Below are 62,732 nucleotides of genomic sequence, written 5' to 3'. Positions count from 1 at the left end.
CTTTGTAATGAAGTTGTTCCTGTATTTGTCTCCATCTACAAATGTCTGTCCATGCGGTGTTAATTCAGTTCTCAATCCTGGTCGTGGTTGTATCTGTCACTTCCGAATATAAGTCAGTCATTGTTTAAACCTTCTGTCGCTAGTCTATCATATATTTCACGAGAAATTACGCAGAGTTCTTTCCCTTTATCTCATGGCAAGTAAACAAGATATTTATTTTAAAATTTTATCAATGTTTTATGCACCGCTTTGGTTAAGTTTGGTATTATTTTCGATTCCTTCCTTAAGGTGTTGAAGATAGACTGTTTCAGCCTGGATAGTTTGTGGTTGAGTTCTCGGTTAGTAAGGGGGAGGAGAGTGGGTGGTCGAGTTGGTATGTGGGAAATTTGCCGAGTCTTGTTGTGTATGTATGTATGTATATATATATATATATATATATATAAGAATTTAAGGATTGGAGAAAACGCATGTTATAATTGCATACTTTATTCCTACATATGTTTTAAAGGATTACAACCTGTGTGATCCATAGGGATCTTTGATATTAAAATTGTAACCTTCTCATCAGGGAAAGCATGGGAATCATCTTAAACGTAAGACATTATGACCGATTATGAAAACAATAGATGGATAAGGTTATGACTTGATTCATTTGAAAAAAAAAACCGTTAGAGAATTGGACGCTGCCGGATAGTGGGTTGGACAACACATACCAATCAATGTGTGAGAGCGTACATGCATACATAAATACACATACACAAACACACACATATACATGCATACTGATACACACACACACACATATACATACATATATGCGCATATACACATACATACACATGTGCACCCGTATATATATATGTATACATATATATATACACATATATACACACACACACACATATATACATATACACTACACACTCATACGTCCACATTTATACATATGCACATACGTACCTACGCATATACAAATATACACATGTGTGCGTGTCCCCATATACACACATGTATCCATCTACATATATACACATGTATAAATAGAAATATATTCATGCACATACACATAGCTATACATCTACGCCTATTACCTAACCAAATAAACAGATTCGTATATACATATACATATATGAATACATACGCAAACACACGTATGCACATACATACAAATACATACACATATACATATATACATATATATATATATATACATATATATGTGTGTACATATAAAAGAAAAATAACTCAAGTGTTTTATATATACATACATACACACACCCACATACATACATCCACATATCCATATATGTGTGTGTGCATGCATACATATACATATACACACACATACATATATATTTTAATCCTTAAATTCTTAAATATACTCAAATACCCAAAATTTCAAGGAGTTCCTGCCTTAAAAACAGGAGCTAACCACTGTTATTTTGTGTTCTTTGCTACATTGGTTTCTATTAACTCATTTATTCTATCAGAAGAATTTTTATTCATTAAGATAGAAGAAATACACATAATTATATATATATATATATATATATATATATATATACATACATATATATATATATATAATATATATACATACATATATATACATATACATACATATATACTTACATATATATATACTCATATATATATACACATATATATACATATATATATCATCATCATCATCATCGTTTAACGTCCGCTTTCCATGCTAGCATGGGTTGGACGATTTGACTGAGGACTGGTGAAACCGGATGGCAACACCAGGCTCCAGTCTGATTTAGCAGAGTTTCTACAGCTGGATGCCCTTCCTAACGCCAACCACTCAGAGAGTGTATATACATATATATATATACACACATATATATATATATACACATACATATGTATGTGTATATATATATATATATATATATATGCATATATATATATATATACATACATATACATACGTATACATACACATATATACATAAATACATATACATAGACACATATATATATACATACATATACCTACACATATACATACATACATACATACATTCATACATATTGTTGGCACTCTGTCGGTTAAGACAACAAGTGTTCCAGTTGATCTGATCAACGGAACAGCCTGCTCGTGAAATTAACGTGCAAGTGGCTGAGCACTCCACAGACACGTGTACCCTTAACGTAGTTCTCAGGGAGATTCAGCGTGACACAGAGTGTGACAAGGCTGACCCTTTGAAATACAGGTACAACAGAAACAGGAAGAAAGAGTGAGAGAAAGTTGTGGTGAAAGAGTACAGCAGGGTTCACTACCACCCACTGCTGGAGCCTCGTGGAGCTTTAGGTGTTTTCGCTCAATAAACACTCACAACGCCCGGTCTGGGAATCGAAACCGCGATCCTAAGACCGCGAGTTCGCTGCCCTAACCACTGGGCCATTGCGCCTCCACACATACATATATATACATACCTATATATAGGTACATATATATAAATGTAGTTTGTCCGTCGATGTGACAAAGACCATCTAGTCATCCTGGGGTGGGGGTGGGCTTGTTTTGTGAGTCCGCAGATGGGTAGTGAGGCCAATCTGCGCCCGAAAGAGTCTTTGACTGTGGACAAGGAACGGTAGCGCCTGCTACAGGGTTGTTAGCTCTGTTCTTCCTGGCTTGTCTGCGGTCTTCTGCAGTAGCGATCCTATTGGTCTCGCATGTGTTGGCAGCTGATCGCCACCTTTCTCTGTCTAGAGTAGACTGCTCCCAAGTTTCATGGTCAATGTTGAAGGCTTTCAGTGAGGCATTCAGTGTGTCCTTAAAGCGCTTCTTCTGGCCGCCTTGTGAGCACTTTCCCTTTTGCAGCTCGCCAAAGAGCAATCTTTTTGGTAATCGATCGTCTGACATGCGAGCTACATGCCCTGCCCTGCCCAGCGAATCTGTGACTGCATCAAGATGGCATGGATGCTGGGCAGGTTAGCACATATTAGTACTTTGGTGTCCGGGATTCTGTCCTGCAACTTAATGCCGAGAAGTTTTCAGAGCGTATTGTATGAAAGTGGTTCAGCTTCCTGGCATGACGCTGGTGGATCGCCCAGGACTCGCAGCCGTAAAGCAGTGTTGTGAGAACGACAGCCCGGTACACCTTGATCTTTGTCATGATGGCGATCCCCCTCCTGTTCCAGACAGTCTTGCGTAGCCTGCCGAAAGCAGCGCTTGCCTTGGCGAGTCTGGCGTTGATTTCGTCATCGACGACAACATTTCTAGAGTGTGCTGCCAAGGTAGGTGAACTTGTCCACTGCGTTCAGCCGCTGCCCATTGATGGTGATGTTGGGTTCAACGTAGGGCTTGGTTGGAGCTGGCTGATACATTACCTCAGTCTTTTTTGTATTGATAGTAAGGCAAAAATTGTTGCAGGTGCCAGAGAACAAGTCAACGCTGTGCTGCATGTTGGACTTTGGCAGCATTTAGAGCGCAGTCATCGGCGAACAGGAGGTCGTTGACAGTGTCTACCGAAACCTTGGTTTTCGCTTTGAGCCTCCCGAGGTTGAAGACTAAACCATCGGACCGGTACTTGATGCCGATGCCTACGTCTGTGTCCCTGAAAGCATCTGTATATATAAATACATACATGTATATAGTGGTTGTCTACTTATGCAGAGTTTGACCACCTCCTGTACCTACACCTTAGCACCATGGTGGCATCTGATGTGGCTTCTTAAACCAGACAATGTTCTGAAAATACACCTACATAGATTGCACCTCCGATTTGGATCACCAAGAGCTGCAGATAAGTTCTGATCATTGTGGATCTTAAAATGTCTTTTGAGGCGTCCGTTGGATTTGCAAACCTTTTGGCATACACTGCATTCAAAGGTGTGCACAGACATATAGGCAGAATAGTTGGTGGAGGTTCCTTTTCCATGAGTTCGCAGATGGGATTTGAGACCAGCAAAAGACAGTCATAGTCTGTCACAGACTGTGCACACAAAAAAGTCATTGTCATTCACCTTCTTGATCATTACATATTGGGTGTTTTACTCGTGGCACCATCACCAATGAGGCAATCGTGCAGCATACAAGAGTAAGATCCTCTAAGTTTTGCAAGATGCATGGTGACCACACTAGTGCTGGAACCATGAAAAAAGCAGCCAATACACATACATACATATACACACACACACACACATCACATATATATATATACATACATACACATATACACACATATATATATACATATATTTTGGAGTGAAGGTGCATGGCCTAGTGGTTAGGCTGTTGGACTCAATTGCTAGACCATGATTATTGATTCAAAGATTGGGTGGCACATTGTATTCTTGAGCAAAACACTTCATTTCACATTGCTCCTGTACTCATGCCAAAATTTGAAACTGTCATTATTAGGGTAAATGTTGGCCTGCATGCCTAGCAAAGTGCATTTTGACCAGCAACGTGCAATATATGATAGTCTAATCGGTCATGTGGTCAAGTGATATATATATATATAATTTTTCAAAGTAAACTATGTAATCGTTACCAATATAGCAGGAGATTTCACCGCAAGAAAAATCTAAATTAGACTCCTTAGGGATCGTTCTCCTTGTTTATATATCCAAAGTTTTAAATATTTACATTTAAGAAAGAGACTTGACGCCAATATCCATATCAATGTTATTTAATCCGATGTTAACATTTCTGTACAAAGCTATATTTGACCATCAAGTATAAGTCAAATATATCAGTTGCCATATACTTCATCAGGAATAACTTTTTAGAACAATGTTTTAGAACAAAAAAAACAAATAATGAATACATCAAACAAAAAATCAAAAAATCAAAATTTGAAAATCCATACCGTATTTCTAGCGTTAAACGGCCTAAAAGTATTTTTCTTCTTAAAACTAATTGGATTAAGGTGAGGTAACCCCTTGCCATATTATATGAATCTGTTACAATTATTACTCAAATTTCTATTCCAATAGTAATTAAATTATTCTAGGTACATAAATTATATTATCCTAGGAGCTATTGTAAAGCCTACAATTACTATTGGTAAATTGTGCATTGATATGCCTACCTTAAAATCTAATATTATACTACATAGTACTATAAAATATGAATTATAAATAAATTATAAATAACCTTCAATTACAATAGGAATTATTATCTCTAGGAGTTTTTCCCAAAACCCACAGGTGTTATATTTAAGTTACATATTAATATATTAATATGGCCTGCTTTAGGACCTAATATTATATTCTATGCACTCTAAGTTATAAATAATAAACAATTTTCATTAGAATGGAGATCTATAGTGTGTTATCCTACCTCTAAGATTTTATTCAAAACCTACAATTGCTATTGTCAAGTTATACATTTATATAGCCTGCTTTAAGATCTAATAACACACTATATTGTACTATAAGTTATAAATAACTCTCCATTATAATGGAATCCATACTAAATTGTGCCTAGAAGTTAATGGCAAAACCACAGCCGCTACTTGTAACTTTAATATTTTAATATGTCCTGCCTTAATATCCAATATTATATATCATTATTATTATTATTATTATTATACTACAACCAGTTTCAATATAGTAAACCTTCTCTTTATAAACTGCCCAATTTTATGCCAAAATATAGAATTGAGCTCTATTATTAGCAGATAATCTGGAGAGTCTTAATGAAATAATTTTAACTAAATTATCAATAATACCCCTAAATTGGTTACTACAATGTACTATAGATTATAGTCAATTCTCTATTATAATTGAACTCAATTCTCAATTGTCACTAAAAGTTATAGTAAAGACCACAACTGCTATTGGTACATTATATACTAATGTGACCTACTTAGAGACCTAAACTTATATTGTAATTTGCTATAAATTATATCTAATCTTCAACTACCATGGGAATTTATACTATATTATCTTTAAAGGATTTTACAAAATCCCTGCTGCTATTGGTTAATTATATTAGTATGACCTGTCTATGGACTAACTACTATGATATAATGCATTATAATACCCTGTCATATTTCAATTTCATTTAAACCAACGAAAAGTATGTCTTAAAATATGTGTACATTTCAGAGCATTATTTGTTAGTTTATTTATCAACTTACCCTTAGAGAATAATATGTAATAAAGTTCTAAGGTATATAGCGAACAGTATTTCTTACCCCTCTCATATGGAAAAGATCTTGCGATAATCGACCATTCTAACCAATATGGCTTCTTTTGTTCTTTGAGTTCCCAGATGAATTTACTAAGGCTAGTGCTTGCTATTTTCCTTCTATCTCTAAAGGTACTATAATGATTAGATATTCTTTTACAGATTTTCAAATTTTGATTTTTTTGATTTTTTGTTTGGTGTATTCATTACTTGTTTTTTTTTGTTCTAAAAAGTTATTCCTGATGAAGTGTATGGCAACTGATATATTTGTCTTAAATGTAAAAATTTTAAACTTTGGAGATATATATATATATATATATTGCATATTGGGTATTTTATTGATGGCACCAGCATGAATGAGGTCATCATACAGCATACAAGAGTAAGATCCTCTAAGTTTTGCAAGCTGCATGGTGACTGCACTAGTGCTGGAGCCATGAAATAAGCAGCCAATACACATTGTAAATTGTTGGTGTCCAGTCATGCTCAAGTAAACACTGGAGTACAATGCAGTTTTCTGACCCACTGGTTTCTGTCAAAATGTTCAACCTATGCTAGTATGGAACATTCACATAAAATGATGTGTGTGTGTATACAGGGCATTAGAAATTGTTTATAGAATTTTTAGTATCACTGACGTCATGACGAAAACATTTTTTAAACAGACAAAACTAATGGGGATGTCATATTTTCTTATTTCTTATTTTCCAGATGACCGGTCGCCGGTCAGTTCAGGATTAAGCTAAGGTAGCAGCATGCTATGAAATGTGGAATTCCATTGTTTTGGTTCAGAGATGGCGTACATGGAAAGGTAAGCATGCAACACTATGTCTGGAGACAATACAAAGTTGTCATGCAAAACTGATGACCATGGGGTCTGTGAATGATGCAAGAAGTGACTATCCAACAACATCCCAATCAGTGGAGAAAGTGGCAACAGTGCAGGAAATGTTTAATTGCAGCCTGCAAGAAACATGTCAAGCAGCTTGTGAAAGTGGACTAACAAGGCGCAATATGTACAGTGTTGCACAAAGAATCAAATTTTTGTCCATGGAAACCCCATTATGTGCAGGAGCTAAAACCCAAAGACTGTAACTTCAGAATGGAATATGGAGAGTTAATGCTAGGTTGGCCTGAAATGTTTGAAAACATCTTCCGGAGTGACGTAGCTGTATTCCGTTGTGGTGGTCTCATCAATTGTCACAACAGCCATTATTGGGTATTGTGCGATAAGAATCCAAACATGATGGTTGAGAAGATGCAAGCTCAACCAAAAGTGACCGTGTGGTGCAGAATGACAGCAACAAGAGTTTCCGGCCCAAATCTCCAACATGACACCATGAATATGGACCACTACCTTCAGATGTTTGGAAATTACATGTGGCCCACAGTGTCTGGCTGGGATAACATTGGTGACCCGATATTCATGCAGAATGGTGCACCACCTTATTTTGCTCTTACTGTGCATGCATGGTTAGACCAACATTTTCTAGGACTTTGGATGGGACGAAACTCACCTCATGAATGGCCTCCAAGAAGTCCAGATCTCACTCCATGTGATTTTTACCTGTGGGGTTACACAAAAGAGATGTACAAGACAAAACCTGGCACACTGGAGGGCTTGGAGACATGGATGCAGGAGGTTCTCAATGATATCCCAGATGACACACTTCAGAAGGTTGTTCATTCCATTCCTGACCATTTCAGGAAACTGGTTGACGCCACCATAAATAACTATATATAATTCTGAAGATGTTAAAAAACAAATATTTTCTTCTAAACTCAGTGAAAAACAGACATCAAAACACTGCTGGTCTCAAATGGATCTTTACATCATCAAATATCATCTTTGATACTTGTACTACTTAGACTATAAGTAATACAGTTTTCTGAAAAGTAAAATGGAGAGAAAACCACAAAACAGATAACTGAATTTTTGTTCAAGTGGTTCATCCCTACAGGAAGGGACTGTGTCCAGGTTTTCTGTGACTGGTGCAGTAATATATTTTTTCTGTTATGGTGACAGTTTGAGTAAGATGCTGGTAAGCAGAGAATCTGGAAAGTTATGTCACAATTTTTTTTATCTACTTTCCAGTAACAAACATTTTTATATTGCCTTTAAATTGATAAGAAAAAAAAAATGAAAAAAAATATAATTTTACCAACTTGTGTTTTTTAGTGAACTTTCAAATCTTATTTAACTTCACTTTAGTGAACTTTCAAATGCTATTTAAACTTAACTTGAGAAGTAACTGATCTTTAAAAATTATAATATGGAATTAAACATACTTTAGAAATTATTATAAAAAAAGATGAATATATTACATACATATAAGAGGGATGACCACTAAGTGAACATCACTTTTGCTAGAAGACCACTTACGGTCTGACCACTAAGAAAAGACTGTTCTCAAGAAAAATTCAGCAGAACGTAAGCGAGCAAGACAAAATAAATAAAATAAGTAAATAGTACTTTTTACTTCTAGTGGTAAACTGAAACAAATTTATAGTGAAAATATATTAACAGATGTATCTTATTTATCAATTACAAAAGTTCATTTTCTGCCAAGCTTTAAGAAGTTTATGACTTAAGAATTTCAGAGTTTTTACTAATAGCTGAGAACAGTATTGAGTGAACTGAATTCAATTTTATAGGGTGGAAACTAAGAAATCACCCTAACCCTCATATCTTAGCACAAATTCTAACTTTAAACTGGTAAAATTAAGAGTATTTTATAATGTATATTATGATGACTTTCTATACATGAGAAATTACGAGCCACATGGTTCCAGGTTCTGTCTCGCTGCGTGGTGCCTTGGGCAGGTGTCTTCTACTGTAGCCTCGGACTGATCAGGGCCTTGTGGGTGAATGGAGGCTGAAGGGGGCCCGTCGTATATATGTGTATATATATATATATATATATATATATGTAAATATATAAAAGGATAAAGAGAGCAATGGTAAGGTTGGAAATAGTTCCAACCTTACCATTGCTCTCTTTATCCTTTTATATATTTATGCATGCACACGGTAATACAAGACTTATAATCCCCAATCCTGTTCATACGACTGGGGCAAAACTAGTCGGTATACAGCACTTACTCGGTATTACCTGTATCCTCTTGGGTGCGTGTCTGTGCTTGTCCCCCAACATTGCTTGACAACCAATGCTGGTGTGTTTACGTCCCCGTAACTTAGTGGTTCGGCAAAAGAGACCGATAGAATAAGTACTAGGCTTACAAAGAATAAGTCCTGGGGTTGATTTTCTCGACTAAAGGCAGTGCTCCAGCATGGCCACAGTCAAATGACTGAAACAAGTAAAAGAGTAAGAGTAATCAAGCAGTTTAAATTTGTCGACTGGCTCCAACTCAAAGTTTTAAATTATTTCCATTATGAGAAGTGATAAATACCCTAACTACTACTACTACTCCTTCCAAACAAAGCAAGCTAATAGCACCTTGGGGACGAATTTCTTTGACACTCTCTGCATGCACAAATCCTGTGTTAAAATGGAATGCACTGATCTTGTGCTCATTCCCTCCCTGTGGATAGTTAAGGCCATTGAGCATTTCTAATACATTTCATTTCACGTTTCTAAGGCAAAAAAAAAATGTTAATAATGTTATTCACAGGCTTTATCACTAAATGTTTCATAAGAAATAGCCTGAAACATGAAGGATTTCATTTAAGATATTTTAAAATTTTGATATCACAAGTTAACTGAAAGTATCAATCAAAGAGAAGTAGAAAGGTTAACAATCCTAATAAGATTTAAATGCAGAACAAAGAGACACCCAACAAAATAGTTAATTAAATGAGTGTATTTACACAGGTGACTTGACCATCTCAACTTCCCTTAGTTATTTTAAAATCATTGCAATAAAAAATGTGTTCATTTATATTTCGAGAACATTTGGCGATATTAATTTTTTATTTCTTGATTTCTGGTAATTAATAAAACCAACAATTTCTACAAAAGAAATAGCAACATTTTAAAGAGTTCCAGGTGGGAATTAAAGCCCAAATTAATGAACAGGTTTCCAACCAAAAGTAGAAGAAAACTTAGAGAATTCTGGTACTTTGGGTTTTGTATATATGGATATTTTGTATGACAACATCAATAAAGGTTTCTTTTATGTAAAGGATTTCCCATCATTTTTAATCATATTTTTCTTTCTTCAAGTATTTAAATAGTCATTTTGAGAATTCATTTAAAAAAGAAAATGGTAACATTGTAAAGCAGTAGCTGTTAAAAGTCCAGATAGATTTTTTTTTAACATGCTCAATTTACACCAATCACCTACATTAAATACAATGAAAATTCTCTCGCACTTCAGTTGAAAGGATGGAATCTAATCAGTAACTGCACTGATGACATTCCTTATTGTGAAAACAAAGTATAAGAAAAATCCTGGAGCACCATGTGAAGACTGCTTCGTTATCAATACTGGGTTGGTCTGAGCAATTTTCCCAATGCCTCTTCTTCAGGCCCATGAGAGGATCTGAGCTCAGTATTCCAACATTCCTCAATTACAGTGATCTTGCTAATTCTAGCAATGAACTGGATGATATAGAATTATTAGAAAAATTCATCAGTACTAATGTTGGATATGAACCATGAATCCTAAAGCTAAATAAATCAGCACCGTATTCATTCAGTCAGCTACAATGTACACTAATGAATGTGCAATTAAATGTCATTTACAATACATTCAGAAAATAAGATAATTTAAAATATTCTACATTCTCCTACAGAGTTGAAGACCATGTGTGTGTGTGTGTGTGTGTGTGTGTGTGCTCTCAACTGCAGATATTGCTGAATAATGGTGCAAAAAATGTGTCCAAAGTACACCTATCAAACCTTCTCATAAAATAACATATATGCTTCAGAGTTCAATACTTGAGACAGACTGACTTTCTTCACAACTGTGTCAGAGGTGAAAAGCCATTTATCACTGTGCTTCTCGCCTGACTTAGATGTGGGACAACGTCTGTATGAAACAAAATGACCGCTCACTACGTCTCCAATATGTTCAATCACTGCAATAAGTCTGTAAGTGTGTGCACTCAGGTCATATTTGGGTGGATTAGGGCCATTTTGGTTGACATCTGTTTGCACATTGGAATACATGGCACTTTGCAATGCAGGCGTTGCCAGAAATTCATTCATAGTGGTCTGTGAATGGTGATTTAAGGCTCGTAGCAAGTTTACAGCTGCTGATGATGATGTTAGTCTGGTTAGTGATCTGGGAAAGAAACAGAAAAAAACATATTTAGCAAGAGAATAGCGATAAGAAGCTTGCTTCTAAACCACATGGTCTTGGGTCCAGTTCCATTGTGTGGCACTTTGGGCAAGTGTCTTCTACTATAGGCTCAGGCTTAAAGTGGATTTGGTAGGTAGAAACTGACAGAAGCTCATTGTACACGTGTGTGTCCCACCACCACTTGACAACCAGTATTGGTGTGTTTACATCCTTGTAACTTAGCGATTCAGCAAAAGAGACTGATAGGACACCTCTCTTGAACCTGATTGATTAAAAATAACATGAACAAAGGTGGTGAGCTGGCAGAAACGTTAGCGCACCGGACGGAATGCTTAGGGATATTAAGTTTTATAGGTGTAGGAGTGGCTGTGTGGTAAGTAGCTTGCTTACCAACCACATGGTTCCGGGTTCAGTCCCACTGCGTAGCACCTTGGGCAAGTGCCTTCTACTATAGCCTTGGGCCGACCAAAGCCTTGTGAATGGATTTGCTAGACGGAAACTGAAAGAAGCCCGTCATATATATATATATATATATGTATATATATATATATATATATATATATATATATATATATATATATATATATATATATATAATTTTTCATAGAAAACCATGTAATCGTTACCAATATAGCAAGAGATTTCACCGCAAAAAGTCTAAATGTGTGCATATATGTTTGTGTCTGTGTTTGTCCCCTCCCCAACATCGCTTGACGACCGATGCTGGTGTGTTTACATCCGCGTAACTTAGCTGTTCAGCAAAAGAGACTGATAGAATAAGTACTAGGCTTCCAAATCCTGGGGTCGATTTGCTCGACTAAAAGCGGTGCTCCAGTATGGCCACAGTCAAATGACTGAAACAAGTAAAAGAGTAAATAAGCATTACATTGGACAGATTAATCTGAATGGGTTCAATTTATCCTTAATCCTTTAACAATTGAAAACACCAATTAAAGAGTTGTCCAACAACTTTAATTTCATGCATAGATTTTGAAGAAAATGAAATAAGATTAGATGACAAGCTTTACTTATGAGTATTCAAAGGTGGTTGCCTGAGTTGTCTACTGACAAAAGGATGGGTAATATATCACAGTTACAGTACTGAATTTATAACCTACACACTCAGAAAATCTCAGTCTATCTAGCTATAAGTCCTACTGCAGAACTGTAACATCACAGCAGGTGTTTCATAAGTTTGTGGTATGGAGTTCATTGTATTCTTCTAATAGGAGAATACAACTTTCTGAAATGGGATGAATCAAACAATTTCCACACCTTGTAAAACATAATTCTAAGTTAGGAACCAATAAAAAATATGCTGGAAGATAAAATTCAAGGATATTACTAACATGAATGACAATGATAATCCATCCATCTTCTCCACATATCATTCCTGGGAGGATTGTGGGAGTAGAGTCCTCAGGTACCTCCACCTTAGGGTCCTATCAGAAGAAACCACCATTAGATTTTCTAGCTGGATTCCTAAGCATGACCAACAGAGACTATGGATATTATCCAACCATCTTGTTCTTGGTCTACCCCTAAGTCTCTTGCTGGTTGGCTTGGTTTGGTTTGTATAATCCATCTTGTGATTCTTTCCTATGACAGTCTAATCACATACTGTGACCCCTCAATGCAGAGAAGTAGCAACTTGACCTGGAGAGATTCCCTGATCTCCAAGCTATGCACTCTGATGAGTAATATTACTTGAGAGACTCTTCAAAGGAATCTCATTTTTGTCACTTGTATTTGCTACCATACACTGTTGGTCATTACCCAATATTCACAACCGACAGTGAGGACAGAATAATGATAATGTGATAAATTATTTAAAATACTGAAGCATCCATACTATAAAATGACCTACCGATTGACATTAGAAGCTCTGCCTCCAAATAACCAATTCTTGCGATCCTTCTCACCAGCAGAACCAACACCCATGTAAATAAATTCGTCCATTTGAAGAGTTTCAGGAAAGGATATTCGTTCAAATCGTTTGACTGGAACATTGTTGTTTAACCAATGTGTTCTGGGAATATGGAGGCATAAACACTGTGGCAACTGCAACAGAAAACAATTTGTAGAGGTTACATCTAAATACTATATATATATAGTGAGAATTTACAAAATACAAAAGACGATGATGGGTATGTAAACAACAAACAGATGTATTAGTTTAATGCTCGGGAAGTGAGAAAGTCTTTTACGTTTCGAGCCTACGCTCTTCAACAGAAAGGAACACAGAAATAAACAAGGAGAGAAAATAGAAAAAGGTATAGTGGCTAGCGATCTATCATGACAAAATAAGACAAGGTAGAAAATAATATAATAATTTTATCAGGAAGAACATTTTAGTACCGGTTTCAGTCTTTGTGACTTTTTCGACTTAGAATAAAGCATGAATGAGGATGAATCTTTAGTTCAAGATAGAACTAACTACACCCATTCAAAAGGTAAGAACAAAATTCTTGACCATTTCTGTGAATACATCATAAATTACCCATATCAACATATACAAAACAAAAACACAAGCAACAGAGAATGGGCTGAGCTGAGCAAATTAAAAGATGATAAAACAATAACAATCAAAGAGGCTGATAAAGGGAGTGCAGTTGTCTTAATGGACACGGTATACTATATAACTCTAGGACTATCCATATTAGAAGACACAACATATTATGAAAAAGGTCCAACACTACAGTCGGCAGAAAATAACGAGAAACCTAAAATCTATGTTAAACCTATACAGAGAAAGGCTCACTGACAAGGAATACGAGGATCTAGTTCAAAACGGGGGCACCAGTTTTCATTTATGTTTTATGTAGTGTTTTTGGTACCGAAAGACTTTCAAACTTCGTATACTTATCTATTTTGTGTTATAGAACAGAAAAAAATTTTTGTATTTCATGTAAAAAATTGTCTTATTTCAATAATTTCAACCAATCACTGACAAGTATTCAGCTGTTTACAGTTACTCCTTTGGCAGTTTAAGCAGTGAAAAGCGTATTTAATCTCCATTACTTCTGACATTTTGCAGAGAGGTAACACACGTGTGTTCGTTTTCCCTAACCGACTTGCTCCTTCCCTCAAAAACCATGCCTTGTGCCTATAATAGAAAGGTTTATTAGCTACTGCCAATATGCTTCAGCCATTTTTTGACAAGGAAATAATAATTTTATCACCGCCAGAATCGTTTGAGAATTGTTTGTTTACGTAGTCAGCACTTAATGTATTCGGCTGAATGGACGTCAGTCATTGGTTGAAATTACAGAAATACGACAACTTTAACATAAAATAAGTTGCAATATAATAATTTTTCTTAAGAAGACTAAGAGAAAAATATGTTTTATATGACACATTCTACCAGTGTCCCAAGTTTCAAAGTGTCTCGTTAAGAAAATACTGGTGCCCCCGTTTTGAACTCGATCCGAATACGATTATATGACTAACTTTAAAAGTAAATCCAGTCAATTCTACGGTATTCCAAAATTGAGAAAATAAGTAACGCATGCAGCATAGCCACAGACATAATAATCAAGGTCCCTACTCCTAATGACCAAAACACACTGCCCCAGTAACTGTTTAGATACCCTCTTAAAGCTATTCCTCAAGCATATCAAAAGTTACATAAGGGATGGCCTGGATATGCTCAATCACTTCCCGAAAACAATAAACAAAAACACCCTACTAGTATCCTTCGACACTATTCTAAGATCCCCCACAGCCTAGGATTAGAGGCAATTCAATTCTGGCTAGAGAATTACTCCAACGAACTCCCACATCGCATCAAAAAAGAATTCATAATAGAAAGGCTAAAATTCATCTTGGAGAATAACTTCTTCATATTCAATGACAACTTCTATCAACAAAAATCAGGAACTGCGATGGGTATGAGAACCCCCCCTCCCTTACTAACCTAGTCATGGGATACTCTAGAAATCAGTCTTTATCGTAAGGTACTAGAAAAATACAGCAACCCATTCTCCCTCTACATAGAAAATAACTGGAAGAGGTATCTGGATGACTGTTTCATTCTTTGGCATGAAAGTACAGAGAGACTTAAAGAATTTCAAGCACTTGTAAATGGACTTGACATAAACATTCAACTAACGATGGAATATAGCCATCAACAACTTCCATTCCTCGAGATCCTCATTAAGAAATCCAACAATCAAATAGAAGCAGATATATACTATAAGCCCACAGATTCCATGCAAGACACACGAGAATGAATATTCCCTTCAACCTAGCAAAAAGGATTTGTACTATAGTTTCTAATACAGACACGAGGGACACACGAATACATGAACTAACGGATACACTCATTACCAGAAACTACCCACCATCACTAATTGATGTAGGCTTTCAACGTGCCCAACAACTCAATATTCACGAACTCAGACATCCCAAACTAAAGAAGGATTTACAACCAAAAGCCCTACCATACATCTCCACAAACAACCCTCTTAACAATGAAGCTTTCGACACCATCCTCCAGAACATTCCCCTACTAAAAAGGGACACTGAATGAATTTAATCCTCCAAACGCACACCATCATAAAGAGTACAAGACAACCCAAATCTATGAAAAGTCTCCTAACACAGAAGAAGACCCAACTGTGATATATGCGTCAACCTAATTGAGGGATCGGAGTTCTCTTTCGAACAGGGTCAACGTTTTACAGTGAAAAAACAACTTCACATGTGCTTCAGAAAACCTAATATATGTATTAACTTGCTCAGTCTATGTCAAAATTTGGGAATACAGAAAAATAGCATTCAGCAAACACATCAACATTTGCATCACTAACAACCAACCGAGTGTCAGAATTTTTCCTCTCTATAAATTCAGGGGTAATGCAACCTATAATCAGTGCATTAGCAAAGAGTCATATTTTATCACAAAATATAAACCCAGTTCTATATTTAAGAGATGAGGAATTATGTACATTATTTACAATTGACGGATATTTGTCCTCATCTTGTTTGTTGTTAACATAACGTTTCGGCTGATGTACCCTCCAGCCTTCATCAGGTGTCTTGGCGAAATTTCGAACCTGGGTTCTCATTCCTAAAGTATTTTTCGATGCTATTTAAATAATGTAGATATAAACCCCTTTTGAATGTGTCCACCACAAATGACACTACTACAAGGACCTTAGAATAATACCCATGCAAATATTAAAAACGATATATTCAGAACAGCCACAACCCATGAATTTATTCAGAACAATGCCAATCACTACTATTACAACCACAACAGGTCACTCTTAAGTCACTTGACCATTTAAAAGGATTCCACCATCCTATACTGTCATACCACTCCCATATTTTTCTTATTCTTTTCCTTCTTCTTTTTCACTGCCTCCTTCCTCAGCTACTGCTGCTTAAACAATCAAAACCAAGAACTCATCAAATATTCTACCAAGCCTTCACAAGAGTAAAAAAGAAGAGACAGACAGAAAAAAGGAAAGTGTCCCTTGTATTTGAAAATTATGGAAATATTTTAAAACATTTCATTTTATATTTCCACAATTTAATTGTTTTTCATGCTTTAAGTTGAAAAAGTTGCAAGACTGAAAACTGGTACTAAAATGTTCATGATAAAATTATTTTAGCATTTTCTACCTTGTCTTATTTTCCTTAGACATATCAACTCGTGTGTTTCCTTTCAACCTTCGATACACACACATACATATATAGATATGAATTATGAGAAATAACTCTGAGTGGTTAGTGGCATGTATTTGAACAAGAGAGAAATGCTGGTATATCAAACACCATACAACAAGTCATCATTCATAAAAATTTCCACAAGATGTGTCATAATTACTTAATGACAATTAAGACCAGTTCCATGAGGAGGGGAGATAATTTCAAGAATCAAAAATTTCTCCAAAATTGACATGACTAAATAAAAGGACAGACTTATTGTCAAGAGATAAGAGGAAAGTCATGGACATGCATCAACCTGACAATTGTTCAACTTTATCACCAGTATCCAAAGGAGTGATACAAAAAAAAAAGTAAAACACATTTATGATCAAAGTAATTTGTATAATTTGAACAAAAATGAGCAAACAGAAACAACTCAAGAGGGACCAATGGCAGATATTTGAACAGCAAACAAATACAGTATATATGTCAAATGCTATAAACATAAATTCTTAATTTATTAAAATTATCTCTACCTCTAGAGACTGTACTGTAATTACCAAATGGCAGTTAACAGCTCCACATGAGAAAAGGATATATATATATATATAATTATATGTATTTATTTTATCCTAATAAATAATAATTCGGATAGAATAAATGGGTTAATAGAAACCAAGGTAGCAAAGATCACAAAATAACTGTGGTGTAATTCCTGTTAGTGAGGCAGAAACTCCTTGATATTTTGGGTATTTGAGTATATATAAAAATTTAAGGAATGGAGTAAACGCATGTTATAACTGCATACTTTATTCCGACATATGTTTCGAAGAATTACAATTTATGCGATCCATAGGAATCGTCAATGTTAAAAATGTAACCTTCTCCTCAGGGAATGTATGGGAACTGTCGGAATAAAGTATGCAGTTATAACATGCGTTTACTCCATTCCTTAAATTTTTATATATATATATATATATATATATATATATATATATAACAAGATGGATAATGTGTCAATTCACTACAGCTGTTTCCAACAAATTTTTAAGTGGTTAATGGAGAGATTACATCATTAGGAAAAAACTGTTTCCATCATGTAAATACATGAATCACAACATTAGAAACATTAAAAAAACAATGGCATATGCATCTTCATGATTCTACAATCCTTGCTGGTCGTAGAATGAATTCGTTAGTTCAGATGGGTAGTAATAAAGCAGAAGACAACATGATGTCATGTGTGGTTAAGGGGTTATCTAAGATTTATAGCACTGATGAGGTTTGAGGACTGGGTAGGGAGGGATTGGACAGTGAAACATCTCATCTCCGCAATTAAGATAGAGTTACTTCTGTTAATCTTGTAATTCAATTCAACAAGAGTTTTAGGGTTAAAAGCAAAATATAAGGTCATGTAGTCATTCATATATCATCTAACTCTTTATCTGCCCACTTTATTGCCAGAAGGATAACTGATAGAGATGCAAAGTCTGAGATTCTACTATGGGGGGAGGGGAATAATAGTGGTCATCCTATCAATAAATAGATAAATAAAGAAGTATATAATAAAGGACATACAATAAAATAAAAAATAAAGAATATATGAAAGCAAAGGGATAACAGACAGATTTTCAAACTGTGTTGGCTACACATACTCAGTACTGTAACTGTGATATATTGGGTCATCCCATAAATAATGTGGTTTTTTTCAGTTGCATGAACTAAAAGTCGGAAGGGGACGGGATAAACTACTAGCATCAACTTGCTATAAAAGCAAGTAATGATTTTACCTTGTCCTTATTCTTAGTGCAAGTTTTGAAGAGTGCAGTTATTTTTTCAAAGTTATAATGGAAGTGACAAAAGAGCATATTCGGCATATTTTGTTTTACAAGTTCAATAAAAGCAACAACACAACGGAAAGTGCAAGGAATATTAATGCAGTATAAGGGGATCAAACAATAAGTGTCAATGGTGGTTCCAGAAATTCTGAGCCGGAAACTACAGCCTACAGGACGAGCCTCATCCTGGAAGATCTGTAGAGCTTGCCAAGAAGATCCTGCAAACCCTGGTAGAACAAAATTCCATCGTAGCTGTTGAGGAACTAGCAGAGAAGCTTGGATTTGGTCATTCAACCATTTATCGATACCTGTGTGCCATCGAAAACGTCTACAAATTGGGTCAATGGGTTCCTCACAAACTTTTCAAGTCTAATTGTGCACAGAGAATGAATGAGTGCTCTTCTTTGCTGTCACGTCTCACGAATGAGCCTTTTTTGGACTGAACAGTGACTGATGACAAGAAATAGGTTCTCTACAAAAATGTCAAGCACTGAAGACAGTGGGTAGAGAAAGGAGAAACACTAACACCCCAGGCTAAAGAAGGTCTTCACCCACCTCAGGTGGTGTTATCTGTTTGGTGAACGGTTCAGTCCACCTTGAACTTATAAGCCCAAACCAAATGATAACAAAGATCAACTGCAAGCAGCCTGACTTCATATATTTTTAATTCTTGTTTTTATTGTACGCCCTTTATTATATACCTCTTTATTTATTGATAGGATGACCATTATTATTCCCTCACCCCCTAAAGTAGGATCTCTGACTTGTGTCTCTATTATCTTTCTGGCAATAAAGCAAGCAGATAAAGGGTTGTTAAATAATATATAAATAAGTAGGTGACCTTATGTTTTGCTTTTAACCCTGAAACCCTTGTTGAATTACAAGATAAACAGAACTAACTCTTAAATGCAGGGATGAGATGCTCCCTCAATGCTACAAATCTTATATATCATCCCTAACCATATGACATTGAATTGTCTTCTATATTACTACCCATCTGAACTAACAAATTCATTCTACAACCAGCAAGGATCGTAGAATCATGAAGGTGCATATGCCGTTGATTTTTGAATGCTTCTAAATGTTGTATTTACCTGATAAAAAAAGGTCTTTTCTAATGATATAATGTCTCCATTAAACACTTAAAAATTTGTTGGAAACAGCTGTAGTGAATTGACACATTATCCATTTGTTATTTATTTATTCATAATTCACTTATCTTGGGAGCTGCTCCTTGCATGTATATCATGGATCATATATTTAATACAATCTGTGTTTCTTGATTAGCCCAAGCGCTAGTGATATATTCATTCAGTCAGGTTCAAAATATCATATACATAACCTAAATATCCTTCTGCCTATACTTTGGTACCTGCATATGTATTCATCTATTTTTGTTGTGTATGCATTTTAATTTTGACCTGACCCAGTGCCTTACCATTTAAGTGCCTAATTCACCTGAACCCTTATCTGAGAGAGAGAGAGAGAGAGAGAGAGAGAGAAAGAGAGTGAAAGAGAGAGAGAGAGAGAGAGAAAGAGAGAGAGAGAGAGAATACATTTCTAAATCTCTCAGAGAGACTTAAGCAGTAGTGGTGTGGTAAAGTAGTTGTATACTGTCAACTTAACGTGACAGTCCCAATAAGGGAATATACTACTGCTATTTAGCCCTAGGAAGCTGGACCGCTTCCTGTCAGCCTTGACACATTTCCTGTGTCCTTATGTTTGCGAGGGGGAGACAAACTCCTCCACCCAGCCCAGCCTGCATTCAGGCTGAATATATATATATATCGTTTAGCATCTGACTTTCATGCTAGCATGGGTGGGGGTCTAATGCTTTTAGCTTAGACTTTTTGGGGGCAACCAGATTGAACCATCTCAAGTGTAACTGTGCCCGAAACAGTTGTGACTTCAGGGATTCGACTGATGAAAGAAAGCCAAGAATGACCCGTGCTTTTTTTGGCTGTCCTTCTAATTGTTGTTTCTCTTGTCTGACAGTAACACTCATTTTCAACTATCACATGATGCCATGATGAGGAGGTATACACACAGGCACAATCAGCTCCATTCTACCATGTCCACTCATTTTGGTCAGCTCTGGGCTATAATAGGAGACAGTTGCCCAAGGTGCCATGTATGGATCTGAACCCAAAACTATATAGTTGGGAAACAAAATTCTTAACCATACAGCCAAATTATATATAAGTAGTAAAGTACATGATGAGGCCTTTAGCTCTCACTCAGCCTATATTGAAGCCAAGTAAGCATTGCTGAACAATGATAAAAAATCAATGAATGGGTAACAATTTAAAATGAAAAGCAAAGGATTTTAAGATGGGTTGATGAACCAGAGTTAGAATTACATTGAAAAGAGACACTACAGAGTGAGAAAACAATATACTTGCATTATCATAATTAATTCATAGGCAAATATCCATTTACACATTAATCATGTTAATCAGAGTGAAAAATATTAAAATTGTTAATTTTTTTTTTTTTTGTATGATTTCAAGTAAAAAAAAATGAAGAAAAACTTACTTTTCCAATACTTAGTTTCTTAAGAAAGGTTGACTGTACTACTTTTGTCTGGCTGATGTTATCTGATTTATTTGTACATCCTGGACAATCAACATTGAACACTGTTTCACTGGTTATAAACTTTTGTAGCAATATTTCTAAGGAAAGAGGCCCCTTGAAAGAAATGAAAAAAATAAAATTCATATATGTAACCATCATTATTTAAATTTATTCTTCATTAACAGAAACAATAAATTGCTCCTTGTAGAGAAGATTTTAGTCTTTGTCAGGTAGCATTTCCAGAAAACCTAGAATAAGTTTTATTAAGCGAAGGCAGGAAAATTTCATATCCTTTCTACCAAATATCTACAGCATATTTGGACTTCATACTTAGAAGTTAATTGAATTTATTGTATAAATATATGCATCTATTTTTTATCTTTTGTTTCAGTCATTAGACTCTGTACATACTGGAGCACCACCTTAAAGATCGTTTAATCAAATGAATTGACCCCAATAAATTTTTTTTTAAGCCTGGTACTTAATCTATTGGTCTTTTTTGCCAAACTAAGTTACAGGTATGAAAACACACAAACACTGGTTGTCAAGCAGAAGTGGAGAACAAGCACAGACCTGGAGAGGTGAATATGGGATCTATCTCTTGGATCATAAGTATTCTTCCAGGCTTAGTCAGTGAACAGGAAATACCATGTTTGCAGCAGATTGTGCTTGAAATGGATGCATGGTGTGAAGATTTCTTGGCAGGTATTCAGCAACCCAGGTTTCAGGGAGTCTTTGAGTATATATGCTGGGGTGTTGGTTGTGTTCACATTACTGCTGCATCTCCAGTTGGCTCCAGGCCTGGGGAGGTTGTTGCCACTGATGTTGTTGGGGCTGTCATCAGAGCTGTTATCATTACGATGCGCAAGTCTGGCAATGCCACTGTGACTGCTGTCACAGTGGTTGACGATGTGGTGGTCATCCCTGGCCATAAGCTTGGCGCTATTCTCACTGGTGGTGATGTGGGTGCCATCAGTGGTAATGTTGGGTGTGGAGCCAGTAGCTTCACTGGTACTGCAGGTATCAGTATGGTTGTCTTCTCTGGCTGTGGAGCTGGTACTGGGGTCATTGACATCAGTGCTGATGATTCTGCTGCTGTCGTTGCCTCTGATGCCGTCGATGTTGGATGATCCATTGCTATTACTGTAGTCGCTAGGCCTGGGTATTACCACAGCTTCATAGATGACAGCCTCGGCCTCACGTTGGCCTCCCACTGGACAGCAACCTGCCTCTTCTTGTGTTTTATGGGTGTTATGTAATATACTTACCATGTTGGGTGCCCAACTAAAGGAGACCCTTAGGTTGTGCCTGTGGAATAAATATCTTTATCTATGTGTGTGCATGAAGCGTTTGTCTATTAACCTGAGGAATATCCTTCCCACACAAGTCTTGACACTGAGTGACAAGGGCAGAACAAACCAAATCATATTTCAGTGGCACTTCCTTTTGCGGGTGCTAGGGCTTGGCATGTAGGAGAGACAGTCCTTAAACCCACTGGACGCCAGTGCCTCGTTGTAGTAGGTAGTGTCGTTGTTGAAGATATCTTCCCAAAAGATAGATTCGAGATCCTCTTCCTGACACCCTTCACTAAATCCTTGAACATGATAAGTGGGGAGGGGATAGCAGAAGGCTGTGTTGATATAGGACAGTCTCCCATTTGGCTTACAATAGGACCTGTGTGTCCCAGAGCCTAAGTCTAGAGTGACATCTCAGTAGTAATTTTTAATCCCATGGAGCCTAAGGTGCTAATCAAGTCCTTTCTAAGTCAATCAAGTGTGAGCGCATTGGCTTCCCTAGCAATGGCTAGATCATCATCCCTGGAAGAGAATTTCTTCCCTAAGGTGTCCAGGGTGTATAGTCTAATTAAATCACATACGCTGGTGCTGTCATAGGCCCCCATCACCACATTGAAGGAACCCTCAGCGTCAGATTGCTTGACCTACATCGAATCTTTATTGAACAGTACCATCTTCCTGGCATGCATGATAATGTCTATGTATCTATTGCTAATGTCTGTGAAGCCCTTAGCAAAGGAAAGTGCCTTGATCAGCAACCCTTTCAATATTGACGGGTAAAAATAGACTGTCTGTTGGAACTTTTTATTTTCTGTATGTCTTCACGGAGTTTGTATTGAAAAGGGGAAGAGGACTTATGGAATTTAAGCATGGGTATGGCGCCCAAAAGGTTTGCTTCGAAGGCTTCAAGCTCTTTGATTCTGGGTGAGAATCCGTACATGTTAGCCTGGGAGGGTGGTGTGCTCCTAAATCTACGGGCTAGTTCTCCATGGGATGTGGCCTCTACAAACGTCACTCCTAGAGGGGGAGATAAATGATACATATACACATGTACATCATGTGTAAGAAGGCGCAAGCACGAATGTGTAGTTAAGAAATTCAATTGGCAACCATGTTTTTGGCTCCATTTTACTGTGGTTCACCTTGAATGAGTGTCTCATGCTGCAGATGGAGGTTGACCAATATCTTACCAGTGAAATTTAGTACCTGGAAACTGTATGAAAGCCCATCTTTTATATACATATAAACTACTGTTTTGTGTTTTCTGAAATTGAACAAGGGAACATTCTTCACTGAAAGTGGAAAGAATGAATAACTGGAAGATTGCCGAAATGATTCAGCAAAGCAGAATGTCAGTGGACAATTTTCTAAAAGATTCTGATGGATACAACACAACAAGGGTCATACTGGTGGATGTCTCAAGGCTACATCAGAAAAGGATGAAAGGGCCATTTGTCAGAGTTTTGAAGAAATCATGCTGCACTTCTGTTTCCAAAGTCAAGGCATTGGGAGCAGGAAACCTCGACATCCACCATAAGAAGAATGATTTTGAACCATGGTTTCCATCTGAAGAAGCGACTGGGACATCCATTATTGTCTCCTTCGCACAAAGCTGTTATAATGGAGTATTCTTGGCAGCATCAGACATGGGACGGTGAATGGACCAGGGTTCTGTTCTCTGATGAGAAAAACTGGAATTTAGATGGCCCCCAACAGTCATAAGTATTACTGGGCAGATAAATGTGTACAAAATTCTACTTATTCCAAGTGGCAGAACAATGGAAGGGAGCCAAGATCTGCCAATGCGAAACTGCCACTTGTCATCATAGATGGCTGCTTCAAAGTAGCATGCACGATACATCAATGTATTGGATGGGGCTCACAATGACAAAGGAAGGAGGCTCAATAGCAAGAACTTCATATTTCAACATGACAATGTTCCTATTCATAAAACAAAGACAACTTTGGATTTCCTCCATGCAGTTGGAGTGAAGTCATGCCATGGCCAGCAAGAAGTTCTGACCTTAATCCTATAGAGAATGCCTGGGGATACCTCGCAAATGTTGCGTACAGCGGAGACAAGCTGTATTCATCTGTTGATGAACTTGAAACGGCAATAAAGAAGGCTTGGGTAGAGCTTCCACTTAATCTACTGCTGAAATTGATTGGGAGCATGAAATCATGTGTCTTTGAAGTATATTGTTAACATATTGCATGAGAATATTATCAAAATATAACATAATTACCCTGTTTTACATCATTTTTGCAACACTATTCAACCTGGCGTTATAGCTTTGAACAGGGGGTTTCTGACAATATGTTTATTTGAATTATCTGATTTATTTTTGGATTTAAATAAATTTGAATATTGCAAGGCTTTCTTCCATTCCATTTCCTAAGTAGAGGTGAGTTTCATGAATTTAGGTAGTATAGTTCATCAGAAAAACACAGACGGTGCTCAAGTTTTTCAGTTTCGAAGAGCAGTTTATACACACACATGAAACTCTGCCAAATCAGACTGGAGCCTGGTGTTGCCATCCGGTTTCACCAGTCCTCAGTCAAATCGTCCAACCCATGCTAGCATGGAAAGCGGACGTTAAACGATGATGATGATGATGATGATGATGATACACATGTATGTACATAAGTGTGCATGCAGGTTTGCCTGGGTGTCTGTGCTTATTTCTGCATTTCCTCACATTGAAACTGTTTCAGCTGTTTATGTCTCCCATAATCAAAACATCTGACAGTGATTCCATGTGCAAACAAAATAAAGAATAAAGTATTTGCGCATGTGTGTATACATTCAACACTTCTTCACATGACTTAACAAAATGATGATTCGTGCCTATGTTGCCTATAAACAATGTGACCTGTAATTCTGCATCTTGTGAGGACAAGGATTGATAACAGGAAGAGCATCTACCTATAAAAAAATTTACTTCAAGTTTATGTCCAAGCCATAGCAGCATGGAAAAGCAGAAATGAAAGCAAACAACAACTAATATTAATAAACAAGAATTTTTCACTTAAACACAAACAGAAGACAAGTTGTTGCTTAGTCCCAAATCAGCTCTCACTAAAGAAATTCAAAATAGATTCCAGCCATAACCATCAAGTCTTTTTGCAGGCATGGCTGTGTGATTAAGAAGTTCACTCTGCAACCACAAAGTTTTGGGTTCAGTTCTACTACTCGGTACTTTGGGCAAGTGTCTTCTACAAGCTGACCCACGCTTTGTGAATGAATTTAGTAGATGGAAATTGTAAGCCCATATATGTGATGTGTGCCTGTGCTTGTCCCCACCACCACTCGACAACTGGTGCTGTCAATTGGTGGTGCAGAACCATAACTGAGCAATTCACCAAAAGAGATCCATAGAGTAAGTACCAGACTTTAAAAAAATAGGTCCTGGAGTCAATCTGTTCTACTAAAACCCTTCAAGGCTGCAGTCTAGTGACTGAAACAAGTAACAGACAAAATTAGCAGATGTGTCCTTTTTTTAATATTGATAGAATTCAGTTGAGTATTAACTACAGCTGAAATTGAAACTACCACTGCAACCTCATTTAAGTAACAAGACTTACAAACATGCATTTGCATATAATGTGTACTTCACACTTATTCTTAAATACACAAGATACATCCACACATCCGTACTTTTAACTCAATATCTACAAATATATATCAGCAATGAGTGCAACTACCCATGCACACATTCACTCATCAACATATACATGTATACTCTTAAAGACATGCTACTTTGAATCAAAACTTACCCAATGACTTTCAGGAATATTAAGTGACAGACTGTCAAATAAATCATATTTAACTGGATAACAATATGCACAAGACTGACAAGTAAGCTGACTAGCAAAGTGTCCACGGAATGGATGATCTGTATCTCGTGGTAAAACTGGCAATAATCCTTTACTGCGAGTTACAGCTGATTTGCAAGTTTGGTATTCATTATCTGGACTCTGCAAGGAAAATTAGTTGGATTAAAGTAATTTGAAAAGAAATATGCTTATATCAAAGACATTCCTTTAAAATACTTTATAGCAATACTCATTCAACCAACACAAAGAACACAATTATATTCTATCACTTTGTTACAGAGGCAGTTTAAAAGTTCAATTACTTTTCCTTTGTCATAAAAATACTAGGGCTTCTCTGAAGTCAGAGTAATTATCAACCTGATTAAATTGGAACAGATTTTGTAAACAAAGAAAAATGAAAAATTAATGTAAAGCTTGTGTATAGCTTTTCTAAAGTTTCTAGTGATTCCTGGTGACTATATCAACCATAAACTGTAAGTACATTTCTTTGCTGGCTACCAAGTGCAAATCCTGCATATTAAAGTCTAAGCCATTTCATTAATGGCCAGCTTTATGTGTTGTTGCCATCCACCTTCTAGAGTTCCACCTTATTTCCTGATATTTTATCCAAGCTATTATAATACCATGCCTTCTGGTGGTGTAAGTCAGGATTCCACTAAAGAATTCCTCAGAAATAAAATATTTTAGAAGTCACCAGTTATGATATCTATTTTATTTAGTTAATGCTTTTTTTAGTGAAGCTCATTTAGTTCCAGACATCAAATTTCAGCACTGTAAATATACACGGAGTTAAGGAAAATGCTTGAATATGAGTGAATGCACATATAGAAAAGGTTGGAGAAAAATAAGAAACAAATTTTAAGCCAAAAACTTACCTGCAAAGCAGACACATCGAAAAGAGATAAAACTTTCGGGTAGTGACCAGTTTCTTCAGCAAGTGTCTGAGTTAAGGCATGAAAAAGTTCATGTGCATCCTAAGAAATCAAGAAGAGAACTATGTAAGCATTAGAAATTGGTTATTGTTTACCTACATCCATAACAAATCATCCTCATCGTTTAGTGTCCACTTTTGGACACTAAAGTGTATGGTATTGCGAAGTGACAGAAAAAACAAGTCATGGTAAAGTTACAATGTATCTTCATGAAGATCTTATGCCCCAGATCCTTTTGTCACACTCAAACTCAGTGTGTGACACACTAATTGTACATATAAAGCAACTCGATATAGTTATGTGTACAACATACCACTCACCAGATGCTCCAAATCACACAGGCCTATTCAAAGACTGCCTTGCAAGAACAGAAGTCTTAACCAAACTAGAACAACACATCAGTGTAATTCTCATAGGGGACTTCAACCTGCCCAACGGAGGATGGCCTGAGGGCCTTTTCTTCTCAGGAATGATGCAATGTGAACTAAGTTAGGGGTAATCCATGCACAACCTCACCAACAAATTATACATGGAACAAGTAATACTCCAACCAACCAGGGCAAACAATACACTTGATCTCTGCTTTACACACAATATGGATCTCATCAATAATGTGAAAGTGACATGCTAATCTCAGGTCACAATATAGTAGAGTTGACTATGTATGGATCAAAGGAACCTGCACACATACAGCCTATGAGAAGCACCCAAAATCTACTCAATCTGAACCTCCACAAAGCTGACTGGAAATTAGTTGAGAAACAGGATTGGCCCCAATGCCTCTCTACACCAGATATTGACATGAAATTCAAAGAACTCATGTCCATAATGCAAGCCATATGCTACAAGATTGTCCTAGAAGGAAAGGTCACTGCACATTAGAACAAAATTCCCAGGGAGAGAAAAGTGCTCATGAGATGGCATACAAAGATTGTAAACTAACTCAACAGAGAACTCAAATGCAGTGAAAAATCCCAACTGGAAGCAGCACTGCTGGAGATTGAGAAACATCTGAAATGCTCCCATGAAAAAGAATCAATAGACAAAGAAGCCTGAATTATAAAAAAAAACATAAATAAAATCAAACTCTAAGTCTTCTTTAAGTATGCCAAAGAAACTGCCTGTGTGTGTTGCAAGATAGGGCCACTCTTCCAAAAAGATGGCTCCCTTATGGGAAATCTGATGAGGATAAGTGAAACACTGGATAAACAATTCAAAAGTGTCTTCACCTCATCCTTATGGCACATGCAGGTTAGAAAACTTGTAGAATTATTTACCACTACAGATATAAAAAGGGAGGCAGAAACGATTACATCAACATCAAAAAAGTGGATGTAATACCGGCAATAGATGAGGGTGGATGCAAACTCACCTGCTGGCCCCAATGGACTCACAGCAATCCTTCTCAAATCATGCAAATGAGCCCTTACAAAACCACCGCAGTTTCTTTTTGAAAGCTTCCTTGCAAGTGGTAAGCTCCGAGTCAAACTGAAGGAGGAAGTAATATGACCTATTCATAAAGGAGGAAGCAGAGCAGATGCTAAAAACTATAGGCCTATCACTCTGACCTCACACATCAGCAACGTCATGGAATGAATAGTCCAAAGGAAACTAATTGCATTCCTTAAAGAGAATGACTTGCTGATTGACACCTAGTAGGATTTTTGACCAGGTAGAAGCTGTGTGACACAAACTGGGTGTTAAAGCAGCTGTTCAACAACTCAAACATGGACATGATATATCTTGACTTTGCAAAAGCCTTTGACAAAGTCAACCATGGTATGATATGTCATAAGCTGCATAAGCTTAGCATAATTGGAAAATTTGGAGAAAGGTTACATGACTTTCTAAAAAATAGAAGTCAGGTAGTGGTGGTCAATGGGGCTATCTCCAAGGAAATGCAAATAATGAATGATGCCCCACAGGTCACTGTCTTGGGGCCACTGCTATTCATAGCAGCCCTCTCAGACATCTTCAGCTGCTCAGATAGCCACCTTTGCTAACTATGCAGATGATACAAAAGTCTCTCAGGAAATACAGAACCCTGGAGATGTTGTACACCTGCAACAAGAATTGGATACAATGTGTAGGTGGGTTGAGGACAATAACATGCTGTTTAATGCCGGAAAATTCCAAGCCCTGGACTACCAACAAATGAAGCTAAATGAAAAGCAGACAGGATACTCTGGCCTAGGAGGGATTGCAATCCCTGAATCAAACTCAGTACACAACCTGGGCACTGACATTTAAATGATTAGTCTTTCCAGGTGCATATTACTAAGTTGGCAATAAAATGCACACGGATGGCTGGATGGTTCCTTCCAACTTTCAGAAAGAAACAATGATGATTCTCTGGAGGAGATTTGTCCTCAGCCATTTAGATAACTGTTCCTAACTATGATCACCATACAGAGTAAGATTAACAACAGACCTGAAGGTAATCCAATGAAGCTACACAAAGAAGATTGTCTCAAAGCAACATGTCAGCCACTGGGAGAGATTGGAAAAGTCAGAACTGTACTCTTCAGAACAAAAAGTGGGAAAGATACACAGTGATAAACATCTGGAAAATCCCAGAACTTATAAACTTTGGCATAGAAACAAACAGCAGAACATTGCTTATCAGGATACAGGACCAGATACTGCAACAGGTTGGGTTTCAAGGCCCCACAGCACTTCAGTATCCTCCTACAAAACCTAAAAGATCTACATGGGGTGAATGTAGGTGTCTTCAAAACAAAACAAGATCTCCTCCTGTCAAGAGTTCCTGATGGACATAACTCACAGCAAGAAATGCAGATGAGGGCAGCAACATCAAATCTCCTCATTCACCAAATGCTCCATATCAGGAGGTTTCAAGCAGTAAGCAGTGAAAGTGTAGCAAAGCTAATAGCGGTGACCCAGCATATTCACAGCTCTCAAATTGAAACTAGTAAAGAAAATATGTGTGATATATATGTTTGCGTGTATTTATATATATATATATATATATATATATATATTTATATAAAGGGCATTATTACAGAAAAATAATAACGCCACACAGTGGACTTCTCAAAATAACCACATTTAGTACCTAATGCGAGGAAAAACAACCAACAGAAGATGACCAACTTTCTTTTAAATACATTTGCACTTTGTCTTACTACCATGTAGTATAGCTGTTTGCACACAAGCATCATATAGCAACCCGGAAGTATTCCTGCTTCTTTGATGAAGATATTTCCAGATAAACTTCATTCCCTTTACTCTGTCGGATACGTAGTGTGTTCGTTTTTGGTGAGGTGAGAATTCTGTTTATTTATATATATTTTTGGGACAATACTGTGCTGATGAACGAAATCTAGATTCATTCTAGTAATCGCGAAATCGGTCGATACACAATTAAGTCTATTGAAAAGAAAGTTGGTCGTCTTCTGTTGGTTGTTTTTCCTCGCATTAGGTACTAAATGTGGTTACTTTGAGAAGTCCACTGTGTGGCGTTATTATTTTTCTGTAATAATACCCTTTATATAAATATAAACGAATAATTATATTCTTGAGAATAGAAATTTCCCTTATGAATTTTTTACACACTGGCTTCTTGGTAAAATTCTTGTAAAAGAGTTTTATCCCTTTTTGAATTTATTTATCTCATATATATATATATATATATATATATATATATATATATATGTCCTCAGTCAAATCGTCCAACCCATGCTAGCATGGAAAGCGGATGTTTAAATGATGATGATGATGATGATGATGACTACCGTGACCCATTGGGTCACCTGGAAAGTCCAAGTTTCCCAGCAACAGAGTTTTGTTTTGTGGGTTTTTTTCTTTTCCAGGTTATTTTGCATGCTTTCAATGAAATGGCTTCTTTTCCCAGAAAAGGAAAGGTTTGCCTGCTATTTCTTGCATGCCCTGCTACCATGTAACACATATTTCAAGTCCTTTATTGCAAATAGCAGTTACGTGGTGGCAGAGTGTGCTAGAAATAGCAGCCAAATCTTTGGAGCTGAGATACGTTGAATGTACTTCAATAAATTTTTGTAATGGTATTCCCTTGGGGCGATCTCAGACTTGTCGTCCAGATCAGCTGGTTTTGTTCGTAAATTTCCATAAAAAATTTTTACTTACTTTTGTTTTAAAGTAAAAGAGAGAAGAAAGTGTAAAATGTATGAACGTGCATATGAAATGGACGTGTATGTATGTGTGTGAGAGAGAGAGAGAGTGCCACTTATACATACATGAGAACACACGTTCACTCACTCATTCTCCCTCTCTCTCACATATGCACACGAACATACAAAAAAGATGTATGCATATGTATTGATGTATGTACATAGACATGTCAACATACCCTGTCACTCACTCTCTCCCTTTCACACACACACGTCCATACATCTTTCACTTTCTCCTCTCTTTCACTTTCTCCTCCCTTTCACTTTAAAACAAAAGTAAATGAATGAAAAAATTTTATGGAAATTAACGAACTCCGGATGACAAGCGAAAGATAGCCATTCACTTGAAAATAATTAAAAAAAAACATTAAAATATTGTCTGTTTAAAGAAAGCTAAAATATAGATACTGTACAAACAACTTACATTTTTTAAATCACATTCAGTTAAAATATTTGTAAATGATTAATATAGTGTGTACATTAAAAAGTAGTCTTTTTTTTTAGAGAGCACAAAGACTATGTGTGTGTATATGTTTGTGTTGATTAACATGCCATGACATTTATTATACGTGTGTGTTGTGTGTATGTGTTGACATCACAGAAGCCATGTCTTTTTTTCCGTCAAGAAACAACAAACAAAAATTGTGTTTAATTGTTTTCATTAATAAATAGAAGTACAGATATCACAAAAATTTGTACTGCACTGCCAAAGGTAAGTATGAAAATAAATACGTAAAAAAAAATTAAGATAGAATATACTATTTTTGAGATATTTCAGGTACACACAAACATCTCTAGAGTTTTAGTATTATTAAGATGTATGTATGTACAGAGGACATGTGAAGAAAGGAATGAAGGTAGTATACTCCGCTGGATGTGTAAATTTAAGTGTACATGTTTGACAGAAGAGGAATTGGTTGCTGTGTGCAAAAGAGGACTGTGCTGGTTTGGTCATGTTATGCGGACGGATGCTGACAGCTCCATAAAGAAGTGCCGATCTCTCAAAGTGGATGGAACACACGAAAGTGAGAGACCCAGGAAGACATGGGATGAGGTACTGAAGAATGAGCTCAGGAAGCTGAACCTTTCAGGCGAGAGGACAAAGGATCAAGGTACCTGGCGCCTGGTTGTACTCAAGAAGAGCTATACCCCACAGCAGAATTGTTAAGAATGATCCCGCTGGTGGTATAGAGCACCTGTGTGGTGCCATGTAAAAGCACCCGACACACCCTGTAAAGTGGTTAGCATTAAGAAGGGCATCCAAACATAGAAACCATGCAAAATTAGACTGAAATCTGGTACAGCTCCCCAGCTTGCTAGCTCTGGTTAAACTGTCCAACAAGCCTGTCGCAGGTGAGCTGCTAGATGCAGGAGGAAAGAGCAAGAGAAACTTGTGGCGAAAGAGTCAGCAGAAGTTTGCTATTACCTTCTGCCGGAATTGTGTGGAGCTTAAGTGTTTTGCTCATAAACACACACATCACCCGGTCTAAGATTTGAACCCACGATCCCTCAACTGCGAGCTTGCTGCTCTAACCACCAGGCCATGTGCCTCCACAACATTTGGATTTCTCTGTCAAATGTAATGCTTATTTATTTACATTGTTTTGGATTGTGCATAATCTTAATGGCTTTGAGATTTCAATGATGTGATTATTTTTAGAATGACATTGCAGGTTATGTGTGAAAGGCCAGATATAGGCAGTTTTAACATAAAACAAGGATATTTGGGCTGGATGCGGCTGGTTTAAACAGTGATTACTTGTTTTGACTGCATATGTTTGCTCTTTGACTGTTATACAATATTTAGTCATATATGACCTCAAATATATTCTATTTCACCCTTTTGGCAACAACCCACATGAAACTGCCCCTGGTTCTTTTATATAAACTTCCTGTTCAAAGTAACCGAAATTAAAAGTTGCCATTAAAAATTTCACGTTTGTGTTTCAAACACCATTTTAATAATGGCATAATTATTTTATTAAATTCTTCATCGATGGCAGTGTATTTTAACAGAAATATGCTAACAATAGAGTTAATATTGACAAAATTATTTCACTGAATTCATTATTTTCGAAATTGCAGCAAAGGCAACATATTTCATCAGAAACATGGTAGCAAGAGTTAATTGCTACATGGTCTTGGTTTACTTTTGCATATGACCGCAAAGTGATTCTGTCAAATGCCTACAAGACACTCATTTACCCATACATGTGACCTTAAATATCCAGTTTACTTCCTCGTGATGTTTATTTTTAACCCTTTGAATGTGAAATTAACTTACTTCGTTATTCCAATAATGACGTTAAATATCTATCAAAAAAGGTAAAATTGGTATTTTCTGAAAGTCTCAATAAACTTGATATATCTCAACAAAATAATTTCAAACATGATTATTCCTCAACAAAAGATGGATTGGTTAGTTAGCTTTCTGCAATTAAGGGTAATAAAATTTTGAGCAAAGATATATTATTTCCACAGAGATGAGAATGATTACATTAATGACATTCCTTATTCACTTTATGTTGTAATTAACTAACTTTAACCCTTTTGCCATGAAATTAAGTTTCTTGGTTATTACAGTAATTATGTTAAATATCTGCCAAAACAAATAGAATTGGTATTTTTTGCTTGTCCTCAATAAACTTGACATATCCCAGCGATTCTAAAGGAACTGAAAGTGGCGATAGCAAGGACAATTTTAAACTGAATGAAGTAAGAAGTTAAAAAATATTTTTATCAACGATTTTTCTGAGGAGACTAGATCTACTCATAGTCTTTCTCAGGAAGCGAAACCATTAGACATTTTGTCTTACTTTTTCCAGTAAGTTTGTTTGAAGCTATCACTGCAGAAACAAACCATTACACAGAATGTAAACAAACTGGAGAAAAAGATAGCTTGCGGTTTCCCACAAGCATAGAAGAAATATGGGCATTTTTTGTCATAAATATTATGGGTATAAGACAATTACCCAGAATTGCAAATTACTGGAGCAATCAGGACCCTTTTGGTGATCAGTATGTTTCCAGTATTATATCAAGGACACAATTTGTGAAATTGAACCTGTATTTACATGTGAGAGACACTAGCAGTACCCCCAGTACGTGGAGAACCAAACTTTGATCCCTTATTTAAAATAAGACTCCTCATCAACTGCATTCAAAACACTCTACAACCCTGATAGATACCTATCCGTCGATGAGGGGTGTAAAGGAAGGGTACGCTTCCAACAATATATGCCAGGAAAGCCCACAAAATGGAAGATCAAAGTCTGGAAAATTTACAAAGCAAATACTGGGTACTGCTGTGGGTTTAGTTTTTAGTTGACCTAGGGCACAATTGGTCTGGAATTTATCACTTCTATACCATAACCAGGACCATATAATATTTTCTGACCCATTTTTTAGTTCGGGCAAACTGTGACAACGTATACAGTAATTGCTAGTAGAAAAGGGCTACCGTTGGATATTAAAAAAGCAAAATTAAATAGGTGAAATAATCCAACAGCAGAAAGGAAATCTGCTAGCAACTGCAAACAGAGATAAGAGGCAGGTAAATTTTCTATCCACCGGTGCACAACCATGTGTAGGTTCACCCCGTTTGTGAACCTTGATTATAACAGGTACATGGGCGGTGTAAATTAGCTGAACCAAATGATGAGTTATTATCCGGTTGGTAGACCAGGTAATAAATGGTGGCAATACCTGGTTTGGTACACAGTAAACATGAGCATTGTAAATGCATTTATATTATATACCAAATCCAGAAGAGCTTGGAAGTGGTGCAGCCATCAGCAGATGCAGCAATGCAATTGAGGGCAGGTTATTCCTCCAAAACAATAACTGTAGGAAGGAAAAGCAAAACCTGCCAGAGAGATATCCCTTTGAGTTCAGCCGATCTCCATGAATTAGAAAAAAAATCAAGGGTCGCAAAAGACAGTGCCGCGAATGCCTACATCAACAAAGAAAAACTCCCAGTGGACGGTCAGTTGAAACTTCTTTCCAATGTGCATTCTGCAAGGTTGCAGTATGTAGAGTGGGATGTTTTACAAGTTTCCATGACAGAAATATTGTGTGAATATCGTATATATATGTATGATTAGATTGTATAAATATTTTTCACATTTACTTTGTTTTTACTTTTTATTTACCTGTAATTTTAATTTGCCTGCAAGGCGAGTGACAAGTTTTGATTTAATTACTATTGTAAATCTTTATTATACATGTCCTTGTGTATTCATGTATATGGGTTGATGTATTTAATTTTCTAGTTTTCTTAAAAAACAAATTCCAGTATTTCATGTTATTTTACCTGTTATTATATGCATAGGTAACTTGCTAAGCAAGTACATCTCCGTAATATATATACATATATATATATATATATATATATATATATATAGATAAAACTTACTTGGAGAAGTATGTGTGGCGTTTGGAGTAGATGGACAGGGACAACTGACGAAGGGATATACTCTTTATGTTGCATGTCTCGTTTCTCATTGTGTTTACCGTTCTTTTTATGTCCTGTACCCATATATGCATGTATGTATACATATAGATGTAGGTATGTACATATATGTATGAATATATGCATATATCTATATGTTTATATTATATATATATATATACATATACGGCAATAAGAAAATAGAGGGGATCAACTTGGAGGGGTTCTTGGAATTATATATATATATATATATATATATATATATATTGTTTCTAGAATAAGAATTGGGTGGAGGAAGATCAGAGAGCTATTATTTCTGTTGGTAACAAAAGGACTCTGTCTCAGAGTGAGGTAGACTATATGATGCTTGTGTGCAAACAGCTATACTACATGGTAGTAAGACAAAGTGCAAATGTATTGAGAAAAGTTGGGCACAAGAGGAACCAAATGTAGCATGCAAGAGAGAAGACTACGTTGGTTTGGACATGTGATGTGTATGAATGAGGACAGCTGCATAAAGAAATACCTATCACTGAAAGTAGATGGTACCCACAGAAGAGGGAGACCCAGGAAGACGTGGGATGAAGTGATAAGGACCAATCTTAGGATGTTGGGCCTCACGGAGGAAATGACAATGGACTGAGATGTCTGGCAATATGAAGTTTTTGGGAAGTCGCACCCATGTCAGCAAAACTGAGTTCTAGAAGCACTGTGTCCCACCCACACTTAACAAGAAAATTTCTCTCACACTCTACCCCAACAAACCAAACTACATCTCTTCTCTTCCTCACATTTCCACTTCATGCACTAGGTTTACCTCCCACTCCCCAATCCTGTCCTCTTGGCCCTGTGTCACTGTATCATTGCTCTTTGCTAGGTTCCGACCTGTGTGTTCCACCCATGCCCCGTCACACTATATCATTTCATATGCCCGGCACTTTGCCACCATCTCTATTCTGCTATCTCCCACACTCTCTCCTTCTCCTGTACTATAGTCCACTCTGCTGAGTGGTTGGTTTTAGGAAGGGCATCCAGCTGTAAAAATCCTGCCAAAACAATGACAGAAGTCTGGTGCAGGCTTCTGCCTGGCAAGCTCTTGTCAAATCATCTCACTCATGCCAGCATGGAAGGCAGATGTTAAACAATGATGATATATAAAATCATGCACGCATATATATATATATATATATATATATATGTGTGTGTGTGTGTGTGTGTGTGTGTGTGTGTGTGTGTGTGTGTGTGTGTGTGTGTGTGTGTGTGTGTGTGTGTGTGTGTGTGTGTGTGTGTGTGCATATATAATCAAGCAAAGTAACTAGTTATAAAATCTCAAGAAGCGATGAGAGCAGTAACTATGCTAACAAGATGAATTCAGCTGTGTAAATCTCTGTTAATCAAGTATATAGCAATAAATATAATACATTAAATAACGTTAATCTACTGTTAATACTTTAAATAACTAAAAAGGAACTAACCTGTTCATCATCAGGAATAACCCATCGAGATCGAAGAGCATTGAGGACTTCACTGGGACAAAATGTATCTTTGTCATGGAAAGTCTTGTTTGTCAAAACTGAAAATACACAGAAAACAATATGCTTGTAATGGATAGAGGAAAGTTGATTGGTGTAGCAACTAAATTTTGACCATCTTTATATAACAATAGCCAATAAAATTGTTGGTTAGTTGGTTGGTTGATTTCTCCAGTTATACTTTATGTTGTATAGAGATGGGGAAAGAGTAAAAGAGAGAATATGAGAGGGGTGCACAGATAAGAAGGTGTGTGTATGTGGTTCAAAATTAAACGAAAAAACAAGACAGGGACAGGTGAGGGAACAACAAAGTGTCAGTTTGATGCTCAGGAAAAATGGAAGAGTTTTGAGGAATGAAGAGAGAAAACAGATGGAAAAAGGAAAAAAAAATGGAGAGAAAAACATGAGCCTCCATAATATAACATCAACATAAGTAGTTTTGTTTTCAATTTTTTTTGTTCCTTTTGAATATTATATTAATTCTATTTTAAGGTAATAAATACTTCCCATATGAAAATTAGTATTCATTTCATCATTTAGTATAAGCACCAAGAAATTTGATAAAGGTAAATTATAATTATTGTATGAATGCAATACTTTCTGATATTAGCCATGGTGTCAAAAGTATACTTCCAGAGTTACCTTCTCGTATGAAGGCAAGGAGTATAAATGATGATATTGTGAAATAAATATTTAACCCTTTACAGATACACCAAATGTAAATGTATCAAGAAATATTTGACATACACTACTACATCAAATATTTTATATACACACACTGCCAGATCAAATATTTAATACACACACACACACACACACACGCACATACTTTTTTAAAATGCATAAACAGCCTTAATGGCAAAAGAAGCACCAGTCATCCAATCAGACCAACAAACACTGTTTTCTTCTAATACTGCTACCATTAATTTTCCTAAATGTTATTGGTAATGTTGAAGTTTTATTTATTCTTCCATACTTCAGTAACAAGACCAATATATGGCCTTAGAAACCTAACTGGCTGTCAGTAATTTTCCACATCATAACAACATAAAGGGATCCTTTATGTGGTCACTCAACCTTCTAGATATAGTAACAAATTTTCTCTCAAACTACACCCTTGGGAAAGGAAAAGACATGACATGGTCATGCAAAATGCATGCAATACTACAATATTACACTTCTGAAAAGATGGGATGGTCGTGGCTAAAATGCTTAATCTATTCAATCAGAAACATATAAATGATCTAAATAAATAGGATTTAAATTGTCACTTTTAGGTTCACAACATCAAATAAGCAGTAGAGCAATAGTGAAGAAAGAAGTAAATGATAAAATAATGGCATACAGTGATAAAAACAAAGAACCTGAACCCTAGTTTTTTTTCAGGTAATTATTTTACAGATCAAATGTTATCAGCCCTTTATTAATTGACAAAGAGACTATCCTAGTAAGGTTCAGTGTTATTACCAGATATTAGAAACTCAGTACATCATGTCCAAGATATGTTGGTAACCCCATGCCTTTATCAAACAAGTTCCACCAGTTAGGTCTCCCTTGATATTGTTAAGAAGATAAGATAGGCTATTGGAACGAAATACCTGACATTTTGAAATACAAATAAATGTGAATTAAATGTTTTTCTCCACAATGAATCTCATCTCAAAAATATAGTCCAATACCACCTTATCCATTCAGTTTTTTTTTTTAAACAAATGTAGTGAAGTATATTTCTACACTTTCTCAATGAGTTAATGAAAATACTGAAAAGTAAGAGGTCAAAATGCATTGCAAGTAATACTTTTTTTTTTTTGCTGCTGTTGTTTCAGTTATAAGATGCCTCAGCATCAATTTTGGCCTTTATCAGTAACCCTCAACCATATAAATGATTTATTTTCTCTTTTGTCGCATCATCACTGTTTTACATCCACTTTTCCATGCTTGCACAGATCAGAAAGAATTTATTGAGGCAGATTTTCTATGTCTGCCAACTCTCGTTTGCTTTCAAGTAAAGTAATATTTCCCCATAGGAAAACAGGTTTTTGCAGAATATTAGAAATGAGTGACATTGCTTATATGAAAGTGACATTCATTTACAACTATCATGCAATGTTGATACAAGGAGACAAAAAAACACAAACTCACATGGTAGTTTCCATCTACCAAATCCATTAATAAGGCTGGCACAGGGCTATAATAGAAGACACTTGTTCAAGGTGCCACACAGTGGGACTGAACTTGAAACCAAGTGGTTGAGGAATGCCTGCACTTACATGTCTATTTAAAAACAGTACTTTGCAGTAATTTTGTAAGGAAAATAAACTGAAAAAGAATATGAAAGGTAAATAGGCTTCATAAATTTCTATATCTAAAACACTTTATTTAGAATACCACTTATGACAACTTACTGAATAGTGTAAACATTACTAACAAAAAGTTCAATATATAAAGTATTCAATGACAATGTCTGATTACCTTTGAGTGTCTTCAACATTGTATAAGCAAGATAGTTTTCTGTCTTGTTCATGTGTTTTCGAAGCAGAATTTTACTAAGCCAATCAAGAATACTTTGGCATGGCGCCAAAGCTTGCAGAACAGCATTAAGGAAACATGTATTTCCAAGATTCTCTAAACCAGGAGCATAATCTGAAAGAGAAACTGAAAATCTTAATATAATTACCCAATGCACACATATATGGCTATACAAACAGGAGAAATGAAAGCATGTACTATATGTAATAGATTTTATTTATTTGATGCTGGATAGAAAGTTGCATTGACAAAGATATTCTGTAAATCTAACACATCTGTCACACCGGCAGAGGTCCTTCATTGGCAGGTTATTTGAGGGGTTCAGACTCAGGAAGACATGAGATGAAGTGCTGCAAAAGGATCTTCGAACACTGGGCCTCACTGAGGAAATGACAAGGGAGAGGGAGTTGTGGCAATTTGCTGTACTTGAGAAGACACGGCAAGTTAAGTAAAATCATTGTCATCTATATGTACAGGCTTGTCCATTACAGATGCTGGTGCTGCATAAACACACCCCGCACACTCTGTAGTAGGAAGGACATCCAGCTGAAAGAACCATGCCACAACAAACAATTGGAGTTTGGACAGTTCCCTGGCTGACCAGCTCCATGTCAAACCATGCCAGCATGGAAAATGGACATAAGATGATGATAATGAAAGAGATATTTAAAAGAAAGGAAAACAACCAGTAGTCCAAAAATATAAAGTGGAGGATTATGGGACTTGAAGTTGTTTGTAACGTCAAAATAAGATTTGGAAGACAACCACCAATGTCAACTAAACTTTGTAGCAGAGTTTCAGATCAGGGTGCCTACATAAGTTGAATTTTCTCCATTTTGACAGGGACTTCTCCAATTTTTTTCACTAAGGCCTTCAAAATAAAGGGGGCATCTTTTTACAAGAAAAAATTTTGGAAAATTTATGATTTTTTTCACCTCTTCTCCCTCGCCACCACCCTCCAGACTAATTTTGGCGGTTAATCTTTTTTTTGCATTATGAACTTAAAAACTAGGGTAAAAAAACAAAATTTGTAAAAATATTTTCATACGAGAAAGTAATTTAAGGGAGATTTTGTCTGTTTCTAATACATCCCATGACCACCTTCCTTGTTTCTTTGTCATTCTCGCAATATTTTTGAGGATGGTGGTGAGAGAGAGGAGGTAAAAAGCAAAATCACACATGCTGAAAGAATTCCCATCAAAACAGAAAAAATCCAACTCATGTGGGTGCTCTGATCCAAAACTTCACCAACTTTGTGTGTATTATTTTATAAACAAGTCAAGAAGGGAGACTGAACTGTAATTGGTTTTACAAATTTGTAAAATACATCTACAAAGGTGAGTGCTCATACAAAATAAATGTAATATTGATCACCTTGCTTGGAAGCTTAGGTTTTTATGTACAGATATCTGTGGGACTAAACATGGACCCATAACAATCTCAGAAAATACAAAAATAGACCAGAGTATCCTAAGTAAGCACAATGAATATGTAAAAGTATTAATCTATTTAATAACTCGTCAATATTTATTTTTTATTATTTACAAGGTTTAACTTTTTTAATAGCAATGCTTTTGCTTTAATTTTAATGACACAGTTGTTAAAATCACTTCAAATGGCCTAATCATATTACCACACTTGTATAAAACAGTCACAAATTGGTGTAGATTACCTGAAAAGTAAACCAACTCCTAAATAATAATGATTTCAAATTTCTGCCACAAGGGCAGCTTGGGGGAGGAGATTAAGTCGATTACATCAACCTCAGTGTGTAACTGGTACATATTTAATCGACCCCAAAATGATGAAAGGCAAGGTCAACCTTGGCAGAATTTGAACCCAGAACGTAAAGAGCAAAATACCTCTAAGCATTTCATCCAGCATGCTAACAATTCTGCCAGCTCGCCGCCTTAATAATAATAATAATAATTTCAAATTTTTGCCACAAGGGCAGCTTGGGAAGGTGGGGATGAATCAATTACATTGACCCCCACTGTTCAACTGGAACTTATTTTTATCAACCCCAAAAGGATGAAAGGCAAAGTTGACCTTGGCAGAATTTGAACTCAGAATATAGCAATGTGCGAAATACCACTAAGCATTTTGCTCAGCATGCTAACAATTCTGCCAGCTCACCGCTATAATAATAATAATGCAGTACCAGGCAGTGGCTCTCATGGCTTCTGATCTTAACTGATTGGAAGTGCTATCATGTACACTGCTTTGTCTTGGTATAAAAGATGGGCTACAGCAAATATTCTGCTCAATACTACAGATTTGCTTGTCAGTTGCTTGACCATTTGGGCATGTCCCTTAGTGGCTGACGATATGTGCATCTCTCATCACAAGCAGAAGTAGTGGGGGAGCATCATAGCCATGTTTTGAGAGGAATTCTTTGGGGTTTGGATAATTCACCTTTGGAAATATGGATGATTTTGTTCATCATTTTATTCAGGAACTCTTTGAGTGGGGTGGGTTACTCAACCCGGATAAAATTCTAACTGGGCCCCACCTTCAAGGTCATGCACTGTTTATCTTGCTATGAGATCACTATGTCATGCACATATAGTTGTGATGCATGTGCCTGGTGCACCCTTATCAGATGGGTATATTGGGCTTCATATATTTGTACCCCAATGTCTTTTTGATGGCATGCACTGCTCACACACTCAATAATAATGATTTCTTTATTAACCACAAGGGTTTACATTAAGAAAAACATTATGGACAGCAGACAAAACAAAGAGTGTGTGTGTGTGCATGTTATGAGGGTTTTGTGTGTAAACAAGACTAACAAAATTTTTTAAAAAAAAAGAAAAGAGACAAAAAGAAATCAACAATGTGTAATCATCAATAGGGAGGAGACATTCATTGCCTGCTCATGGAAAAACCCTGACCTTTGGGGCAGGCGCCATTTTTTTTTTTCCAACTACAGGCATATGTTCAGAGCAGGCCCATTCAATCATACCATTCTGGCCTCTTTTGTCCACCTTTCAGCAAACTGGCTAGAAGACAACACTTCCGTCTCTACCCTTATTTTCTTTTTTAAGTGAAACTTGAAGTTCACCAGGGATTGGCCAAAGAGAAAAGTGTTCATCTTCAGCCTCTTCAATCTCATCCACCAGGCATATAAAAGCAGCTTTTGCCTTCCCGGTTAAAGGAAGGTGATGGGGCAATCTTCACAATGGATTCAGTTGACAACTGGCTCCATAAACCCAGAGGTCAGCAAAGCTCAGGCACTGGACGAGTGCATGCAGGACCATCTCATCATCCTGCGCACATCTCAGACATGCTCAACTGATGGCACCTCGGTACCTGTAAGCTTTATCTCGAACAGGCAAAGCTCTCCAGTTTCACTACCAGGCCAGAGATATCTTGGAAATTATCCATTGATCCCGGCCCAAATGTTCTCCAGAAAAGAGCAATTAGCTTCTTTGACGCCCAAGGTATCCTCAAGAACATCGCACTTTTCCTCCACTAATCCTCTATAAAAGGCTAAAGTGGACATTCCACCTACAACACTGTCCGATTGGCTGAGGACTGTGCACGCTTGAAGACATTGCACTTTCCAAATGCTCCCCCTTGGTGTCTGTTTTACCCAGGACTCCAGCTCTGTTAAGGAAACTAGCTGCAGAAATGTGTCTGACAAACGGCGGCCAGATCTGTTCACCGTCTAGAAGATATTTCACTTCCTGATGCAGAGCAGGTGGACATCATAGGTGGAGAGTCGGACTGCGATGAGGAGTGGAAGATAAAAACAAAGAAATGGATAAGAGACAAGATGAACAAGCATATGGACAAATAACTACAATCCTGGAGATTTTGTAGCCTTAGTGCATGTCTGCACATCATCAACCAAAGCATGCCCAGGCCACCACACAGCAGGTACTGACAGCAGATAGACAGCCTGACCATTGGGACATGTACCTTCCACAAGAAGCAGAAGAGAATGCACTCCAGCATAATCAGACGGTGGCCAGGACAAGGGACGACAGTCAAGCAATATAGATAACGGACATGATATATGCGTTAGCCACCTCAGCCTACCTTTCAGGATAACTTTTTCTCAGCCCATTTCTGGGTGAGAGTAGTCACCCTGCTTGTTACCTCGTCCCTGTTTTTGTCCATCTGGAGGTCCAGACCAAACCAGACCCCAAGCAATTTAACTGGTCCATCCATCCAGCACCCAATGACACAGTTGGATAGCATGCACTTGCTTCTCCAGGAGCCGAGCTGCAAGCCCACTGATTTTTCCTGGTTAATTCTCAGTCCCTGAGAGCGATGCCAATCATTTCTATGTGTTTATGATCTGACACCACTACAGTGACATCATTGGCATATGCCAACACGCATCTCTCACATCCTAGGTCATGCAGGATGCCTCTCAAAGCCTCAAAAAGAAAAGTTTGTGCAGTAGTGGCTCTAGAGTCGGTACATACAAGAGAGACGAGAAGCGACAATCTTGCTGGACTGAGTGCACGATGTTGAATGACTCTGAGAGGTGACCATTCACTCTGACCACTGAACAGACGTCACTGTACATTGCAGTGATCCAGCCCTTGAATACAAGCCTGAAACCAGCTGCCTCTTGGACTGCCACCAGGTGTAAATGGTTGACCCTACCGAAAGCTTTACACTGATTTAAATTGATCAGAGTCCCACCCATGCTAGGTTCTTTAGCCACTTTCTCAATGATGTATCGCATGAAGTGGAGGTTGCCATGAATGGATCTTTTCAGGATGGCACATGTCTGTGCCTCCTCTACCAGATCCCTGACAACAAGCACCAACCTTGTAGTTAATACTTTGGCCAAAATTTTGAACTCTACATTCAACAGAGTTATGGGCCTGAAGTTGTCAATATAATCCCCCTTGCTCAGGTTTTTTCTCAGCAATGCCACTACTCCTTGGCTCACAAAACTGGGAATTCTCCCATTCTGTTGCTAATTGCAGTAAACGTTTGCTAAGAGGTCGCTGAACAAGTCTGGCATGTAAGCATAAAGCTCATAGGGCAGACAATCCAAACCAGGTGATTTACCCTTCATGTCGCTAGCCATTGCTTCCTGTATTTCAAAGGCTGCTATCAGCCATTTGCATCGCTCTGCCTCCATCACCAAGAGCTGTGGTAGCCTGTCGAGGTAGTACGTGAAATCCATCCTGCAATCTGGCTCATCGCTGCTTGCGAAAAGCCATACACAACAGTGAATCACCAAGAATTCTCTTGGTGATATTCCCTCAAAAATCTCCGATTTCCTGTGGGAATTGGGTTTTTAAGTGTGTGTATGTATTTTGTGTTGCTTGAATGATTTGTGTGTGTGCTGGCAGTTTGTGTGTGTTATTATGTACTTCATTAATTCATTGTTTTTTTTTTGTACTTATTACCATGTAGTTTGTAATGTTAGTGTCTTTAATTTGTTTGTTGTTCTTGTGGTGGTGGTTGTGATCGTTGTGGTGGTGGTTGCATGTAGGACAGCTTGTATTTCAGATGTTAGAGGTGGTGATGTCGATGCAATGTTTGTTTTGGGTGTATTTATTTTTCTTGTTTTGGATTTTTTTCTTTCAACTTGAGTGGATGAGGATTGTAGTTATTTGTCCATATGCTTGCTCATCTTGTCTCTTATCCGTTTCTTTGTTTTCATCTTCCACTCCTCATTGCAATCCGACTCTCCACCTGTGATATCCACCTGCTCTGCATCAGGAAGTGAAATATCTTCGGGCGCTGAGAAGTGTTTGGGGAAACTTGGTGTTGGTATGGTTATTGGTGTTGCCATGGCTGAATCTCCTGATGGTGATGGTGCTGCTGCTGTTGTCGTTGAAGTTCTGGTGGCTGTTGTTGGTGTAGGGAGGAGAGGTGCCCATCTCTCATTTTCCTTCAGTCTAGGGCAGCAAGCTTTTAAATGATATTGCATTACTTACCCTATTAAAGTTTCAGCGCCAAAAATTGTGAAGGGAAAGTGGATTTCTTTTTCAAATTTATTCTGCAATCTGAGATTAATAAATCCAGTGATTTTAAGAGGTTTAAAAAAGATATTTTGTTTTAATATTATACTTTTACTTGTTTCACATACACAAACACTAATGTTGTTGTTTCAGTTGTTGTTGTCACCTTTTTTATGGTCGTCATTGTGGTTGTTGATGGTGCTGCTGATGTTGTTGTTCTTGCAGTTGTTACTTGTACTGAACTCGATCGTTGTTTTGCTCATGAAATGGCTCTCATTGTTTACATTTTTGAAATTGTTGTACTTATTTCAAAACTTGTTAAAAATGGAGCCTTTGCTTTTCTGAAAATCTAAGAGATCCTTCTTGCAAAAAATGGCTCCATTGGCTTTTTTTGTCCATTTTTTCAACAAAAAAACTATTATCTGTTGTTTTTTCCAGTCCCAAGTTGCTTCGCACGCACTCTCTCACATTGATTTTTTGTGACGATCCTCACTCTCTCTCCCCCCGTCTCTGAGATATGAGTCACCGTGTTTTGTGTTTTCTCCATGTTGATGGGGAAAATGCAAACAACTGTGATTAAGAAAAACAAAATCAATTGACTTCCCCCCAAAAAACAAGGACAAAACAGGAAAATAAACTCATCACGACAGCAAATAACTTGTCCACAATGGTATAAATTTGAAGGATGCAAATACACTATTATGTGTTTTTTCCTTATAAAATTTACAGAGTGAGGTCAAGCTTGGCTTGCCAGGCTGATGGCCATAATAATAATGATTTCTTTATTAACCACAAGGATTTACATCAAGAAAAACATTATGAGCAGCACAGAACAAAACGAAGTATGTATGTGTGTGAGTGTGTTGTTGTTGGGGTTTTGCATGTAAACAAGACTAACAAAATTGAAAGAAAAAAGAGAAAGAAAAAGAAATCAACAATGTGTAATCCTCAATGGGGAGAAGATGTTCGAGGGCTGCTCAGGGAAAAACCCCATAAAAAACCATGCCACTTTCATCCACTTTTCAGCAAACTGGCTAGAAGACAACACTTCCCTCTCTACCCTTATCTTCCTTTTCAAGTGAAACTTGAAGTTCGTCAGGGATTGGCTAAAGAAAAAAGTGTCTGTCTTCAGCCCCTTCAATCTCTTTCACCATGGCCACCAGGCATATAAAAACAGCCTTTCCTTCCCAGTTAAAGACCTGGATCTAGTCTTCTCATTTGCTAAATGAGCCCCTTTTAATTTTGCTCTGATTGTTTTCAATTTTGGTGTATCAATTCAGCTCTGAATTTTGATTATGATCAACCAATTACTTCATCTTGTAAATTACATAATCTGATGTTATTTGGAATTAAAGTTAGCAAATTTGGGTAATTTTAGCCAATCAACAGACATGGCATTAGCAGCTTGTTACCATGACAACTGCACACTGTGTTGTGGTTCACTGTCTGTACCCCATGTTGTTCTATGTTGATTTTTCACACTTGATTCTTCACACCACAAGATTCTTTTCATCTGCGTGTTTTGTTTTAATTTTTTTGTGTGTTAGTATATTACATATTTTTCTGTGCTTCTGTATGTAAGTATTTTTCTGTGCTTTTTCTGTGTGTTAGTATTTTTACATATTTTTCTGGCACTCATTGACTCAGATAGCTGGATTTATGATTACACTAGGTTAATTCTATTCATAAAAATTTTAATTAGGAGTATTTCTTAAACCGTTAGCTTCACATTTCAACAGCTTAACTGAAATTTAGCCCACGTAACAGGAACTGAGAGAGATATCATGGAACAGAGAAACTGTGGGTGATGCAGATAATTTGACATTATTTTTTAATTCTGCATGCAAAAAAAGTATAAGATACAGGTATTCTTTTTCTTGGGACAAATTCTTTGTTGACCAGTGTTCTTATCATAGTTTACAAATCCAAGCATGAAAACATTACTCAGTTTTCAAGACAGACACACACATGAATACATAAATGTACATATAAACTTATATATGAATATATACATTTACATGCACTTATAAATGATGTATACAAATACATGACAAGTATACATAATACTGAAATACACAAAATAAACACATGCAGACAAATATATTAATATAACAATTTTAAAAAAATAAAAACATACAATCAATGAAGAGACAAAAGAAACAGTAAAATGATACATGTTGATTTTATTAGGTATTTCTGTTTATTTAGAAACCTAGAATGAACAGGTCAGACGCTAAACTATAAATTTCACAGGGTACAACCTTGAGGTTGACACCGCTCTGCTAAACACAGAAAATCTCTGTCTCGCTATTAGCTAAAAATATAGTTTTTCCAATCTTTAAACCACTGTAACTCTTTCCTCCAATTTTTTTCTCCACAACATCATACCTTCATAGTAATGAGACTGGAAGACTACAGTATTATAGTCACTTATCTGATTTTTTTTTTACTTCCTTTTAAAAAATGCATATTTTGCAAATGCAAAAATCTAAATCCCAAGACATCTATATATGTGCACATTGCTACTTGTTAGTCTCTCTCTAATGCATCAATAATAATTAAAACTATGAAAGAAACATCAACACATGTCCATAGGCAGTGTTCAGTTAAAAAAGTAAATACTGAAAAAATGAAACCCATAACAAAGCCAACCAAAAAAGAGAATGAATGAATGAATGGCAGGCAAATAATCATAAATACTATGAAATAGTTGATCTATGATCTACACACATTACTATGCAACCCCCCACCCACCGCCAAAAGCATACAAGAATAAACTTAAAATGTAAATACCCAACAATGTGAACAAAACCCACATGTACCATAGAAAGCTGATACCCGACTGAAGAACACAACCTGTGCTACACAAACACCACAATACAAAAACTAATACAACAGAAGACTCAAACCAAACCCCACAACAAAACAAACTGATACAATACAATATCCCCACCACCACCACAAAAAAAGGCAGCACGCACCAGCCCACCAGCACAAAAGTACAACAAATGATGCAATAGAAAGCTGCTGGAAACTTTCAGTTGTCGAAAAGTAATAGCGGTGATGACGATGGTGACGAACACTACTTTACCTAAGTTTATGAGAGACAGGAGTTTCCAAAACCAAAAAAAACTTTGGTTGTAACAGCGAAAATGAAGCTCGACCATTAAAGGAAGGTCTCTCGCTCAGCAGTGGTTCAGTAAAGATGCAGACTGACCACAGCTGTTATCCTAAAACATCATCAGCAGATAACAGAGCAAGTAGGAGGAAGTGGACCAGTGAAGAAAACAGGATAGTGATTCAGTGCTACTTAGAAAGTGAACCTAAATGAAGGAGCTATAGAAAATGGATGTTAACACTTTGGGGAGAGAAAGGTATGTTTAAAGTGACTGAGCAGAGATTAGTAGATCAAGCTAATGCTATTAGAAGAAAGTGGATGACAGAATTGGAGGTAGAAGAGATCACAAGAGAACTGGAGAAGAAAGACCAAGCAGTAGGAAAGAAAAATAACAACATAAGAGATGCATCTCAAACCAAAGAAGAAGCTAAAGGAAAAAATAATAATAGCGCTACCAATAAGGAAGGGACAACTGGCCCCACGATTTAAGTGAGGAAGATCAGAAGATTTTAGATGAGTTGCAGGAGGGAATGAATAAAGAAGAAAAAGATTGCCAGCATTAAAAGACACCAACAGAAGAAAGCTGCTAGAAATGACTAGGAAAGTAGATTTTATCAGCAGGATGGATACTAAAAATATAGTAGACACTAATTTACTGATCTATGCTGGAGGGGTAGTAGTCGCCAGAAGATTAGATATTTCACAGGGAAAGATTAAAAAAGAGCAAATGTGGAAAAGGAGACAATAAAATAAAGTGAAGACTTTAAGACAATATCTGAGTAGAATAGAAGCCTGGAAACTGTACGAGTTAGGAAACACAAAATGCAAATCTTCTCTTGAGAAAAGATACTTAGTCAAAGAGAAAGGATTTGGGACAGTAATAGAAGCGGTGAAACAGAGTATCATAGCAGTAACAGGCAAGCTCTCCAGATATCAGAAAAGAATGAATCAATATCAACTGAAGAGATTATTTGGGACAGACCAGAGGAGATTTTATAACCAAATAAATAGGGGAGAACGAAGTACTGAAGATGAGAAACCTAATGCAGAAGAAGCTAGAAAGTTCTGGAGTAATATTTGGGATAAGCCAGTCAATCATAATGGAAATGCATTATGGTTAAAGAAAGTGAGGGAAGAAGTAGTAAGAAGCAGCCAGATCTAAGATTAACTAGTGCATCAATGAGTAAAGTGTTAGGAAAAAATGCTGAATTGAAAGGGCCCAAGACCAGATTTAGTTCAAAGGTACTGGTTAAAGAAATTTAGTAGTTCACATTGGAGGCTGAGGGAACAACTTCAGGATTGCCTTAATGGAGGAATAATAGCAGATTGGATGACTAGAGGGAGGACAATGCTCCTTATGAAAGATAAGAGCAAAAGTAATGCAGCTAGCAATTATACACCAATCACTTGCTTACCATTAGTGTGGAAGCTATTAACAGAAATGTTTTCAGAAAGCATTTACGAGCACCTTGACAACCAGAATTTACTGCCTGAAGAACTGAAAGGTTGCAGGAAGAAGGCTAGAGGAATGCATGATTTATTATACATAGAAAAAAGCAGTTCTAAATGAAGTAAAAGCTAGAAAGAAAAATCTAATAATAGCATGAATAGATTATAGGAAAGCCTATGACATGATCCTACACTCATGGATAAGTGAATGTTTGAGTATATTCAGTATAGCAAACAACATAAGAGACTTAATAAGCTTTAGCATGAAGAAATGGAAAGTAGATCTTTACTCAGGAGACAGACTTTTAGGGAAAGTTAATATCAAAAGAGAAATTTTCCAGGGGGACTCGTTGTCCTCTTTAATATTTGTCTTAAGTTTGATCTTCCTCAGTTTAGTATTAAGGAAAGCAAAGGCAGGGTATCAGTTCAGAAAAATTAACCATTTGCTTTACATGGATGATCTGAAGCTTTTTAGTAAGAATGAAAAAGAGATAGATTCCTTAATACAGACTGTAAGACTCTTCAGCAAAGATATAGACATGGAATTTGGCATAGATAAGTGTGCAACATTAGTCCTGAGAAGGGGACAGGAAGTCAACAGCGAAGGCATCAAATTACTAGATGGTCAGACATTAAAATCATTGAAAGAAGGAGAGAGTAAAAAATGTCTAAGAGTATTAGAATCTGACAGGGTACTAACTATGAAAATAAAAATTGAGAAGGAGTACATCAGAAGGGTGAGGAAGCTAATAAAGTCAAAGCTAGTTGGTACAAATCTAGTGAAGGCTGTAAATACTTGTGCAGTTATCGTTACTTAGATACTCAGCAGCTTTTGTAGATTGGACAAAAACTGAAGTAAAAAAGCTAGACAGAAGAACTAGGAAGGAAATCAATATGAATGGAGGACTCCACCCAAGGGCAGGAGTAGCAAGATTATACCTACCTAGAAAAGGTGGAAAAAGGTTATCAGTAGAAGATTGCGTGGAGTTAGATAGAGTAAATATAGACACCTATGTAGGTAATAGTGATGACAGTTTATCAGAAGCTGCTAGAGTCACAGCAAGGCATAGCGAAACGAAAAACCAAACGAAGTTAAAAACCAGAAAAAAGAACAGAAATTATCTAACTGGCAGGAGAAGGCATTGCATGGTAGATTCTCAAAGACAGTTGCAGCAAATAGTAGTAGTGAGACATGGTTATGGTTGCAGAAAGGAAAGTTGAAGAGGGGTACAGAAAGTTTGTTAGAAGCTGCACAAGATCAAGTATTAAAGACTAATTTGGATAAAAGCCAGGATAGACAAAAACCAAGTAGATTCCCTCTGTAGATTATGCAAATCAAAAGGGGAAAGTGTTGCTCACATAGAAAGTGAATGTGGCATGCTGGTACAGAAAGAATACAAAAGACACAACAGTCTAGAGAATGTAATCCACTGGGAGCTACGTAGAAAGCTAGGATTTGAACATACTGATAAATAGTATGAATATGAACCTAGTAAAGTACTAAAAAGTAAGAAATATAAGATGTAGTGGGATTTCAACATTCAGACTGACACAGTAATAGAAGCTAGAAGACCTGATTTGGTAGTAGTAGTAGATAAAGAGAATAGAAAGTGCCAGATACCGTAAAAACCCATGTAATTTACACACTTTTTATCCCAAAAATAATATGGGTGCATAAATTACATGAGATCATTTCCAGAATTTATTTTTGAAATTTTTCTTGAAAAAAGACATGAAATACATAGAGATATGGATATTCCTGACTGAAAAATATGTAATGATATGGATAATCTTGATTGTATGTTTTTATTTTTGTCTGTTTATTACTAGGCACGGTTTTAAGTTTGTCGTACTGTTTGCACTAATTTTGAACATTGGCTTCATTAACATTAAAATACCTTCCAGCAGCTCTATTGCCACGTTCAAATGCATATTCAACATATTTAATTTCTCCTTTGCAGTAAACAATTCATAATTTCTGTCCATACTGACAATAATGGTAATGACAAAATTTTAAAGTTTGCTTGACATTTTATAAGTGTGAAAGGGATTAAAATTTCAATACACTGTATCAAAGGTTCCGACAAGAATAGGTGGAAAAGAATTCTGTTTACATAATCAGTTTGATCGGTCTCCTTCCTCTGTCAGTTGAGTAAAGTGTCATCCAAGCTGATGTTTACTGGTAATTAAACTTAATTTGCAACACCTGTGCATATTTAACAGCTTTGCTTTTGTTGGTAATTCTTAACTTTTCATGTGATGGTGATTTGAGAAGACATACAGAAGTTTGCTAAAGATCGGACTTAATCTCATGGGCAAGAAATGTAAAATAAAGTTTATTATAACACAAACACTTTATCTAATGAAAATTTAATAAAATCTAATCGTAAGTGAAATTATGCTAAATACAACTAAATTGAAAAACATTTTTTTTTTCCCTGACTATATCAACAATTCTGAAAATTTTGGGCTGCAAATTTTACATGAGTAGAAGCATATTTTAAACAAACACAGGTACGCAAATTACATGGGTTTTTTACAGTCCCAAATGATGAAAACATTAATATGAGAAGTATAGAAAAAAAATAACAAAACACCAGGACCAAGCTACTGATTTACAGAGACTATGGAAAGTGCAGGTAAAATGTTTTCCAGTAGTTATAGGTGCATTAGGAACTGTTAAAGTTCTGAACAGATGGACAGAGGAAATAGGTATAAAACCCAGTTTAGTACAGCTCCAGAAAACAGTGTTATTAGGGACAGCTAGGATACTTAGGAAGGTTCTTGGCATCTAAGGTTATTTGCTGTAGCTCAATAGGAGGGTTCTTGGCTTCTAAGGTCACTTGTTGTAGCCTGATGTTAGGGTATTTTTCTTTTCCAACAGTCTAAACTGTTGATTCTATATGAAAATAACAATAATAATAATAAAAGTCCCGATGCAATACTGGCAGTGGATCTCGTGGCTTTTGATGTTAACTGATTAGAAGTGCTATCATGTATATGTCTTGTTCTGGTATGTAAGATGAGCTGCAGCAAATATTCTACTCAATACCACAGATTTGCTTGTCAGTTGCTTGACCTTAACAAGTTGAGCATGTCCTTTAGTGACTGATGATATGTGCATCTCTGATCACAAGCAGAAGTAGTGGGAGAACATCATAGCGATGTGTTGACAGGAATTTTTTGGTGTTTGAATAATTCACCTCTGGAAAAATGTGTGTTTCGTTCATCATTCTTAAACTTTATTCAGGTACCTTTTCAGTGAGATGGGCTACTCAATCTAAAAAAATTCTAACTGCTCTCCCACCCCTGCAAGGTCCTGCACTATTTATCTTGTTTATGAGACCACCACGTCACACACATATGGTTGTAATGTATGTGTCTGGTGTACCCTTATCAGACGGATAATCATGATATGAGGCTTTGTATAGTTGTACCCCAGTGTCACTTTGATGGCATGCACTACACTCTCACTCAATAATAATAATCCTTTCTACTATTGGCACAAGGCCTGAAATTTAGGGAGATGAGACTAGTCTATTACATCGACCCCAGTGTGTCACTGGTGCTTAATTTATCGACTCCGAAAGGATGAAAGGCAAAGTTGACCTCTGAAAAATTTGAACTCAGAACATAATGACGGACCAAATGCTGCTAAGCATGTTGCCTGGCGTGTTAACGATTCTGCCAGCTCGCAGAATAATAACAACAACAACAAAACTGGAAACATTCCAAAGAAGTTAATCGCAAATTTAATATATTTCTATTTAATTATGTAATAAGTGATGTTTAAGAATTTGCGCATTCGGTGCACCTTTAGAAACACACCTCTCCAAGAAAATGAAATGCAATTGTTTAAAAAGTTAAGAAAATGCAAAATATGTACAAAATAGAGGATGTATGCAAAAAACTAGAAAGATTCATCTATTTTTAAATATTTTATACTAAAAAAATGAAACAAAAGGAAAACGGGCACAAGCAAATATAAACAAACATGTCGGACGATACAAGGGGCGGTAATTTTCTTTTACCAATCGGATTATTAATAATATGAGGGGCCAAATAGCCACTGAGTTATATGTTGTATAATTTATTTTCTCTGTAAACTAAAAATAAAAATTACAAAACTTGCATACGTCTTAAACATATTTACTCTATTACTTCATAATTATTTCTGTCGTATATCAAATCATAAAATGAGCGAAGGTAAAGTGAGTTCACACCACCTAACCTTCACCCTAAAACTAATCCCAAAACTAATAGTAACCCTAACACTAATCCTAACCCGGCACTATCATGCTATTAGCTGTCAGAAGTGAAAGTGCTCACTGCTAGTGAAGTATCTGTCTGTCTGTCTGCCTGCCTGCCTGTTGCTGGCCTGTCGATTCTTTGGCTACTGACAGCTAATACCATGACTGGCCGGAGCGAGCTATATGTCTGTCTGTCTGTCTCTCTCTCTCTCTATCTATCTATTACTCGAAAGTTCGCGCGTCCGCGCTAGCTAGTCGTGAGTGGTTGATCCTATTATTTTTAAACTTCAAACTTCATTTGTTTTCTATTTTGATAAATTCTCTCTGTTGAAAATTATATTTTTATATTTTAAATAATTTGCAATTTCAGGAAATATGTTTTTATATTAAATTTGTGTTTTCTACTCACGACTAGCTAGCTCGGACGCGCGAACTTTCGAATAATAGATAGATAGATAGAGAGAGAGACAGACAGACAAATAGCTCGCTTCGGCCAGTCATGGTATTAGCTGTCAGTAGCCAAAGAATCGACAGGCCAGCAACAGACAGGCAGACAGACAGATACTTCACTAGCAGTGAGCACTTTCACTTCTGACAGCTAATAGCATGATAGTGCCCCTAACCCGAACCAGAGTGCACAGTAAAAAAAAAAAAATCTGATTAAAAACAATCAAGAATTTGCAAAGGATATTGTCGAGCTTCTTGTATCATTAATAATACCTGACTAGTAAAAGTAAATTACCGCCCCTTGTATCGTCCGACAAGTTTGTTTATATTCCACGGGTGCCCGTTTCCCGTTTGTTTTATTTTTAAGTATAAAATATTTTAAAATGAATGAATCTTTCTTTTTTTTTTTTTTTTTGCATACACCATTTATTTTGTATATATTGTCCATTTTCATAACTTTTTTTAAGATTGCATTTCATTTTCTTGGAGAGGTGCGTTTCTAAAAGAGCGCCGCACATTCGTTTCGTATATGCAAAATATACCCAAATCAATATTTATATTTCCAGGATTGTTTTGGATTTATGATTAGTCCCACATATATATGTACGAAAAAACTATAGAGTTAGCCTATACATTATCCGATGTAACTTTTTTTTCTAAGGTAATAGAATATAACATGAAGGAGAGTCAGCTGTTATTTCCAGGAGATCAAACCATCGTAAAAGGTTTCCTCTTTGACTACGAGGAGGGGTAGCAAAGGTTGTTAGATAAACAAATATTAAAAACATTCGTTTATCCAGTAAAAACACCACGACACAGTGAGTGAGAGAGGGGCCTGTTCAAAATGACAAGAAATGGTATATGAAACGAAGGCTCTATACTATTTAGGATCGAATAATTAAAATGTAATATTAATTACTTAAAGATGTGCCAAAATAATTTTTCGCGAAGAGGTCATCAGGTCATCATCAGATCATATATATATGTATATACATACATACTATACACATTTCTCATTAACATGACACTATGTGTGTGTGTATATATGAGCTTTTCTGAATACCATTTCTACTGGAAAGTAAACTAATTTAAGAGAAGAAACCTTTATGAAATGTGTGAGTAATGTGTTACCTTTTTTGCGTGTCTTCTTCTTGTGTGGTGGACCCCACAACACGTAGGCAGCAGCTGTGGCGACTGTGACTGTAAGGAGTCCTACAAGGGCCGTGTTCTTGTAAAACATCGCTTCAACACAGCTGTTATAATACAACTACAACATTACGTGTAACACGAACTATGTGTATACAATAAAGTATATATATTTTGTGTAATACTGTAATATGCAGAGTAACGTTAAATATATATATAAGTGTCAAGCGTAGTTAACGTTGCAAAAGTCAATAATGGAGGTTATGGTACAATTGCATCATGGGATTCTTGAGTGAAATAAGGGGAGATAACTCCGAGTAAGCTGTTAGTGACAGAAAAATTCATAGAGAAAAGAAATCTCTCGTTCCTGTATTGATCTTTCGTCCATGTAAATAGAGATTTTTCGGAATATTCAATTGAAAATTATCTTTTCTCTCGGACGCAGTATCAGTACCGAAATGTCAGATTTGTCTTCTCACCATACACGTATTTATTCAACTGTATAATTGATAATATAAACGAAAACCTATTCAGACCTTTGAACAAAAGCATTCCAGCCATGAATATTCTGTCTTGGAATCTTTACCCTCCTAATTTGCTACTGCTTAGAAAATTGGCTACTACTTCTAGCAGCTCAAATGGAGTGCCTCCTGTTGCTCAACAAACTCCTTTATTCCCTTACTACTTACTGAAACCTTCTCTCCCTATGGATCAAGGTCTATCAAGGACTTTACTCTGCTGTCCTCATTTCCTTTCGATGAAGTATAAAACTCTTATCTCCTTCAAAGTAGGGTGTTCCTACTTCAATGCGCTTGTTGTAGGGCTCCAGACACTTCGTGAAGGTCCCAAAAAGTTATAAATTTTCTCAACCAGCTCACGTTCGGGCGTCCCTCTCACTCCCACACCTCTCATCGTTTCTCACATCCTCTCTACCATCCTTCATCCTCTTACGCCAATGTAAAACACATCCTTAGTTCTTACAAGTTAATCTATAAGCAGCCTGGCGCATTTCGTAAGTTTCTGTAGCGTTTTTGCCAAGTTTAACATCAAACGTTTTTGTGTAGCAAGCTTCCAAATTGTCTTCATAACCCGACGGCCTTCAGCAAACTAGTCAGCTGTAACGAGCACTGCTTATTAAGGGTTAGGGTTAGGGTTCAAAATGTTATCAAAGCAGTTTCTTTCAATTTGGAATAACAAAATTTGGCAGATCTGCTTATTAGAATTATATTAATGACTAGCAGAAATACCCGGCGTTGCCCGGGTTAAAGAGAATAATGAAATCTAAAAACGCCGTCTAGACTACGCATCATCTTTATATATAGAGATGTATATACACACACGCACCCAAACACACGTATATATATGTATATCAATATAAATATATGAAAGTCAATGAAGTTTCGTAAAAGAAGGTGATCATGTACATACTTTCTTGCTGTTGTGATTATAACACCTCATTGTAAACTATGTTCCTTGTTTTCCCTTGTGGAGCATATACAAATAGGTTTTTTGTTGTTGCTCACTCTTGAGCAGCCAACATACAGTTGTCCATATGAGAAGCAGGGCTCTTCCAAGAGAAGACCAGCTACAGACAGTGTTTGACCCTGATATTTGTTTATGGACATGGCAAAAGTCACACGAAGGGGGAATTGTAGTCTTCTGAATGTAAAAGGAATGTCTGCTCCTGATGGAGTAAGAGGAATTCTTGGAATAAAGACGTCATCCCCTTTTGCACATCCAGAAAGAATGGTAGCCTCGATAACGTGTGACATCATTTTCTAAATAATGCTCATCTGTTATGTTCGGGTTAAAATTTCATCAACATCAAAAATATATGAATTTTCATGGGAGTTATGGCCGTTATGCAAAGAATATAATTTCCAAATTTCATAAAGATCCATTCAGTACTTTTGACGTAGTTTTGGATAAGAAAACAAATGACTAATATGTGTGTTTGTGTGCATGTGTATGTGTGTGTGATGGGTGTATATATGTATAGATATCTGTATGCATGTATATATGTATATATGTGTACATATTACATGTACATCTATATATATATATATATACATCTACACATATGTATACATATACATGTATGCATATAGATCTATATATATATATATATATATATATATATATATATACATATACGTGTACATCTATATGTATACATATACATCTCTCTCTCTCTCTCTCTTTCTCTCTTTCTCTCTCTCTCTCTCTTTGAAAGTATCTGTCAGTACAGTATCGAAATGGTGTACATATACATGTATATGTATACATATACATCTCTCTCTCTCTCTCTTTCTGTCTCTCTCTTTCTGTCTCTCTCTTTCTCTCTTTCTCTCTCTGTGAAAGTATCTGTCACTATAGTATCGAAATGTGATTGTTTCAGTTAGTGGAATAGTTTCATTTTTAAAGTGAAAGTATTTGACATGAGTGTTTTTGTTTCACTTTTGACACGTAATACTTAAATAGTGGAGGAGATATTATGTTGCCGTGTGCTCAAACTCTGCAAGAAGTTAATAATTTTTTTTTACTAAAACACAACTGGAACCCTAAGTAAGGCATGTGTAAAATTTAAATGAAATTGGTTGCGTAGTTCTCGAGTTTTAGGGATTCACACAGACAGACAGACAGACACACATTCTCATTTTTATATATATACATATATTAAAATAATAATCTAGGACAGTTATAACTGCCCTGTTTTTTCAGCCTCTCTTCTGCCTGTCTTGTGAGTTCCATCCCAACTTACTCTTCAGGTATGTTTCCCTAAGAGAAGGTCTTCCTCTCCCAGGTTTTGCTGGTTTTCAATTATCACCAATGTCTCTGTAACTTTTTTTTTTTCTCTGGGTAGGGATGTTGGCCCTATGCAGACAAATTTTTACTTCTGGCAAAGCTCTGAGGGTCACTGAAGCACCCAGGCCAACACACCACAACAAGGACTGGTTTTCTTTATTTCCTGATTCTCCTTAACCAAAGGAACATATCTTCTTTACATTTTTCACTTTTAGTTTCATGAAAATTGGCAGAGCTTTGGAATAGATGTCCATGTTACTTACATGAGTAAGAAAATGGATAGTTTTTTTCCATATCTTATCTTTTTCATTTGGTTCAAATTTTCTATACTTATGTAATGTTGCATACAAATTACAAATAATTGCATTCATTTCTTTTCCACACAAATTAATAATGGTTGTGTGGATAAGAATATCATTTTGCACCCAGGTGATTTTAGGTTCAGTCCAACTGTGAGGCAGAAGAAGGCACCACTGCATAGTGCCAAAGATCTCAATATTGCCATCAAAATACAGGACCAAGTGTCTTCTACTATAGCCTCGGATCGACCAAAGCCTTGTGAGTGGATTTGGTAGACAGAAACTGAAAGAAGCCTGTCGTATACACACACACACACACACATATAAATGTATGTATGTATTTGTGTGTCTGTGTTTGTCTCTCCACCATCACTTGATAGCTGATGTTAGTGTTTACGTCCCCCGTAAATTATCAGTTCGGTAAAAGCAAGTGATGGAATAAGTTCTAGACTTACAAAGAATAAGTCTTCATGAAATGTGGCCAAATGAGGTTTATTTTTCAACATAGTCCCCTTTTGGCCTACACACTTCTTCCATCAGTGTTTCAGTACTCAGATCTCATTGGTGAAGAAACTTTCATTCTGTTGGTCAAAAAAGTCATCAACAGCAGATATGATGTCACTATCATTGTGATACTGGTTCCCAGCTAAGTGTTTTTTCATGTTGGGGAACATATGATAGTCAGATGGGGCCAAATAAGGATGATGGTCAACCAGTCCAAACTCACAGTCATGCACAGCAGCCATTGAAACCAAGGACTTGTGTGCTGGAGTATTGTCCTGATGAAACAGTTTTCTTAGCTGTTTGGTCTTGGTAGCTTTTTGTAACTGCCTCAGCAAGTTGGCATAATATTCTCCATTGATGGTGCGGCTCTTTTCAAGATAGTCAACAAACACAATGCCTTCTACATCCTCAAAAACTGAGGCCATCACTTTCCCTGCAGATGAAACAATCTTGCCCTTCTGGTGATTTGCTGTGCTTCAGAAGACATGTCAAGCTTGGTGAACTTGTGGCCTTCCACACATACATGCATGTTCTTTATGGTTATGGCCCAAACTTACACACATGCACACACACACGCACACACACATGATCAGATCTCTGTCAAAACTCCCCATCTTCCCAACACCTACTATAAGCCATGCCTCTCCCCTCCACTCTCTCTCTCTCTCATGTGCCCATCCACCAACTCCCCATGACTTCTTATTTTTCCTTAATCTCACCATCACTTGCTACAGTCATGTCTTCCCCCATGCTCTTATGAAACATCCTTCATTTGTCTTGTAACTTACTTGGCAACGTTGCTGGTGCAGGTGCCAAGTAAAAAACACCTGTACCCGTACCACATAAAAAACACCTGCACTGGTTCCACGAAAAAAGTGCCTATGCCAGTGCCATATAAACAGCACCTGCACTGATGCCACATAAAAAACGCCCATGCTGGTGCCACATAGAAAGCACTCAGTACACTCTGCAAAGTGATTGCTATTAAGAAGGGAATCCAGCCATAGAAACCATACCAAAAACAGACAGTTGGAGCTTGGTGCAGCTCTCTGGCTTGCCAGCTCCAGTTAAACCATCTAACTCATGCCGCCATGGAAGACAGATGTTAAGTAACAACAATGACATACATACATACATATATTGAATGATCATTGACTACTTGTGAATTCCTCCGCCCTTTGGTGAGTTTTGTTTTTCATCTTGCAGAGTGTCCAACAAACACCCTCCTCACCAAACAAGTTCAGTAGGGTTGCCAGTTTAGTCACCAACGACCTGACCATGCAACAGTTTGTACTGGGTTACATGTTACCAGTAGCACTCAAGAGTGACCTGATATATAATGTACGTATATATTGCTTTTAGGTATCTTATTTATGTTCATAAATCTCATATATTTTTACTTTGTTTGTATGTGTATTTATATATGTATGTAGAGACCTCACTTAGCCCTATCTGAGTTTCAAAACTGAATTGGTAAATTTCCCCCTAACTATACAGCCTTATTGTTCTGTCAAGGAACAACGTCGTTTCTTTCAACCTATGGCCTTGCCAACATTTTGAGTGATGCGTTTTCCTCTTGACCCATAACAAAGAGTCTAGGCTACATAGAGTTTGAATAAATAAAGTAAGTTATCCCATAGTTGACTAGTCACAGTTACAATGGCATACCTCTTTTTCTAGCTGGTCTACATACTTATAAATACAAGTAGATCAGACTGAGGCAGACCTTGTGGAAATAAGTGAGGAGGCATCACATGTCCTTCATTGCCGACAACCTCTAAAACCATGACAGTTGTAGGAACTTCAGAAGGGTCTGCACATAACCACCTGTCATTTTTTCGGTTAACTTTTCGAACTTGGTCAAAGTTTTTTTCATTTGAGAAAAACCAAATCAAATCTTCTTCAGCTGGATTTTTCAGTTTGTTTAAGAGCCTTTTAGATGTGATGTAGTGATTTTCTTTTTCTTTTTCTAACAAATTGACCTTTCCTCATCATATAAGACTTATATAAGATGTCTTCGTGGATAACATTTCTGACTGTTCCTTCTGACACTTGGAAATCTTTTGCAATTGACCTCATTGACTTTCTGGAATTGTAATCAATGGTTTGTTGAACTTGCTGAATAAATTCAGGTGTTCTGATGATTTCAGAGTGTTTAGAATGCTTTTTCTGCTTTGATACTGGCAATATGTTTCCATCTTCAGTCTCTAGCTCCTTACAAACTTTGTAGATGAAAGATCTGGCATCTTTTAAAAATCGAGATATTTCTAAATCACTATGCTCAGCCTTTATAACCACAATAACAGCATGCCTCTTCATTTCTTGAGTAAGCTGAGAGTCTGCCATTATTATTTTCTGAAACAAAGATTATACAGAGTTACCAAAAAACGTAGCAATGACCCCAAGAAGGTATGTCCTGAAATAATTTACGCACCCTGTATAGAAATATATATATATATATATATATATATATATATATATATATATATATATATATATATATATATATATATATATATATATATAT

General features: G+C 36.6%; 1 protein-coding gene across 2 annotated transcripts; it reads right to left on the bottom strand.

Annotated features, from left to right (window-relative positions):
- Positions 1–10,085: 10,085 nt before the first annotated feature.
- On the bottom strand, positions 10,086–56,878 carry LOC106881207 (ubiquitin carboxyl-terminal hydrolase 30). 2 transcript variants are annotated; one of them, XM_089341266.1, is made up of 8 exons: positions 56,583–56,878; positions 40,192–40,374; positions 37,663–37,760; positions 27,512–27,610; positions 26,577–26,777; positions 21,466–21,618; positions 13,305–13,498; positions 10,086–11,419 (listed from the first exon to the last, which is right to left on the bottom strand). In XM_089341266.1, the coding sequence occupies exons 1-8, from the start codon at positions 56,689–56,691 to the stop codon at positions 11,029–11,031; spliced, it is 1,428 nt and encodes a 475-aa protein (XP_089197392.1). In that variant the 5' UTR covers positions 56,692–56,878; the 3' UTR covers positions 10,086–11,028. The 2 variants fall into 2 exon arrangements, with proteins under 2 accessions (XP_089197392.1, XP_014786998.1); XM_014931512.3 differs by having other exon boundaries at positions 40,192–40,362.
- Between the last annotated feature and the right edge of the window lie 5,854 nt (positions 56,879–62,732).

The sequence above is a fragment of the Octopus bimaculoides genome, chromosome 24, assembly GCF_046866305.1.
Source record: "Octopus bimaculoides isolate indiv1 chromosome 24, ASM4686630v1, whole genome shotgun sequence".
Classification (NCBI taxonomy): domain Eukaryota; kingdom Metazoa; phylum Mollusca; class Cephalopoda; order Octopoda; family Octopodidae; genus Octopus; species Octopus bimaculoides.
This window is presented reverse-complemented; position numbering and strand designations above follow the sequence as displayed.

Coding starts and splice junctions, on each gene's coding strand:
- LOC106881207 (XM_089341266.1), bottom strand. CDS start 56,691: ATGTTTTACAAGAACACGGCCCTTGTAGGACTCCTTACAGTCACAGTC. Junction 40,375..56,582: donor GAAGAAGACACGCAAAAAAG/GTAACACATTAC, acceptor TAAGATTTTCAG/TTTCTCTTTCAGATTATGCT. Junction 11,420..13,304: donor AGAGCTTCTAATGTCAATCG/GTAGGTCATTTT, acceptor TTTCTTTCCCAG/ATCACTAACCAGACTAACAT.